Source organism: Chanos chanos, chromosome 1 (genome assembly GCF_902362185.1).
Source record: "Chanos chanos chromosome 1, fChaCha1.1, whole genome shotgun sequence".
NCBI classification, from domain to species: domain Eukaryota; kingdom Metazoa; phylum Chordata; class Actinopteri; order Gonorynchiformes; family Chanidae; genus Chanos; species Chanos chanos.
Genome location: NC_044495.1, coordinates 24,708,958 through 24,781,046, shown reverse-complemented (window position 1 = coordinate 24,781,046; position 72,089 = coordinate 24,708,958). Strand labels below are relative to the sequence as shown.

Sequence of the window (72,089 nt, the reverse complement as noted above, 5' to 3'; positions counted from 1 at the left end):
AAGGATTGCTATATAACATTTAACTGCCCCAGACCTTTTTTATACAGTACATTAGAGCACTATGAAGAAGAAGAAGAAGAAGAAGAAGAAGAAGTAGAAGAAGAAAAAGAAGAAGCTTTTTTGTATGGCACTTTTTTTCAACACACAGTTTACAAAGTGTTTTAGACAGAATGGCAGTTATAAAAAGAGAAATGAGAAGTAAAATTAGAATAAACAGAAATAAGACATACTGAGAGAAATTAAAGCCAATACAAACATGTGGTTAAGAACACAATACATTGAAAAAAGAAAAGCAATTTACAACAGCACCAAGTTAAAAGCAATCTTAAACAGATGGTGTTTTAAGATTCTTTTTAAAAGTGTCTGGTGAATCCATAGCTCTAAGGTTTTCTGGGAGGGAGCACCACACTATGGGGCCAAAGTAACGAAAAGCTGACTCTTCACTCTTTAGTTTTGGAAAACACTAGCTGATTGCTGTTGGCATATCTGAGAGATTAGACACATATCTCACATATCTCTAAGGCAGAGAGAGGCAAGACCAAAGACATTAAAAACTAATAGAAGAATTTAGAATCAGCCCTACAAGATACAGGTAACCAATGGAGAAATCTGAGTGTCGAAGTGTTGTGGTCTCTCATTCTGGTGCAAAAGACTACTGAACTCACTGATGCTACTTGAGGTTTGGGAATATGAGAGTAAACTTTGTGAAAATCTAATTACTGGAAATATCAATCCAGAATGTGAGCAGGTAGTTTCATTGCAAACAGTTCTGAATAAAAGGGTTGTAGGTTATTACACCTAAATATGCATGTGTGTAAAATGTTACAAATAATACAGAGTGTTCTACAAATCAGTAGAAAACAGTCACATGACTAAATGAGTTACTCATTATCCTGTATGACACCTGGCAAATTTCTACCTGGTGGCACCAGATCAGGCCTCCATTCATAGGCCATGAGCAATCACTGGATGGTCTCAGCCCAATTTAACATCCCGTGAGAGATTCTGAAGAGGCACCTTCAACAGCATTTTGTAGTATCATCAACCAAACACCAAGTGATGGACAAAGGACACTAGAACCACTCAAGACATTTTCAGATGCTTGTAGAAAATATTGCAACACACGTTTAAGCTGTTCTGGTCGCTTGTGGTTACCTAGTGTCCTGTCAAACACTTAATGTTGATGTTATTTTGGCAGTTACCTCTGTGTTAGAATTAAAGCTACTGTCTGTCTGTCTGTCTGTCAAAACATTTATGGTTGAATACTGTGAAACCTCCGGGCTATAACGCTCTGTCTTCAATCACACTCCACTGCTTAGAGTCAACGAAACAGATGTGCCCTTCCGTGGAGAAAAGGGAATATATCGCGTGTCACGATAGATCGCGTGAAACTTAGACCATAGTGTATATTTTATCAAGTCACATCGTTATGTGTTAGTTTGTTCAAAAATTGCTTGTAGTAATAAAGTGGAGTGTAACATTATTCATGCTTCACTTTTCAACGGGTAGTTTAGGAGCATCTCATTTGAATGGAAGACTTGCACCCAGTGCATTGCTCCCTCTGGCCATATCAGGTTTAACGAAACTCAAGGGTATCCACAAGGACGGCTTGTGAAATTTTAATAAGTTAATGGAGTCTTATATCACAGCTGAACATGGCTATATGTCGCATTCATGTCATTTTAATGTTGAAAATCACGAACTTCAAACACACTTCGCGCAGCTAGTGCGAAGACAGAGAAGTAACCAATCACAGCGATCGCTGAACGTCAGGAGAGTAGATTGGCTGAAGTGTGATCTTCGCAGCACTTTCTTCTGCGCCAGCCAAATTCTCCTTTAATACAATGCAAGATAGCGATAGCCTACTAGACAGAGAAAAAAAAATATTTATAGACTTAGATTTTCTAGATTTAAGGCACAACTTCATTTTGGAATCAAAACTGAAGTGTGTGTTCGATCTACATTTTGCTTCTGGGTTTTATCTGCCGAGTATTTCATATCTGAATTACCGAAGGTAAACAGTATGTATCTATGTTATGTTACAGTCAATAATCTAAATCAAGGCCAAAACCACCTTCTACTAAACTGAAACTACTGATTCTAATGAGTCATTCGTTTTGCTAGCAGTGCAAGCTAATAGACTAACTACTAGCTCATCATGATCTCCACTAGTTAGCTAATTAGCGAACTAAGTAGCTAATTCGGTCGATCGCTAGCATTACCCAGCAAATGAGAAACACTAGGCATGATGAACGAAAGACGATCGCTTGGCTCAAATTGTAATTTACGGTGCCGGTTATGTGTAATTTGAGGTTTCTGCGATTTTCTCTGGTGTTCAATTGTACTAAAGGTCCCTCTACTCTTGGCAGACAATTTGTTCTCTAATTGCCGGGACGTCTTGGATATCGCGACAATTAAGCTACTACGTCTTTTTTTCCTATGGTAGTAGGATAAGATAAATTCAATTGATGCTCTTGAGATATAGTTTAGGTATATCACAAACAATATATTGCTTGTTAAAATGTAGTATTCTTGTCACCTATGAACCATACGAAAGACAGACAGATAGATAGATAGATAGATAGATAGATAGATAGATAGATAGATAGATAAGTAATTAAATAAAAATTGGGGGAAAATGCAGCCGGTCATTTTTACCCCAAAATCTCATAATCCTTTCCCCAAAGAAAGCTCATCTATGGTGTATTTAAAGAAAAATCATGAAATTCTTTTATGAGCATACATGCGGACCCATGTAATACTTAATCATTTATTTATTAATATACTAACAGCTCTTACACGCATTCAAATTGGCTTGTTGATTCGGGAACCTCTGAGGTAAGCCATGCGTTCTTTCAAAAGTGTGACCATTTTATCTGTCCAGCAGACAGAAATGGCTGAACATGGACGAATCAAGAGGAAGGGTGCTGCTGACCAGCAGAGGGAGCGGAGAAGAGCTCTGCAGGCCCGACACCGCGCCACCCTGGCCAGTCTCTTTGAGTCCCTTAAAAATGTGGTGTGTCCCTTCATCAATAAGACCCCTGCCAAGGTACTCAAGTCTAACATCTAAGATGTCAAAACTCTAATTTGATGCATACTTTCATGTAACAAAGTTGTACAATCAGATTTGTACATTACAAATATTACACTTCCCTAGATACCTTTGACCAAACTTTGCTCATTCTTGTATGAACATGATGTTACCAGAAGAGAAATGGGAATGTTCTAATCCAGTGCTGGTATCTCTAGACCCTTAGTTGTGATAACCTAAAAAATCAGAGTAACAGTGTCAGTACTGTGGTACTGATGAGACCTCTACAGAGTGTTGTATGTTACAACACTGATCTAAATAGGTTACAACTCTCTGAAGTCATTGATGCAATGGCTGTTCCTGTAATCATGTAATTTTGTCCATCAGTGGAAGATCCTTGACCATGCCAAAGGCTTTCTTCATGAGAAGGAGGCCTACCTCAACCAGTTACTCATGTTGAAGGGTAAGGAGCCAATGTTTCTCAGCTCCTGCCCTGTTATAACTAAAGCGCACTAAAATAACTTGTTCAGCATATTCACTTCATTACCATGATCATTTTTAGTTTCATTAGATGTGAAAGCAAAAATGTCTTCTAGGTGGGTACACAGGACGGAGGTTGGGAAACTCTGAAAAAAAAACAACAAAAAAAACCCCAGTCATTTCCTGAATGTTTAGATTTGCTGAAAATGCAAACTAGTTAAATTGAATTGCACTCATATTTTAAAATAGTAGGAAGTCTTCCCTCTTTTTGACTTTTTCAGAAACTTACTTCGTAAATGATGATGGACCCAGCACTCTGGAGGAAGTGCGAGAACAATACAAGATGCTATTCTCCAACTGCCGGTATGTGTCTGTTACTACAAAACTGTGCCAGCAGAGGGCAGCAACAATTCACGAAAAACTTTGAGCAGCATGTAACTGATGGAAACCTAAAGACAAAATTGTACAGTTTGTTACCTCTTACAACCTATGAGTATATGTTTCTTTAATTTAATATTATCAGTCTAAACAGTTATTTTTTCCTAGTATATAAATGTTTTGTTTGAGTCTACCTGAAGGTGCCACCATATAACAAAAACACAAGTGTCTCCCCAGCAGTCCTCCTTTGGCAAGAAGGCACAGTGACAGAGTTGAAGTAGCTGATGCTGGTGGAGATTCAGACAGTAGTCAGGAAGTTTTGTCTCAAGAGCCAGAGGATGAACTATCACAATCTCAGTCCTTCTCACTGTCTCTCCCAGACATCCAAGAGTTTGATGGGTGGGTGCTGCACCAAGTTAAAAGTGATTGCCTGTCATATTATCTGGGGTGTGGGTGGCAGTTATTTGTTTACTTCTGTCTGAACTGGTTAACTGAGGGTAAGACATTTAGAATATTGCCTGGGGTGTGCTAGCACAATGAGCTTGTTTATCAGTGGTATTGGATAGCTTTCCACACACATCCATTATTGATTTCCACTGATTTAAATTATGGCCACAAGTGATTCAGTTATATATTGCCTGTGATTTCAAGTCATTAATGTAGGTAATTATCTAAAGAGACGCTTAATGTACGTGCACCAAACAACAACATGCAGGAAATAAATTACTTTTACCATTTAGAACATTAATATGTTCGTTCATTCGCATAAACATACAGAAGGTATGGCTCTTGAATGTATTTTCTTTTACTTACACATCGTTTTTGAGGACATTTGAGGACATTTCTATTTTTGTCCTGACAGCTCTGATGAATCGTTGCACCGCAGTGCTGCAGCACTTTTGCACAACTTTGCATAACTCTAATCATGAAACTATAGAGTTATCAAGCTGTCCCATTCTTGTAGAGCCTGGGATCCCATGGAGAGATTCATTTTTTTCTTTTGGCCTTACACAAGACAGAATAATGAAGACACTGAGAGATATGTACATATACTGAAAAAATCTATGATCAGTGCCTTTGAGGTCCAGAAGTGAGGAATGACACTTCTCTGTTGCTGATGTCACCCAGTATTAGTATTAGTCTGTATTTGTCACCTCTTGACAAAATTTTGTTTTGTTTTTTTTTTAAATCAATGCAAGAATCCACAGAGGACAGGGTGTGTTTAAATCCACATTACCATCATGTTCCTCTTATCTGGCAGTGACTCAACTACTGCACTCTAAAAATAGCTCTCTTTACCTAACTCTCCTACACATTTGTAACTGTAGGAGTTATGTTATAGAAAAAGATTGAGGCAGAAAGCTAAATCCTTATATTTTTATTATATGGGCTTTTAATCTTTGCAGTAACTGTCAGAGGTAAAACTTGTTGTGTTTTTTTGGCAGGTACTTATTTTTTTACAGGCATACCCTGGAGCTCCTGCTCCACGGTGGAATACTTGCTCCAGACCAGATGGGTCTGCCAGTGGTAGCAGAGGCTATTCAAGGCCTGTGGAACAGCTTACCACCGGAGCGCAGGACCTCTGTCCGGCCCTACACCCTGGAGGATAACTGCCTTTCCTGGACATTGTCCACAGATAACCCCCTCTGGCCAGACACACCTCAAAACCCCTCCCAACTATACAGCCAGGAAGTATCAGGATCTTCCACCTTTAAGGAGGTAAGCAGCCTGATTCCCAGAAGTCATTCTGTTCTGGCTTTGAAATCTGAGACAAGACATCCGTGAGCCCTCTAGCTGAATAGAGGGGTTGTTTGGATTAAGAGAAGGACTCTGTGCATAAGCAGGGTCCTCTCTGCAGGTTCTTGTCTGATGTGAAAGCTGTTTATTTTTGCCTGGAGCTGAGATGCTGTGTCACATAACAGCAGAAGGCCTTTCACCAGAGGACAAGCGATTTCTAGTTCTTTCTGGAAAGAGGTTTGTTCCCAGGACAGATTCCATCACTTAATCCTCCTCACAGAGGAGGAGGCCAGAAAGAAGCCATCTAGCAGGACATCTCTAAATAGGGAAGAGAATAGACTTATTTCATTTAAAGACCTGGCTGATTCCAGAGGAAGGCTGTGTGTATGAGGCTAAAATGTAATAAGGACCCAAATGTAATAACTTCTAAAATTATGGGTAGGTTGTTAAATTTTGGGCTTGATGGGGAGGTCCAAAATGTAATAACATCTCAAAATGTAATAACTGCCAATTATGTAATAAAACATCATTTTATAATGCTAATAATTTAATAGCCAGTAATGTAATAACCTTTTGGCCAATAATATAATAGATTCATTTGCAAGTTAGTAGATTATTGGCTTTGTAACCATTGTTTAATAAATAATGTCATAACACGAATCCGTAATGTAATAATACTCAGGTAAAAGAGGTCAAACACTTCAGGTTACTTAAAGAGCATACTAGGTGATAGGTGGTTTACATGACCTGTAGGAGTGTTTTACACAACATGGAACAGTTGTGTTTCTTGTCAAGATTTAAGTACTCAGGTAATGGATCTCTACTGTAAATCCAGACGAGAAATGGATTTTGCAGTTCACTTAAAAAGTTGCATGTCTGTGCTAATTGTGAACTTGATGATCTACAGGTTGGCATGGAGCAGTTTCTTGGCTCGGCTTGGATTTGATTGGCCAGATGATTGAGAATTATTGTGTGTAATGGATAAGGAGGTCTGGAGGGTTATATTCAGACCATATGCCACATTTAAACCAATTGTGTTTCCTCCCCATGGCCCTGCGAACATTTACATTTATTTGAACTAAAGTGAGATTAAATTAAAATGAGATTTCTCAAGTTTGATAGATTTTCGCATGTTTTATTAACCACTGTTTCAAACTTTAAGCTTTTGGCCTGTTTATGTGTTATTGTCTTAGCATATTATGATTTTGTGTTATGCCGTTATTCTTAAAAAAGAAAAAAGGAGAAAAAAATATTCACTAAGCCAACAATGATGTAACGGGTTATTACGTTATTGCTCAAATGTTATAATATTATTGACGTAAGATTTTATTACATTTTTGATCATTACATTATTGCCTTTGTTGTTGTTTTTTCGTTTTATTAGATATTTTGGAGCTATTACATTATTGGTTGTTACTACACTTTGGGCCCCTACACCAAACCAATAATGTCATAACCTGCTCATAATGTCATATCTTATCACATTTTGGGCATCTAAGCCAAGCCCAAAGTATAGTAGCCTGCCCATAATGTTATAGGTTACCACATTTCAGCATCCCATATCAATCTTTGTGTGTGTGTGTGTGTTTGTGTGTATGCATGCAAAATTAATCAAATATTTAATTAGTGTGTGGAATCACTCTTCAGTCTCAAAGTTTCACGAAAATTTCTTAACTCTCAATTCATTTTGTCAGGATATGCTTCAAGATGCATTTGATGTAGTTCAGAGAGACATGGACATCAGATCTGTAGACAGGTAAAACTATTTTACCAGTATTTTACCAGTTTTTTTCATTTATGGCTACTTTTCCACACTTTTAGTGCATTAGCACTACTTGTCTGTCAGTACATTTGTTTTGCTGAGACCATTTGCAGTTGTAAATGTATGGATGTGCGCTGTAGATTTTCAAAATAAATGCCTTTTCAATTTATCTCCAACTCAGAACATTACAAATGTGGACACGTCTTTGTCAATAGTTTTCCATCATGGGTTGCTTTTGCAACTGAATTATTTTGAATCAATTAACTAAATAACACCAAAATTTATTAAATTATTGTAGTTCTATTATATTAACAAAATAAAAAAAATCAGTTTATCAGTGGACCCTGGGCCCTGAGTACATACTGACAGATTATCCCTATACTTTTGTTTCAGCCAGATTTGTTTTTATTGTGATACATTTAAGCAGTCGGTTGTTTTTATTCAGAGTGTATATAAGCAATCTAACTGAACAGGCGACAAGTCTGAAGATCGTTGTGGGTTTTTTTTTTTCCTCCACCCGCAGTATGCCAGTTAAAAAGTGATGTTACGAATCACCTTGGGTTCTTGTAATGAAGATGATGAAATAGGAAAGAAATGGGTTCTGAATGTACAGGCTTAGGTGCTGTGTGATTGAAAAACACAATGGCTTTTGTTTGGAGCTGAGGTTGTGGATGAAACTTTGGGACAAGGGCGGTGATTTCATCCAGTGACAGACCCTGACATGAACACACTAGAGTGTTCTGTGGTTTCGCATGAGAAATGTTTGGTGAAATGCACCTTTGGGGAGCAGAGAAGCTGGTGTGGAGTGACAGAGGCAGGTGGACGCACCATCCTAGAGGGCGAGAACAGTCTCCTCACGTAGCGCTCTAATCGAGAGTGTCTGGACCGTCCCAATTGGAGCAATCAATCACAGTCAGAAGGCTGCCCTTCCAGGATGGGTGCAGAGCTTTCCCCATAAACACAGGCTGCATACTACATACCAACACATATTCACCCACACAAATACACCTGTTCAGACACTGTGCCATGCGTCTATACCTGTTATTTTTCACACACATTCATTTACGTTTGAAGTCATGCAGGTAAACATTGTCCACTCGTATGTAATCATTGTTGCATGTGTAGGGTGTGAAAATGATAAAGCAGTTTATCGTAAATGTAGGTTCTACGTCATACTCTAATAGTTCAGAACCCACAGTTCTTTTTCCAACAATCAGAAAACACTTGTCATAAATTATAACTCTCAGAAACGAGGAAAAAGTAGTATATTTAGGCATTTCTAATTGAGTTGTATAAATGCATGTCATGTGTTTAAAAGGTGTAGCCTACTTAGTTGCTGCACTTAAAAGCTCACTGACAGTGAAAAGCAGCACAATTGGGAGGCTAGAGTGAATTCATGATAGTTAAAATATTAGTAGAGTCAGTCACACACCACGGAAAGCAGTTTTGTTGAAAGGCATTTAAATGAACAGGATAAATAATTTATTTAACACTGTCCTTTCATAATGAGTGTGGCCTGTATTACCAAGGCAACGTGAGCACACACTCATCTGCATAATGTGGAGTGCAGGTCTTTTGGTCCATCTACCTTTCATTTCTAATGATCATCATGTAGAATGTGCCATACTGATTGGCGTTTTCTAGTTTAAGAACAGACAGAAGGCTGCATTATCCCTAATTAGTTCAGTGACAAGGTTACAGAAGTTGGAGGAATTGAGAGCATGGGGAAGTTACTAAGAATGCATCATTAGGAGCTGAACTTTGCCCAATCCATGAGAAAATTTGTTTTAATTGCACTTACAAACAAATGGCCAGGGAGCTGGCTACTATAGCGTCCTTTCACCTCCCCCCCCACCGAACTCCCTGAACCCCCGCCCCCCGCCCAGGCCAATGGAGGCCGATCAATGTCCCGTTCCTCCAGCCACACATCCTTGCTAATCTTTCCCTTCCACATCATGGGTGGGCGATAAGGAGAGATTGATCTCCCTTGACGCTTGTCACTGCCCTAAACCCCTGGCTTGAGTCTGCGGCCCAGAGTCGCACCAGTTGCTGCTGGAGACTGGCAGGCAATCTTGCCATAACTCAGACAGGGTAATCAGCCTATTGCATTGTCCCCATGGAGAGGGATTTATACCCAGTCAGGGAGAGGCAGTGGCACAGAGCAGAGTCTCAGATAAAGCCACAAAAATCTGTTAATCACCACACACACAGACCTTGGCTTTTGGATCCCATATCTTCGAAAATTGCACCAATGTGCATTCAGTGTCACTCAAATAGCACACAACATCTCACAATGGAATGTTTCTTTGCTGTGATTTATAGACAGTCTTATCTGTTGTACTCACTTTCCATAACACATCTCCCTCGCACAGTGTCTGCAGCTTCTTACTACCACATGTCATGGATCCCTCCTTGTGGCACGTATCTTTTTACAGAAGTTCTTATAATACATGCATTACTAACCTACTTAGAGTCTTTCAGCCTTCCTGTGTTACTGCTCTGCCAGAAGGAAACAACATTCACTGTTCTCTGTCAACAGCCAGGAAATCCAGCCCCTCCACTTTGGGGATGGCGAGAAGCTAAAGGAAATCTACAATGACGTCACATGCTTCATCAGGAGTCAGATGTCTGAGGGGCTGGAGTTGACACAGGTAGAGGTGGGTATTGATGATAAGATACTATCCTAGAAGTAAGTGAACTGTCACATACTGTTACTAAAGACATCTGCGTTTTCCTCACAATGTTTTATATTAACTACAGTCTGATGAAATCTGTTCATTTTACAAGACTGAGTAATTAAACATTGCGAGTGTTCATCCTCAGCTGTTTGCAAAATATATGCCTAGAAATACAAAATAGCAGGCTGATAATATAGAATGCAGTGTTGAAGATAAGGTTCCCAGGAGAAGGTACGTAATGTATATAACAGATAACCATTACAGAACTGTAAAATGGACAGCATGGGACTGCCTGTGTTAGTAATATTTATGTTGTTTAGTGATGTTGACACACAGCAAGTGAAGCAGTAAGTCCTTTGAGGATGAAACACATTTTATCATTATCGGGTTCAGTAACAGAGGGAGTGTGTATACAGCTTACACTGAGAAACACAGTAATAATGAAGAGTCAGTGTTTTGGAGCTCAGCTCCCATTGGACTGAATGAACTCTGTCTGTTATTTGTGCTGCAGGAGCTGTGCCAACAGGCAGACTATGACGAGCTCTTTCTGAAGTGTACAGAGAGCTTTGATGAGGACCTGTGAAGTCCAGTGGAACACACTTTTGTTGCCTAGATTTGTCAAACATTTAACACTACTTGTTTATTGTTAAGACACCTTTGGCGTGGGCAGAATTTGTTGTACTACAATATTAATGGAAGCTAACTGTATGTGTCGATTTTTTCAGGCCGTGAGTTGTCAAAGATTCTATGTTTGGCTTCCAAGTTAAGATTCTGTCTATGTTTGGCTTCCAGGTTGAAAGATTCTCTGCATATGTTTGGATTCCAGGTTAAATGATTCTCTGTATGGCTTCCAATTAAAAAAGTAATTTAACAGTTATTGACTGTAACAAACTATGAATGGTATAATCTAATTTTAATAAGTACCTTATTTTAATATTTTAAAATTAGTCATTTCCTGTCAGGCTTTTAAGAGAATGTCATAAGAAGTATTTATTTCTCAGTGTTGGGCACATTTATCAGTATTTAATGCTATAGTGCACCTGGATGTGTTCAGACTACTGCAGAAGGTGCCCAGGTGGTGTAGTGGTAAATTAAACTGTGTGTGGTAGCTACTTCCAATCTCAGCAATGCTGCCAGCTGGGTCAGGCATCGCAAAGAACAAAACTGGCTCTGTCAGACGGACATGGGGGCTCCTCCCGTCACCGCGCTTCAGCGGCTCCTAGCGTCAGCGGGATGCTTATACAATTGCAGGCGTGAGCTGTAGCGCGAGTTAAAAAAAGAAAGAAAAAAAAAACCTACTGCAGAAGTCAGTATAGCATGACAGACTGTGACAATTCAATCATTGCATTCATAGGGCACAGCAGCACCAAAGGGTTTTCCTATAAAGGGAAAAAACTAAGATCACACTTCTGAATCTGTCTGCCTCTCGGTCTCTGTGATGCCTGGGTAAATAGATTGGTAAACACAGAACAATCCTGTCTCCATAATACATTCGCACCACTGCATGTCAGCTCATCACCCAGTTATATGCTGCCCAGGATCCTTGCATTAAATTTTAAATTAAATTAAATTAAATTAAATTAATGGACCGCTACCTTCTGAAACTTTTAATAACCTCTGTGATAAGAGAAATTATGTCTTGGATTTGGAACCTCAATTAAAGAGTATAAATTGTAAAGTATGTGGGCCAGTGAAGGTATAAAGATTAACTAGGTACCGAATTAAGTTTACTGTATCGTCCAGAGTATGTTCATTTTGCTGTTTTGCTGGAATACAAATCTCTCTGCATTTGGTCAGTTTAATTTTTAATGCTGAATTGTTATTCATGAATGATGAAGCATTAACACACATTACCACAACATTCATTCTGACTTGGATGGCATGTTATAATATTAAAAGAAAAACACTTAATTTTTTTCCCCACTCGTATTTATTCAGGTAGCAGCACATCTGTCACTGTTGCCCTAAGCACACAAATATGTACCTCTTTGCCACAGACCATGTGATCTAACATACACGCATAGAACCACCCTCAACAACCCCAAAGACACACAGACATGAGGACTCTCTCATACCCACAATCACAGAAAGGTTATGTTCACCATCTTTAGTCTAATGAAATGTCTGACAGACTTTGCTGGCTTGGGAGGGACAGGACAGTGTCTACAGGGAGATTTTCTGACATAAACTAAACTGCCTGATGGTCATACCTAATCACTGAATGCCAGGAATGCTCTCAGAAGTCCAAATCCACTGATTTTTACTGGTATTTTTATCCCTTCTGTAAGAGCTCAGGCATACTGACAGGCAGAGTCACTGGCACATATCAGCATCCTGCCACATTAACCAAACCGCTGACAAAAAACTGGGCTGTTCCAAACACCACAGACTTTACACTTGCAGACAAGAACACCAGCTGAGGAGAGCCATACTTATCCAGTCCAAACTCTACATTGTTTTGTCTATTATTTATTGAGATCAATAGTTGTTTCACATTTGTAATAACAGCCCTGGGCTTCTCCGTTTGAGCTTGGCCCCCTGCCTCTTGTGTTATGACTCCACTTTGGAGTTAGTGCATTTTAGTTTACTTTCTTTTACACATCAAAGCATTGTACACACATACCAAAACTTGATACTGCCCCTCTCCCCCCAAAAAGAAAAAAAAAGGTTAAAAATTAACTGAAAAACCTGGGACAGTGTTGCACACTTTTAAAACCACAGAACAAGTACAAAAAGTCTTGGAGTCTTGTCACAAACAGGACAGCGAGGGCTGTGGTCGCAGTGCTTACACACATGTACTCTGTCATGTTCTGTGTGCGTTTGTACATACTGATCAACTGTCATGTTATTGTTGGAGAGCTGCATGAATTTACAAGTGCAACTTTTAGACTGAGTGCTGAGGACGTTTTCTTATATCAAAACACGGCAATGATCAGCAATGGTTCACTGTCCATTCCCTCTGTACGTCTGTGTTCTTTCCAAAAGCTTTAAAACAGTAGCTGGCAGATAACGTTTCTTTACCGTTCATCATCAGCAAATAACGTGAATTAGCTGTAGAAAATCTGAACCTTTTCAATGAATGTTGCAACAGGCTTTTAATGCACATGAGCATTTTTTTTAGTATGATTTCATTTTATACTGTCACAGGTCACCTACACTCCAGAACTGAAAGATGCTGAAGCACCAAGATGTTTAGATTTGTATACTGAAGACAAGGAAACTATGAAAACAAACTCAGATTACTGAGCGCACACACAAACACACACACACACGTATGTAGGCAGGCGCACACACACACACGCACACCACACACACATAAAAGTTTCAAGGTTTCCATCTGAGCTTTCCATTAATGGTAAAATTCTCTTCAAGGCATTATTAGATTTAGTCCAACAACCACAGCTGACACTGTTGTGTTGGGCTTGCCATGACACAAAAAGCAAGGACACTCTTTTCAGATAGAGCCTTTGTCTAGCTCTGTTAGTCTGCTCTGTTAATCTGCTGTCCACTTCTTTTAGAAGCAATGTTGCAAAATGTGGGTACAGAGCCAGTCCTATGCAAAGGGTGTCTGACAACACCTTTTGGGGGGAAAAAAACAAAACAAAACAAACAAACAAAAACAGTCATGTCAATGGCCGTGTGTAGCTTAACTGAAAGTATTACAACAGAATCATATAACCAGTCTCTTAAACTCCCTGAATGAAATGATGGATGATCACTGGCCACAGTAATCTCTCTGAGGATCTGAAAAGATATGTTGAGAGTTCCTGAATATCTTCTGTTCAGCATATATTGGCATACTTTAGCATTTTGAAGGGTAGTCAGCTGGAAAGTAAGCCACTTCTCAAATCAATCGTCCTTTGTGGCATCCAAATCAGCTTTGTATTGAAGTCTTTTTTTCCCATCCTAAGTAGTGGAGTCAGCTAGCTGTTGTTATCAGCAGTCATGTATTTGAGTGCAGCAAAACCATAGCGACGGGACATGTTCTGCTGAAACTCCTCTTTTAGAGTCTTTAAGCAAACGCGGTACTGCTTATTGGAGCGGAACTTGGTGATATCAAAACTGGGTGCATGAGGCATGTGGATCATGTAGGCATTAGGTAGGACCACAAACTCATATTCCTGCAGAGGGAAGACAAAAAGATCATTTTATTTAGACAGGCATGTGGCATCAGACAAAAAAACCCCAAAACAATACAAAACATGTATGTAATATCTAATTACTCTTTTCTATTATCATTCACAAAGCATAATAGGAAGTTTAAAATCACTATTTGTAAAGAGTCAATAGTTGTTAACATATTGTTCACATAGGCCTCTCATTGTGGAAGCCACTAAGGCCAAAGAGCATAAACCACTTTCACACCAAAATGCTCCAATAATAAGCCATCTTTAATCTCAGGGTTTGCACCCCTCAGTAAGTGTTTGAAATATTAAGATGTTTGTAAATTAATAATATAGATCAACACTATTCAAAACTTTTTTTTCTGACTGATAAAGTTGAGGAGACTGCCCAGTTCAGCAGATTTTATACAGAACTTTGCCCTTTAAGATATTTCTAAAAAGCTGTTTTGAGACAGCGCAACAAAGCACTTCACAGTTTTAATGCTAACACTTAACACTAACCCGAAAGTGGCTTAAAAGAAAAAAATTCCCTCAGAGGCAGTTTCTCTTCAGGTGTGAAACAGATTTTTATCCTGAAAGTGTGAACTGAAAAAAAAAACAACAACAGTTGAATACCTGGGCATCTAGCTCCATGATGTGGGCCACCTTGTTCCAACCGAAGCCCACAAACCTGCGGTCATACTCCGGGCTGTCCTTCTTTACCATAACATAAGGCTCAAAATCTGCCTCCCACTGCACTCGATAGGGTGTAGTGGCTGTCCGCCACTTGGCAAAGTTAGTTGGGGCATGGCCTTTTGTCCAAACATGGTATCTGTGAAAATATTTAAAAAATGTTTTTGAAGACAATTGAGGCAAAATAACCCAAATTGTCTATCATTTGTGCAACATTTACCAATGAAATAAATGTCTGATTGATTTAAATGTGAAACATACCCCATTACCAGACCCGGGAAATAGAAATAGAACTGTCTGTAACTAAATTGGGAGAGAAGAGAATAAAATAGGGGGGGGGGGGAGCACTCTGTTGACCTGAAAGTGAAGAGTGTGCCCATGTCCAGCTGGGACAGAAGCTCAGCCTTGGATTTGGGAAAGGACAGTCGGTAGCGCAACGTCTCAAACGCTGGAACCACCAGAGCTTTCTTAGTGTTGGCCATGTCCAGCTGCACCACAGACTTCCTGTGGCGGGAACAGAGCAAGAGAATGAATTTTGAGTGTGGATTCATCAACTGACTGTCAATTTTAAGTTTCCACATTTACAAAAAGGAAGAGCATAATCAATTTGCTCAACCATAAGTGCATATGTGAAATTTTCTGCTGTACATCAGACCTTGTTCTCATTTTGACAGCACACTCTCTTACCTGAGGTACTCATAGAGGCCATACATGGGCAGGAAGTCGATGTCAGACAGGAACATGTACGGTGTGTTGACCTGCCTCATGGCCACGTTGCGGAGCAGGTTGACAGGGTAGAACTGGCCCTCCTTGTAGACTATGTGATATCCCACATTGCCCCTGCTCATCAGCACCTCAGAGCCCTGAGCATAACGCAAGAACTGTTGGGCTTCAGCATCAGACAGGTAGAGCGCCAGACTGATGGGACCCTCCCAGTGTTTACAGATGGCCTCTAGCATCTGTAGCCTAGCACGCACAAAACAACAGAAATAGTTTCCATGCTAGTTTCCATGTTTCCTTAGCTATGCCCTTAAAAGCCTGTTTGGTCTTACCATCCATACATGCATTCAGCTAGGTAGATGAGAAAATAAAGTTCTACTATACTCCAAGGCTAATTGTGCTTCTCTTGGCTAATGTTGGTGTATACTCAAAGACAACATTTGTCAACAGCTAGAAAAGTGCTGTGACTATCTGTCATACTCCATCCTTCGGCATCCAAGAGACAGATGTTGTGACAGAATCTATTGTAAAATACATTACGCAAATGGTAGCACATAAATAAGGTCTTATATACTTGATCCAAATATTTAAAGGCTTGATAATTAATGACCAATTTAGGCACATCCACACCAAGAGCAAAGCGACTTACAAAGAGCATGACAAATAGTCCTAAATCAGCGCATCTCAGTACACAAAAGAAAGTTCCAAGGACCACTCCATGGGCCATATATTGATTAAGTGCTTATTGGGTTATTTTTTAATAAATACAAGCACAGTTAAGGTTTAAGATGTCAGAGAGATCTGAAAAAAGTAGGTTTTGAGGTATTTTCTGGATGTGTCCCGTGTGTTGGAGTATCTGATGGAGAGAGGCACGACAGATGCATGTATCCAGCCTTTGGGAGACCAAGCAGCGCCTCCATCTGGCCTCAGGCATCTATTGTGTCTATGTTCTTTACTTATGCCAAAAATAAAAGCTTGAACTTGGAAATCTGCTAGTTGTCAACTGGGATGAGAGATAAAGCCAAATTTGGATTTCCTTTCTGACCATATCAAGTCTACAGTGCCAACCTTGTATCAATAGAAGGTCAAAAGGTTGACTGGTTGGTCAGTTACGTGGATGGATAGGCTGTTCTGTAAGTATAGGTGATTGCAGTATCCACTGAGCTCTCAAATCAATGGTCTCTCAATGGAATTCATTTTTAAGCCATCTCGGTCTATCGACCTGTAATAAAATTATATAAGTAACAAATAATTTGTTGTCCCTGAAGCTTGACATTTCAAAATCAATGCCATCACCCTTGTCCAAGTCTCAGTTTCAAAGAAAATCACAACAGTTCTAAAGTACCAATCAAAATCTATTAAAGACAACGGCCTTCTCAAAACCCTGCAATCGATGTATGCAAACATTAAACAATGTGAACAAACACCCTACAGACCAGTATTTACATTAGATTGATTTGGTCACTAAAAATGTAAGAGAGTGCCATGTAAGAAAAAAAAAAAACAATGCAGGATCAAACTGGTTCAGCACTTGATATTTTGATGACTCTGAAAACATAAAATCTATTCCAGATTCAACAAGTGTACGTTTTCAACTGTAATGAGTAACGAGTTGTCAAGTGTGATGAGTTGTCAACTGTTAACGGCAAAGTTAAAAGAAAAGTAAGAATCAAATCTCGATATCTCCAGCCCATTTGTCAATAACCATTTATGTCTTGGTTCTCGGTGAGAAATAGCTTAAGAGAAAGTAAGTTAAGTTAAAGTAAGAAATGCTCTGCCCAAGAAAAATCAAGGCTGCCACAATCTCTTTCCATCTTTCTTACTACCTTAAGATATCTTGAGATGGGCAGAAGCTTCTAACTCTAATTGTTCTGACTTGAAGATTAAAATTCTAATTACCCATATTGTACAAAGAGCTATGATTCTGTTTCATATGAACAGCACTAAGTTATGGCTATCAAACTGGGCTCAACTTGGAGGAGAGCTGGAGCATTTCAGTTGACAATGCCTTCTCCCAAATTGCTATTTGCCTTTCAGTTCCAACTCCCCATTTCTGCAGAGTCAGTACAAAGGTCAGTACAAATGAAGTTTTAAGTATGTTTACCAAACATGACTCACCCTAACAAGACAACTCCACATGGAAAACAGTTCCAACTAGAGATCCAGCAAGCAGCAGTCTTCACTTTAAAGTGAATTGCGATGTTAGTTGGATATATCACATGACTGAGCACGGTTACTGACTGAGCACCACCCGAATAAGGTGAATTACCCCATAAATGGCTAAACCGTGTGCCTTAAGTCTCCAGTTTTACAATGCCTATCTGTAAGTGTGAGACTGGAGGGGATTTATTTTATTGCAGCACAAATGTAAAGAACAACATAGATAAAAGAAAAAATTAGCAAAACTTATCAGAGTCAAAACTTTGACAAATAATGCTAGAAGCACAGAACTTCTACAATAATTTTAGCTGCTCAAAGATTCTAGAATATTTAATACTGCAGGTAAATTACACATTCTCTCAGACCAAAACACTGGTTTCCGTCAGGGGTGAAAACCCAGGGGTATTCTGGAACCTAACCTTTCCTAATAACTTAATTTCAGTCCAAATTATTTCCGTGGGGGAATGTTAATACCGAACCTGATAAGACGGTGGACTCCAAGAGAAGGGCAAGGGAGCAGTGAATGTAAATTAGTATAAGGGTCTTGAGCTTTTTGAGGTTTAGTCTGTTCTTTCTCCTTTATCATGAAATGCCAGACCACAGGGACTAGTTTTTCAATCTACTTCCAGTGATAATAAAACTGAAGTTGTAACCAAAGGCAAGAACATATAAAATCACAAAAGACTGACTGATGCATTGCCATTGGGGGCCTGCTACACAATATCCTCTGCAATCAGAAGACTGTGATTTATGATGAACAGGCTACTTCAGTTTGACCAAAAGGCAGAGTTAACATTCTACTGTTATGATTAAAGGTTGGAAATCTGTGGTTTATTTGGTGAAAATGTGCTTACTCAGCTAATTAGCAGACAGATCTTAGGTAGTTTAGTAGGACCGATCATCATAAAACATCCTTGGTACCGATCTCCATTGTAATAGTTCAAAATGGAGTAACATTTTATTATGTCAACAGTGTAAAACAACACTAATGTACAAAGTTTTAGCAAAACTTAACAACACTCTTAATTCAATGTCATATTAATGTCAGCAACGTCAGAGCATATTAGATACCCACAGTAAATGTCAGCCTATTCTGTTAAGTATATTATGTTGGTATTTTATCCCCACCTGTCCATGGAGAGCTGGGCCACCAGTGTGACATCAGTGTTGTCAGCACTGGGCTCGTACTCATAGTGCAGGAAGTAAAGGTGTGTGCGATGCACCGTAAAACGCTCCCGCCGAAACTCATAACACGGATCGTCCTCGTCCAGCTCTGACAGAGTCTTCTGGAGCTGGAAAAAAAAGCACAACCCCGTGTTGACACAAAGCCAAAAGCTTAAGTTCCATGTCAATACATTTATTAAGACTCAGCCCGAAATGTGGCAAATGTATTAAAAATGAACATTGCCTGCAAAGCCATTCCATTATATTAATTTAAAACACACACACACACATGTTCACAAAAGCTGTTTCAAAATATGACTGAGGAGAAAAAATAGTCGTATGTTTCTGACCCTCAGAGTTTATAAAGCCAGTGTTCTAAAGTGAACCTTCCGCTCAGCAGTGTGTGACTTCTTTAGTCCAATCGTTCCACTAATATGACTAAAATAGCTCCTCAAATTCAGCAGAATTGAGAGAACAAACTGTTTTCAGAGATAAAGACATGTTTAATTGATCAATACATCAAAAGCTTTGCCAAATCATCTTGGAAAATGTCAAGCAGAAAATGCTTTGATTAATTACAGGGCCCAGAGATGCAACGTCATGAAGTTTAATGCATCATGAAACCCTTTAAATCAAAAACTGCACATGAGAATGGGTTTATTCACTTGGTATAGCCTAGTTCTGCAGTTACTGTCCTACATACAATAAGTATAAACAGAGATCACAGTTACATAGCTAGTTGCGATTAGTAGCTGATTACAACAGTGGAAATTAAAAAAAATGTTGCCAAGTGACAATCTTCCCAATAACAAAACCTGGCCTTCTGTAATACTTCAATATTTTAAAACTATGGAGTACAATCACTTTAGGCTCTCAAAAAAAAAAAACCCATCCTTCACATTTTTTGCCACAAGCAGAATGAGGTTAATGATCAAGTTCCAGACAGCTGTTCAACATTTTTTTGTGTGTGTGACAAGCAATACGCTGTTTTCCAAGACATGATGAATCACTCTGCCACAGAGTCTACAGTGTGGATGGAGAGGTCTCTTGACAGATAAAGCCTACAATGAGATTCACATTAATAGATTCTGCAAGTGCCTGACTAAATTGTGAAGCTAAATTATGTAGGACAAATTAACTGAATATATCTGGAGGTTTTAATGAAGAGTCCTGCTCACAGTTCTCCTCTGTATGCACACACCTTCACTTAGTTATCTGAAGGACGAGATACTGTGTCACATAAAGAGCTCAAAATCTAAGAAATGTTTAGGATGAGCAGTAGAGACTATAAGGAGGTTTTATAGAGGATTTTCCACACAAACCAAAAGGGTATTAGCATTTTATTAGCTAAGAGCTTATGGCCAAAAAATGCCCTCTTCAAAGCCCGTAACGCTCGGAGCCCCTCCCTCATTACAATGATCATGGCTTTCTAGATCAGGGGTGGGCAAATCCAGTCCTGGAGGGCCAGTGTCCTGCTGATTTTTGTTTTCACCTCTTAGCTACCTGTTGGTTTTTACAGGTGTGCATGCTCTTCAGCCAATCAGAGACTGTATTTAGTTGGTTGACAAGAAAAACATCAGGACCATGGCCCTCCAGGACCGGATTTGCCCACCCCTGTTCTAGATGAAGCTGCACCTACATTCTCACTGTTGTGGTCCGTCTCACTGGGGCAACCAAAGAGTTCTCGCCTCAGCAGGTTCCCATCATACTCCAGGAAGGTGAGGTAAAGGTTTCTGAAGAACTCCACATGTTTGTTCTTCACTCGCAGCTTTTTAGGAGAGTTCCAGTGGATCACCTAAGCCAGGGTTGGAAGGATATTAACAAAGCTGTGTTACAGGACACAAAAGTCACACAGTTCAAGCTACTTCAGCTGAAGAGCAAGGTAAGGATAATGACAGAAGAGCAGGGAGGATCAGACAGCCATTTCTCATCCTTTTTCTCATTCCTCTGCTGTCACTGTACATTACATAAAACAGACACACAGGTGGCACTGGAGCTTCTGGAAACAGATGCTCTGAATGAGTAGGAGAGTGGTTCTATAGACCCTCACCTTGAGGTCTGACACGTCTCTGTAGCACTTCTCGGAGCGAGTGTGATCAGACAGCTGAACGTTCCAGAAGCAAGGCAGCTGGTGCACCAGGAAGGGGTTCTGTTTGATGACTGCATTGAAAATGTCCTGAAACCACATTACAAGGCCTTCTGTTAAAATACATCACATTTTGGGTTTACAATGGCATTCACCACTCAGATTTGCAGTTTCATTCAGTACATAGAGAGCTTACAACACTGACCACTTGGACACATTTCATCATCTGACAGGACTCCCCTCATTGTCAAGGAGTCTGTTCTCATGAGAAAATAACCACATAATTCTAACATACATCAAAAGCCCTAAAAAGTGCTTCTTGTTAAGCTATCCACTGACTTCTGACACTAAGCAACAGAGAGAGAGGCGGAGATTGATGTGTTATTTGTCTCATACGTAATGTCACTTATAAGGAGTAACAGACATTTGTTGTGTAGTGTGCTGATTTTTGTCCGTTGTTCTGTTAACTTTATAGATTGAAGAGAGTTTAGAGGACTGTAAAGCTGGTTTGTCAACATGTAGTCTTCACTGCTGTCTTTAGCTTCTTCATTCAGCCAGACTTTCTCTGAGATAGAAGCCCACGAGAGTGACTATGAAAGAGCAGCCTTAGGGGACTGGTGTATGGGAGAGCAGCCTATGAAACAGTGGCCTGTGAAACATTTGCTATGAGAGAGGGCTGGATGACCTCCTGGAGCCTCTGAAACTGATGACTTCACTAATGTAAAGTCTGCAGGAAAGGATATGTATGTGAGAGAATGGGTGGCAAAACAGCAGCACCATGGTGAGTTATGAACTGGATTGATTCTGAAGACAGCATGGAAGTGCAGAGCTGACCTCTAAACCAACCAATTCATTGATCCACAAACTGTGACTCTACAGGGCATCCCAGGTTTTCAGGAACACACAGCTATTAAGACTGGCGATGAAATTCACAGTGCTTGATGGGCCTGAGTGCTGATACATAATATTTGGCACAGGTAGTTATGTATGGCTTTATGTAAACATTCACATTTATTCCTAAGCTTCTTTGTGGTTGTGATAAAAATGAAAAGAGGCAGAAGAAATTACAGAAGGAGAATAGAAAACTGAAGATGATAGACAAAGAGCTGGAGACGTGAGAAAAAAAGAGAAAAAGAAAAACATCAAGATCTAAGTATTCAAGATTGGTCAAAATGGCAGCTTATATTGTACAATTATACATACATACATATACATCCATTGTCTGTTATGCAGGTGCAACCCACAGAGAGTGAATTTAAATTAAAAGGTGCAATTTTGAGACAATTTAAACAGATGTAATGGTCACACACTGTATGTATTAATAAGTGAGTGTGTTTCACAGTCAGAGAATTACCTGGTCTGCTAGTGAGGTGGAGAGCATGCTCATCAGTTCTCTCTCTGCAGTCAGTCTCCACATCTGCTCCCATCTGAGTTTTCTCAAACGGTCAAGGAGCAGCAAAATCACCCCTGTAACACATGTGCGTAGTTAGAATTACTTTTGCAGAGCTTTTGTGCCTGGATCCTGCTCTTGCAAATGCTATCAATCTATCTTCTGAGTGAGACAAACTGTGGTCTATACATCAGCCAGGCCCTTTAGACTTCCGACACACTCAGTGAGCCCCAGCATGTAAATTAAGAGTGTGACCACACTGTGATGAATGTACCGTTTGGAAATGAAGCACTACAGATGATCTGGGAGACAGAATGATAGTAAAGGGATTGATGCTTGGATCTGAAGGTTTTACATACGAGGCTAGAGTAATGAGAGCAGTGTGCGATGATCAGAACTCATAGTTCCTTGAAATTAGTATGAATTGCCTATTTATGGTTGACAGACATCACTGCTAACTAGATTCAGCTCTTCTTTGATATTGTACCTGCTACCATGAGGGGAGTGATATGAAAATAAAGACCCTTTTAGAAATGCAAAACAATAAGAAGCAAAAAAGTTCAAAAAACAGTTTCACTGAAGCTTGTGTTGCTAGTGTCAATTTTACACATAAAGTACACTGATAGATCATTTATTCTTAAAAGTTACACAACTATAAACAGTACAGGAAATAACATCAAACATCACACAGATCTTGATAAAAACAAAAAAAAAGTCTCAACAAAAAGTATTACTTCTAAACCTAAAACAAAATTAGGACACCCACCAGTTCCTTTAAGGTGAACTCAACCAAAACAGGGAAAAAAAAAAAAAAAAAAAAATCAGAGAAGAAACTTTCAGATCACGTTGGGCTGAAAGAGCAGCTGGAAAATTACCAGGTGGTATTTGTGAAATTCATTAATGCAAGAGAGTTTATTTACAGACAATTGCTCATTCTTCACTGCTGCTAAATCCTCTGGTAAATCCACTATGAAATAGACTTGGACACTTTTCATAAATAAAAACAGGTCAGGCGCAGTTTGTTTTGAGTTACAGGCAATATGAAGATTAACTTAATGCTTCATGGTTCTTGCTAGCAGCAGCATTGCCTGAGCCAGGTAAGCCACCAAGTGTAAAAGATTTGTTATAAGTGATGAGGAAAATACAATGGGTATTTTGTATAAAATACAACAGCTCTCATTTTACTTGTTAATTAGGGCAAAGACTTCCTTCTTGGAATGAATCACTACATGCACACCACAGTGTAAAGAAATAATTGACCAAAAAACAGCATGTATTAATCAAGATGGGAGGAGACCAGAAACAAATAAATGTCGTTGACCTTAAAATGAATTAAAATGAAATGAATTGAAAGGAAGTTAATTCTGATGGCAAACACTCTCCAATGGGAGATGAACAGAACCAGTAACATGTTGCCAGCAACTCACCTGTGTTGAATCCTCTGCCCAGAGCAGGCCAAGGTCGGTGGTTCTTCCAGAGATTCCCCAGATACCAGTCACTCTGATTCTCAACCAGTCCCAGCACCTGCTGACCTAAGGACACACACACACACACACGAAAAAGCGACAGAGAGAGTGATGAGATCAAAGAAAGGGTCATGAACACTCGATTACGTCAACACGGAATAGACACACTCAAAAATATTTGGTGGTTATAGTAGAGAACGGAAGCAATGATTGTGGGCAGAAAGGGACATGAAGAGAAATTATGGGAAGAAAGAGAGCAATAATTATAGGGTGGGGGGGGTGGGGGGCAGGAGAAAGAGCATTTGGTGAACATTGCAGTTTATGGGTGGGAGCACCAGGGTGCAGGTTTAATGAAAGCTGTGAGGAAGATTAATGAGAGCCTATCAAAGCAGACTGCTCCATGCAGACAAAGCCCTTTACAATCAGTCAAAAACAAGCTCTGCAGCACTGCCCTCATTGGGACAACGAAGCATGACCACTACAGAGCGGCAGGAAAAATAACCACACAGTCCTCTTTTCATGGTCATCAGTTTCAAGGGGCCACAACTCTCTGATTAGGACTGATTAGTGCTAATGTCCCAGAGATTCTCAATTTAACACCAAGACTTACACAGAAAACATAGCAGCCTTGTTCTTTTGAGGAAACCTAGAGAAATATATATTTATCATACTTGTAGAATATTTTAGGCTTTTTGGGCTAGAGCTTCCATATAAGGAACAGTATTCTTTATGATCAGACAAAAGTATGTGTTTGGATTACAAGCCAATTATTTATCATCAGCTTGTTAGGAATTTTGCTTATCTTTAACACAACCGCCTTCATGATCAGATTCATCAGCAGGGAGTGGGGGGTGGGGGGGTCCCTCTATCTCTTGAGGACAGCCAGTTAAGAAGGGTTAAAGGAGAACTTATCACTTTTGAATGCAATTAAAAGTGAGGATGGAAGAAGAGATCTCTATCAGCATGTCAGCTCTCTGCAGATTACTGCACAGTGATACAGACTAGTAATCTTCTTCAAGGTCATTGTTGACAAAGCTGTTGCGGTGTCCTCTCTTCCTAACACCTCAACACAATGAAAGCCTATTTGAGGCATGAACCAAAAAAAACAGCTTTGTAAGAGAATTACATATCGTACTCACCCATGAGGATTCTGTAGAGTGACCAGTTTGCTTTTAATGTCAAGGTCATCATTAGTCCTAATTCTGAGATGGCTGAAGGTTAACTCTAAGACAAGTTAATGGGCATACAGCAATAGAGTTTTGCATAGTCACTCCACAAAACTGCAAGACACTGAGGTATACTGATCATGACTACAACAGGATTCTTCAAAATCTAGGACAAAGCAGTGGAAAAATTGTGTGTGTGTGTGTGTTGTTACGTGCGGCGCATTTGTGTGTGTGTGTGTGTTTGCATCTTGTTGCGTCCTGTGTCTTGTTGTTTCTCTCTCTCTCTCTCTCCTCTCCCCTGTCACCTGACGCAGGGATCCAGCGGTGACGCGAAACAGCTGCCACTCCCCACCTGGCCTGGTGTTGCATCCCACCTCTGTGTTCCCAGCCAGCCAACCAAAGACGGAGTGCCCCTCGTCGGATGGCCAACCAGAGATGGGGCGCGGAAATTTAAAGATGCCGGTTTTGAACTGTCAATAGATTTCGGTCTCGTTTGCGTTCGCTCTTGTGCTCCCTTGTGTTACAATTACTCGCTGTGCATCGTGTTTGACTTTTGTTATTGTTTGATTACAGATTTGGATTACGGATTGGCTTTGGTTGTTTTCGACTGGCGTGGGGAGAAGAACAGGTAAGAGGGGGATCCCCGCGTTAGGAGTTAACTGTGCATAGGGGTTAGGTTAGAGGCGGGTGCCACTATTGTATGTTTTGTTTGGTAGTCAGTGAGTGTAGTTAGGTTTATTTTGGCTCTGCCACCTTTTTTGTTTTTCGTAGTTAAGTGTGTGTTTTCCCATAGGCATTTAGGGTGGTTTTTGTTCTATTTCGTTCATTCCTTTGGCACCGTCTATTGTTCCCTCCCCTCTCCGTGTTCGTGTAAATATTCCTGTGTATATATATATATTTTTGTAAATATCTTTAATACATTGCACTTTTTTTGTTGTACATTGCTCCCGTGTCCGTGTGTTTTTCCCCCTCGCACCGTCCCAATCCGACACTGGTGGTGGGTTTCTTTATGCTACGTCCCCTAGACCCAACTCACTGTCTGGGACGTAACAGTGTGAAAAGACAGAGAGGAAGGCGGAAGCTGAGTTATGTACGTTCTATTCGTGGCAAAGTCCCTGTTTCAGGTAATGTTACAGTGTTCACTGAATGTGCTAAACATGTGCTGTCAGCTTTACCTCAGTGTTCTCATTACATCACCCAAATAAATGAACTGTATCCTTCTAACAATCAGTAAACACTATTCGCCAAGTACATGAATGAGGAACACAGTTTCTTTACATTTCAAACAAGTATCACTGCCTTAACTAAATGAATAAGACCAAATGCAAACATTAGGGGTCGGGGAGAAAGAAAGCATTTGAAATGTTGATCTTAAATCATTTGACATCAATAGTACTACGAGTACTCGACAAAGGAGAAGAGACAATTATGGTCAATTAAAGTTCTGTTTTTTCACAACTCATTAACCAATCTGGTTCACACGCAAAGCTATCCCAAGGTCAGCTTGGGTTTTGTCTTTACATTATGCTGGAGTTATACATATAATGTTATGTTATGTAAGGGAAGGTAGTCCTCTTCTGTAGGTCTTTGAGGCAGTTTGGGGAATAGGCAAACAGTAAGTGGCAACAATCTAAAAATAAATAAATAAATACCAAAAAAATAATATGTCACGATTCCTGCCATTGTAAACTCTTTCTCACCCACACCGTAAAAGGAATAAAGGCTTAATAAATGAGAAAGCAGAGACCACGAGAAAAGAGAGAGCAAGAGAGAAAAGGGCCACACAAGCAAAAGAGAGAGAGAGAGACATGTGCGTGACATTGCATGATAATCCTGTTCATGAGGCTAGTTTGTTCCAAATCTTGGCATTTCACCAGGGATGGGGAAAAAAGCTTATTCACAGAGCAGTCACAACAAGGTACTGAGACCATTCAAAGCAATTCAAAGCAGAGCGATATGACGGCGCTCTGGGAACTGAGGACACGCTCCTGTCTCTTATCAGTCTCACCCTCTACATGCTGTCACAGTAACTGCACTAAGACCATCTTCTCAGGGGCTGCCACCATCAGCATAAGAAGACTGAGCTGCTCTGTGGAGACATTTGGCCGTGCACACGCAATCACCTGACCGGAACACGGAATTTTATAATCACCGCCTTGTTGTGATGAAACCCATTATCATTCATGTAAGAGAATCAAGAAGACTTACTGCATTATCTTTTTTTGCAGCTGCATGAAGAAAACAACAAACAAACCAAAATGAAAAAAAAAAAATACCAGCCAGTACCAAGTCTGAAAGTATTTAAATAGAGCAAAACAGTAACAGAACAAACATTGTCTGTTACCAATATACACGATAATCTACTAATGACAGAGACAAAGTTTGCAGCGAGCAACAGTGCCAATGCTATTTGAAACAATGTTGACATTATTGATGAGAGCAGACAATGAGGTGAAACCTCCTTAATGCACTATCAGGTTTATGAGGCTAGATCTGTGGATAAGATTTTGTGATTGCCTGTTCTCTTCACTGCTCTTTCCTGCCATTAATCAAACAGCGGCTCCACGGCAGAGGCACGGGAGGAGGTTTCATACCAACCTGCTGATGAACAAGGTCACACTGCTGCTCGGAGTAAAAGAGGCTGAACAGACTGTGACAGTGACAACACCCTACAGTCCCCCTGTGCTCCTTATCTGACAAAACACAGAGTCACTCAACACCACACGCCTCATACAACACTCAAACAAAAACCATTCTGCGACGGGATCAGCCAGAACCCACGTATCAATCTGTACGACAAGAGGTCCTTCTCTGAGCTTTTAAGAACTTTCAAATAAAAATAAGAACAACCTCCAAAGGAAGAATAAATAATCCAGCTCTGCATTATAAACTACAAAAAATTCATCCAGTGTGATATCAGCACTTCTCCATTTTTATCTTATCTGGGCAATCTGACTAAATAGCAGAGAAAACTGCACAACAGCATGCTACTATATGTAAAACAACAGCTCCTGTATCCCAACACAGCAGATAGCCTGTACAGTGCAAAAATAAAAATCCTACTGTGTGCACAACTTCTAAGCAGGCGGCTAGGCTGAATCACAGGAGCAAAGAGAAGACTGTGATTAGCCGCCTGAAAGGAGGTCGGATAGAAAGCATCCCAGCAGGAGGGCGACACGAGACGCTACTTCAGCACTGAGATATATTCAAAGTGTGCAAATATATAGTCAAATTTAAGAATGAATTGATTAAGAACTATTTGACTTTACAATACAATGAACCAAAGTTTGACTAGTTGAGATTAAATCCACATTACTTCTGAACTAGGTAACACCTCATGTGATGATTAATTAGATATTTCAGGTTTTTTTAGTAAAGGGAAAATCAAAGCAGGGAAATAAGCTTCGGACTCACAAATAACCACGGACTCTATGGTCCCTGATGCATCCTCACAGCAGGATGCCTGGATAAACATCAGATAAGTGGTGGAGTCTGGGAAGGTGGTAGAGAGCATACAGCCTGCAGGAAGGCACCCTTAATTAACATACCACACCCCAGTGAAAGGTGTGGTGCATCATGAGACGGAGTACCGGTGAATCCACCGATTCTCCTCCCCATCTCTCTTCCATGCTTGTTCTGAACAGTTATTTCAGACTTTTTCTTTCTCTGTCACTCTATACACTGTTTCTCAACTCTCAACTTATGTGCCAGAGTGGGAGGCTGGGAGAGAAGCTCAGTCGGCCCCCGTGTGCTGAGCGTGGGTAGGAATGTGATGAGTCACTCTGTCTAAACGGTGGGCAGAGAGTGACAGACAGAATGTTATGAATGTGTAAAGTGGATGAAAAATTTCACTCACAGTTTTGAGATAAAACGTAACTAATACCAAATCAAATAACACCTGAATATCCATAAGTCACACTGCTGATGAGATACTAACGGCAGTTTAGATCACACAATGGTATAGAAATCTGTGCACAGTTTAAACGGCTTTGGCAGGAGGACAATTGAACCCTCAGGACTTAGTACTGAGAAAGGAAGTAGATTACCTTTAAACTTGTGAAAGACAGCCCAGAGCTCAGCAATATCTGTGGCAAAGGTGATGTCAGTGTCTAGGACAATGACCCGCTGCAGGTCAGAGGGCAGAGTCTTGGTCAGCACCAGCTTCATTAGGCCATAGATACCAGAGTAATGCTTATTGGGGATCCACGACACCTCCGACTGCAGCAAGAGAGAGGAGATATCACCTGTTATGTACTTTTAAGGCACCAATCACAGAAAGTGGTCACAAGAAATGGAGGGACACTGTTAATATCTGAGCATCCACTTTAATCTGGAAGTGGATCCAGAGTAAGGCTGCATCACCTTCAGTTCGTCAGCATCATAGAAGTCTACCCGGACCGCCGGCACCATCCAAGTGTGGAAGAGGGAAGCCAGGATCTGTTGGGCGATGGAGTCTGTGATGAAGTGGAAGTGGAGAGGGTTCCGCCTGTCATGGACAGCACAGAGGAGGGGATCAGATGAGGAGAGACTCACAGGCTGTGTTTCTAGTGTACATACACAAGATTCCCACTACTTTTAACCAATGGGAGCAAGTAAATATTTAATACAACTTTAACCATAAACATTTTTTTTTAACCTTTAAAGAATACGCTTAGGAAATAACAGCTTTCTTTCACCTTGTTACTCTTGTATGCTTGGAACACAAATTGCAGTAAAAAAAACAAAAAAACAACAACATTCCTTGAGATATGCAATGGAAACTTTCTGCCTTGGAGAGGACAGACTAAAAATAATCAAAGGAATTCTAAATTTGACATTTTCACAAATATGGAAAAAATATCAGACTTCAGGGACCATTTGAACTCGAGTATAAATTGACCTTGCACACTGACTGGCTGCATCACTGAGTCTGTCGGGTCACCAGTGCTTTCGTAGTCTTAGAGATCTTCATTTTAACTTCCAGCACATTCACAACAGCCTTCCTTTTAGAAAAGCACATGCCTGACTGCTTTTGTCTATCAACTATATTTGCTCAATTCAGCTCACAGCTGTCAAAATGGATAAGAGCTCAAGGAAAAACCTTGAATACTTCTGACACAGAAATACAGATGCAGGCTTTCTCTTAAGCTGGTGTCAACATGTCACAATACGTCATTTATACAGACACTGTCCTGATGACAGACAGTCGGTTGTCAGGTAGAGTAGTGGTGCAAATACGGCATTGAACATCAAGTTAAAACTGCATGTGCTTCCGTAAGTACACTTTTTTCCCCTGTTGTAAAACATAATTCACATTCATCAAATCTTATGTGTCCTACAGCATTATGCACAGTTGCTGCTTTGTGCTGTGTGCAGTAATGTAAGAACCTAACTAACTATTCACTTACTTGTGGTCTCAAATGCATCCAGAGGCAAAAACATGCTACAAAGACTAATGCTTCTATGAGTGTTAAATAGGTTTACTTCGTATTTACTGCATATTTTAAAACATTTCCAAGTTGGTGCACGTGGACCTTTAATTGCAACCTTTGCTGCAGTTAAGGTCCTGTGTAATATGCAAATTCTTTCGGCACAAAAGGATGGCCAGAGATTGAACTCTCACAACACAAAAACAAAAGAAAGCACTACAGTCTGGTAAAAGTCACCAAGAGGGAAAAGAGGATCTATGTTTGTCTGTCTCTCAATCTGAAGGAGGACTGAGGTCTGTTAAACGTCAGCTATAGTTATAATGACACTCAGTTCATAGTCCGTTGACATTATCATTTTTCACTGGAACATATATCTATTTACTGTATGGAGACTGTGAGGAACAAGAAGGTTATGCCAAACCAGTTACAAAAGCAGAATTTGGGGAGCTTTGGGATAGCCAAACAGAATGAAGTCCACGTGTTCTATCCTTTTGCCACACAATAAAAACAAGTCAAATCCAGACAAATCTTTCCAGATGTTAAGAGTTCACTTTGCTTTAGTGGTGTTTGTTTGGAGCATTCACATATACATGAAAATCTGATGAACAGTTCTGAATTTGTAACATTTTGCTGAAAAGTACAAAGTGTAAATATACTCAAACTGCAACTAACCACAAGTGGCATACAGATTCTCCAATAAAATCAAAGGCAAAAACCCACAGAATAACAGGACTCTCCTCTTATCTCCACATTGATTCATCGCTCCTGTTTCCATGGTGATTAACAGTGTGCATTCAACAGAAATCTGGCAAGCAACAAGCCTTTTAATACAGACAGTTTAGAGCTGGCATGTTCTCCACATGATGATAATTGTTTCTTTTGTTTTAAACCAATATATCTGGCACAGCCAACAGAAGGTGAACATTTCTGAGAGCTACAGTTTTTACAGAACACCAGACTGATGTGGCAAACAGGTGCCTATTCAATTGGAAAGGCTGTCATATTCCTCTGTGAATAGCATCACTCACACACACTGAAACACAGGGGCTCGGAGAGGGCGTCCATCATAGAAGTCAGAGGTTATAGCACACTGATTTACAGCACATGCCAAATAAGATGTCTCTCTCTCTCTCTCTCTCTCTCTCTCTCTCAGGCCCTGGACTGATGTGAAGAAGCTGAGAAAGCTGACAAAGTTTCAAAGAGTTTGTCGCCAGAATAAAGTCTTTACAGTGTGTAGTAACCTGTACCATGTATTTCTCTGAACGATCATGACTGGTTTTAATCTCTTTAACCTTGCCTTTTTGCACATCATGAGAATGCATCATGACCATACTTTTGTGTCTTAAATCAATTTCTTCAATCTTTTGCTCTTCCATCACAGCGGTCTAATGGAAGGTGATATATACTTCTACTAGAGATTCCCCACTGTAAACAAACAAAAAAACAAACAAGCAAATAAATAAATAAATACTTTCCTGTAACACTTCTCTGTAAAGGGGAGAGTCTGACAGTACGGCATCTCCTGGCCTCCCCTCTTCCTTTGCTGTTATCTATCATTACTGATTGAAAACAGCAATCCTTACAACAAACCACATAAAACTAGTGCCCCCTTGTGGACCGAGTGAGGAAAAAGTGCCAGTATAGTATGTCCATGTATATATTGCCAGTAATAGAACTAGTGTGATAACTGGCAAACTCTGCACCCTGGATCAAATGAAAAGTCAACATGGGACATGGCCATGGAACCTGACACACAATTCACACTTAAGGGACCTATGGTCCAATCAGTAAGCTCTTGGCTGCGGGGCTTAGTCATGGATATTTCAACTCTTATCCACATCTAAAACACATTATGTGCTCAAATAAGCAAAAAATGTTCTTACCAAAATTTACCTAACACAGCCTGCACTTCACTGACAAGCCTGTAAATAAGCTCCATCATCATCAGCTGTTTGCAAAGCGTTCCTTCTATTTTCCCCTGGCTACAAGACTCATCTGTCACAGAACAGTAAACAACAGTAATCGTTCGAGAGATCAATTTGTCTAAAGAGAGCCAAGGAAACCACAATCATTACCAGTGTGGCTAAGAGGCAATGGCCAAGAGAAAAGGTCACGTCCAACTTTAACTGCATGACGACCACTGGGCAATTTCTGGGGCTGTTTCATTTATTTGGCCGCCCACACTGATATAAGTCACCCCATTTTATGACTTTATCTGAGAATGTCTTTCGATATGTATATTCAAAATTATTTATTTACTGCATGTTGATATTTTGGAAAACAAAAATGGACCATTTTGCTTATGTAATACTGATGTGTGTGTGTGTGTGTGTGTGTGTGCGCGCGCGCGTGCGTGTTTGTATAATAACTTGGTACTTGGTTAATGACAATAATTTTATAACAGAATTGAGCAGCAGAACTGAGTAGCGTCATCATTTTTTCTGATTGACGTGATGTGTCACGCAGCTCTCAATTAAAATGAAAACCTTTGGCTTATATATTTATTTATGTGCATTAACATTCAGAATAATTCATTCTTCATAACTGACACTTTATTGAAATCACCTCTGTAGTCTGACATAGTTTATGATCCAATTTAGCTACTCTTACATCCCTGTTTAATCATCATGACTCATTTTCACCTTTAGTGTTTCATTAGGTAAGTAATGAACTATGTGTGTGCTCAAGGCATAAACTTTTCTTGAGTGTCTTGTAAATCAGTGCCATCATTCACATGTTCAATTAAAGCCAATCTTTGCAACCGCACTGAAAGGCATACCAGAGCTCAGAGATATTCTGTAAAGAGCACTTTTTATTTCTCATTCATAACACCAATTTTCACCAGGAGAACATATCCCCATAAGTTTGCTCTGGCTCAACTCTGTCCACGTAGCGAGGGACTCTGTTAGGGCGCACGGCCAATAATCGGACAAGATGAGAGGATAAGGAGCCACTTTTTTACTAAGGAGTTCAGGGAGGTGATGTTGCCAGGCAACTGAATGCAAGTGGCAGGCGCGGGAGCAGCGTACTCGGACTGGCAGGGGAAGAACAACAGTGGGGCCCAGCTGTGTTCCAGAGAGAAAACTTATACATAAACAGAGGAAGGTTTTTCTACATCTGTGTATGTTACCTTTGAAAAAGACTTAAATTAAATTACATGGATGAAACAGCCTTACCGGTGGAAGAGAACTGATTTGACCAAGGTCACCACATCTCTGCTGGCATTGTAACCAGCACACACTATGGCCACGTGGATTGTCTGGAGAGAATGATGGAGAGAAAAGTAATGCAGATTAGGTTCTTCATATGAAAAAATTAGACAAAGCCCTGCAAATCCCGATAAACAGTTGCTAGTTTAAGTCCATTATAATTTAAGTTCACATTGAGTACTGGAGCACAGACAGGACAAAATGAAAAAAAAAAGTTTTCCAGTGCTGTACTTTACAGCATTCAGAGGTCATTTGTGAGTCCAGTTTTCATTGTCCTTTCCACATCAGAGCTGAGCTCAAAATTGAGCATATGTTCCTTTAGCCTGGAGACCCAGGGTTTATCCTGACTGACAAGTCAGGATTTACTGGCCACACTTCTCATTCATCCAGACACTGCCAGTGGGTCAAAATAACCTAAGCCTATCCAGTCAGGTCAATTCAGCGGTGGGGGAGTAGAGGAACGGTGAGGCCCTTAGGGCCCACCATTTGGCCTCTCATCTGCAAGCTGCAGAAAAGCCAGGGTAACAGATGAACACATTCATTAGGTGACACAAACACAGTGAACATGGGCAGAGGGCAAATATAGTCATGGGCATTAAAACTGAGACGCACAATTCAGAACAGGCTTTGACAAATTCAACAGGGAGTGCCCACCCACTGCACACTGTTGTCCATGTGTGTTTGACCCCTTTGAATCAGTGTGACCTTTTCTCCTTTTAAGCAGCTACATATCTACTCCTTTTCATTTGAACAATCATCAGATAGTATGTGCTACACAAGAGGCAGCCCTGGAGGGCTCTCACTCATATCTCCTCTTTTTGGAAACTGACACAGGTCTCAGAGTGGGCGTCCAATCAGACCACATATTAGTGTAAGTGGAGGAGTGGGCAATATAGCAGCAAGCAGACGATTTTCTTTCCTTCTTCTTTTTTTGTTGTTATTGTTGTTTGGGGGGGGGGGGGGGGGGGGGGTTACATAAATAGTTTCAATATCATGACACAATATACCGTATAAACAATATATAAATGATCTAACAAGCAATATATTCTAACTCAGCACTGCTTCAGTATATACTGTACTAACCTCTTTTTATATGCAAGTTTAAAAGATTCACTGCACATTTTTTAGATTGCATACTAATGTTAAGTGCACAGAATGCTTCATCGTCACATCCCACGTTGATGATATAAACTGGTAGAAGAGTCCAGAAATAGAAATATCAAATCCATGATATACATTATTTTTTTTATGTCTGGCATCATTTTTGTTAGTTGTTGACATACGCAGCTTTTACGTTTCTTTTCAAAAAAGGATATAAAAATAACGGTTACATTAACATATTGGTGCCGGCAGATTGGTAGACTTAAACTGGATTAGATAACATTTTCAAATATTTAAATGTGAATTTAGGTAAGTGGGATCAGAAACATACTCACAACCGTCAGGGACTGAAGTAATGATGCTGACTGCCTTGTTGCGTTTCTGGCTAATAATAATAACTTACGAAATGCCTCTTTCTCTCACTCAGGATACAACTACATGACTAATAATATGTTGGCACCAGTCTGATGATAGCGGCCAGAGTCCAACTAAAACACTGTATTCTTAAGAGAAAGTTTGACTTATGGACACATTATATCCCTATCCCAACTTCCACATTTGTACCTCAGACCATTTTTCAATCTGTCTCTTGGATTATGCGCTAGGGATGTGCCAGTACCATTTTTGCCACTAATGAAACAATACTGATCTCGAAGCTCTGTGTATCGGCCGACACGGATACTGAGACCTGACAGTTGTTCGTACACCTGTTTATACTGTTACACAGGAATGACTATTTCCAATATGTATCATCAAGTTGGCAGAGAGTAATGAAGCTCAAGATGTTCCATCAGGCATTTAAGTCCCAAATATTCAACAGCGGACAGTGGTTGACCATCCAGCACAACAACAGGTTTTTCTGTTATTTTCTTTTATGTGAAATGATCTTGTGGCATTTTTCTCACTTTTAAAATGTCTCCACGAACACTGGTTGAAATGTAGCTGGTTTCTGCACTGCACGTACTTCAGTAAACTCATCAATTTCTTTGACGTGATGCTTTTGCAGATGCTTGATTAAATTTATTGTGCTAAACGCTTGCAGGTGATGCCACCTCTGGAAACTTGGCATTGGCAAATGTTGCACTCCACACTTCTACTTTCCATCTCAAATTTGATCTATTTCCACACCAGCAACATCCTCACAGTATCCACCCCTGTTCTGTCAAAGCTTCTGTCATTGTGTTCTGAAACATTACAGGCCAGACTGCGGCACATTTTTAGACAATTTGCGTTCTTCATTCAGGTGTAACATCTGTGTTGTATGGGTCGCCATCAGACACATTCACGACATGTAGAAAACAATACTGGCATCAGCACCAATCCAGCATTTTGGGCCAATATTGCTGTGATACGTGATCTACCGAAATCAGAAAAACTGTGTTCAGTTACTTCACAACTACAGGATTTCCTACTATACTGGCTTCACTGCACTCTCTTGTTTCCTCTGTGTTATATGGCAATTTGCTTCCAGTGTTATCTATGTTCTTTTGTTTGCAGTGTTTGCCTAAATCACCAAAACCGTGTTGACTTTTGTGTGCCGCATTCACATAAGCCACTAAAACTGTGTTGACTTTTCTTTCTCCCTGAAGTAGGGGTGTGCGGTATTGACAAAAGTTATGTCTCGATATTTTCTGGGATTTTGTCAATAACGATAAGTAGACAATATTTTGCATCCTTCAAAAAAGTGTTTGTAAAAGTCTTATATTGGACTAGCTCACTCTTGTTAACAGGATATTAATTGTTGCTTACTAATGATATTAATAGAAACAACATATTTAAGGAAAACAGCTGTCTTTAACGGCAACCAACTTCCGACATAGTTTATAGATTGCCGTCTTTTGAGCAACATCCAGCTTTTCAAAGCCGAACTACCTCCATGCGACAATCTAACGACATAGATTGCGATGTTGGTGGTGGCTGTATTTTGTCTCCTGGTACTGTTTGTTCACTCATTTTTGACTTCAGTCATGCATTCATAGGCAGCTACGCTAGCTTAACTTGTGGTGCAGTGACCATGTACACCTACACTAGCACACTGCATGCACTCTCAATGCACATGCGCAGAAGTCTATCCTACAGGGCTACATGACGCAGTGAATGCGTGGACTCTCAAGGCGTGTTCTCGATTGTTTTTTGCAAAGTGAGTGACATACTCGATAATGTCAGCTCATACATCATTAAAACAACAATTAAGATATTATCATAGACGATATATATCGCACACCCCTACCATGAATTCTAATTTGTCACCTACCTCACACTTGTCAACCACAGGCTGTTGCACACAGTCTGAGCTGTTGCCAGCGGCAACCCCTTTTTGCGCCTCACTGTCACCAGTGCCTTCTTCAGTGGAGTGGGTGTGTGAGTGGTTGCCTTGACGACCATGGTGGTGGTTGATGTGGGTGGGACTCTTTGGGGGCTGGCTCAGTTCCCTTCGCAGGGCGCGGTTCTCTTCCTCCACTTCTCGAACCCGCAGCTCCAAAGCTTGCCGTTCACCAACTCCACCTATCAGAGTAGAGGCCTGAAGGTCTAAGGGTGACAGGGGCAGGGGCTTGACTGAGGAGAGAGGGCAAAAACACACACAAGTTACATTTTATGTTCCACTGATTCTGGCTATAGTGAATACTTGAACTACTAAAATACTTTGGCTACCAAAGGAAGAAGGATTAGTCAAAATCAATTGTTACATCTACATTAGAAACAATATAACAGAGACACAAAACATGTACACATCATTGTTCTAGTGAAAAAGACACAGGGAAAATTATTTATTTATATTTCTTTACTTTTGTTTGTTGGCGGCATGTTTGTACACATATGGTGGATTACTATTTCAAATATTCATCTGTGGAATTAAATTTCACTTTATTTGAACATGGGTAGAGGCACTGATGCTTTCTGCCCAGCTGCTGATGTCATTGTTTATCAAGACAATGTTATTAATATCATATTAGTCTCATTATTCTCTAAGCCTATTTAGCCTATACCTGTATGCGTAATAACCCACTCCTTTACTGACAACTATTGTAGGAAGAAACGTGTTGAATCATGTATCAAGTCACTGATGAGGAAAATTTACTTGACAATATTCCCTTACAAATGAAATAAAAGATTTAATGTTATTATTTACTTGGGTCTGAAAATCTATCTGAGGGTACAATATCTGTGTATGAAATCCATATCATGTTCCTTTATGTGGAACGATGGCTGATGATAAATTCTCCTGGTGGACTGTAGAATTCTCTTTAGACTAGCCTCTTTAACCAACGTTTACCATGAATTAATAGTAAGTTTGCCTTGTTTCTTAATAATGAGCAATGCAGAGCAATGTCATTTTGATAATCATGTTTCCCTCTGATTTTTCACGTTGTAACATATAAAATGCTGTAACCAAGTGATAAGCATGGGCTTTTCAGCACAGTCAACACAGAAACAAGGAGCTCTCAGATCCAAACATGGCAGGTCAGTGATTTCCAGTCAGACATCAGGTCAGAGTGTTTATGCACCTCATGGATTTGAAGGCTGAAATATCATTCAATCAATTCCATGGGCACTGAATTCCATGGGCCACCAAACACCAGAAAGTGGATATTTTTCCTGAACACTTTACACGGACAAAGCTGTGATAAAACAGCCTTGTGTCTACAGAGAGAGCATGTACTTTAAGACAGGATATAAAAAACAGGCTCCAGCCGCCTCTACAGAGACACATGCTAAACCTCCAAGAGGTTCATTCCCAAGAGTGATAACAGTATAATCATGAATTAAACGTGTGAACACATAACAAACACAAGACACGCATTTAATCTTAGTTACATATCAAAAACAAAAACACATGAAAACAGAAAAGCAGTGAGCTAATAATGCTTGTATCACTTATTGATCATTGTCAGGAAAAGATTAATGTTTTTTTCTCTGTGTAGCATCACTCAACTCAGCACTAACACACAGTGTGCAATCTCCCTGTGGAGGAATCCCACTTCAGGAACATGAGTGATATATACAGTCCCACGGCAGGAGCGAGAGGAGAAAGCACATGCGTGTCGCAGGGCCTGCAGCCATTTATTTTATTGGGTTTTTCTTCAAGAGAGAAGCCAGAGCACAGTGCACAGTGTCTAGGTATTCAATGAGGGGAAAGATGGGTCTGCTGAATATTAATCAGTTTGTTTCTGGACCTTGAGTTATCCATTGCTTGGAGATATTTTTGGGGGAGCTAACTCAGAAAAATCATTCCACATCCTCAGGTCATGAAGTTAGGATCTGCCATCTTGTAAGAGATGTAGATACAGTGGAGTCATCTTAGAAACACTATAAGGTAGGTGAGTATTGGAGAACTGTGAATAACTATGTATTTGAAAAATAAACTGCATCTGTGAACATTCAGAATCACAATATGTCATCAGATGTTTCAACATGCTCTGCCCCACAGAATATTCTGCCTCACAGAATACATCAAACAATGCTATATGTACAAGCATCACATGAAAAATGCTCCTCTGAAAAGAGTAGGTCTGACCAATCAGAATTAGCAACTCAGATCATTTGACGATGACTCATTGGCTGTTCTGAAATTCTGATCAATGTGCGGTCATGTATGATGGATTTAATTGCCATTGCCTTTGAAGACATCCCTGTAATGCAAGAGATAAAATGGCCTTCGTGCACTCACATCCTGTTCATCCCAACCCCTTCTCCACAGCCAGAACCAATCACCTGCCTTTATATAGAGCTCCTACACAGTTATACTGCTCTCCATTTAAAATTGAAAGAGTGCTAAGGCAACAGTTGAGCCAAGGGTTTTTTTTGTTTTTGGTGAGTCTCCTCTGAGCCCCCTCCCCCCTTGCTTTTGGCTTCGCCATTTATACAGCTTTCTAAACTGTGCTGAGGCAGACCCTTCTGAAGCACTGTGGTAGCACAGAATGATAAACAGAGGTGCTAGTGTATTTAACATCAGGGGTGAAAGCCCTGACAAATCCGGCTGGCCTCAGATTACTGCATATCAGACTGTCAAACTGTATGTGTATCAAGTACACTGCCTACTCTTCAAGGAGGCACTTCAGTGGTGGTTTTCAGTAGAGCATTAGAGTGACCCCCGACTCCAACGACAGTCCAATTCATATCCCTAACGACACTAAGCAGCAGTTCACATATAATTAATCACATTGTAATTAAAATCAGAGTTATACAAGAGCCTGGTGTATGTATAATACATTCAGAGGGAATAACTAAATAAGGAAGGTGGACAGTAACATCCACTTATGATCAGAAAGCACAGCAGTAACATCAGACCAAACCTGCATCTCGTATAATACCATGTGAACATTTTATTTTTCTCTAATACTAAAAAGCAAAATCTTGACCAAAGCACAGCCTGTTTGCTCTGCTCCCCATCATGCATAACAAGCATAGCTTCACTGGCTTTGTCAAAAGCCTGCAAGCGCTCATCCATAATTCCAACTTGGCTTTTTACTCTCGGATTACTATTCACCCTCAAAATGTCGCAAATTGGTCATAAGATTCGAATGGAAGTGAGAGTGCACTTTTGTTTCAAATCGACTCCCTTGTGAATGTGCTAATGAGATAGACCAGCACGAGGCAGAAGGCCACAAAGAGGTGCAAGGGAATTCAGGGTATTAATTGGACATCCTAAGAGAAGCCAAAAGACTGCCTTTAGTATAAGTTGTGCACTTAAGCACGAGTGCATAAAATAGTTCGGGCCATCTCCAATTTGCTCTGAATGTTCCATCAGTCAGCCATCAATCTGTCAACCCCTCAATGCTCAAACTTTCACCATCAGAGGGATTTGATCTGCAGTTGTGGGCATCAGTACACTAATATGCTAAATGGTCTATATCCATGCTAAGCACACTTTGTTGTTATCAATGGTACCAATGCTTTGCTTATTCACAAGAAAACTGCAAACAAGACATGACAGGTGGCCGTTGCCATGGTCACTGTTTCTCAGTTGGTGGTTGCAAACAGGGGAGAGATCTTTTAATGATATCCTTCATGCATCAGTGCTCCAGAATGTTCTAGTCTATTCTGTGGGTGGTATCAGGATTGTCTTTAATGTTGTGAGCCTTACAATGTTAAAAATTTAATGTGTCATAAAACCGATTATTATTGTTTGGTTTCTGACTTGTTTAGCCGCTAAAAGGGTATATCCACCGTGGTACTGCCACTAGCCAATAAATTCAGAACAAAGCATCTATATTCTGTTGTGCTAAATGCTTTGCAAACCATTTTGGCAACTGGAAATTTCAAACTCTCATGGGTGGTGGCAGAAATAGTAGCACCACAAGACACTTGGGAAAGTGTCCTCAGCTCATGCTCCACAAGAGGAGAAATGAAATTAGATATAGATTAAGTATAAATTAGAAATAAAATATCCCTATAATATGCACAGTAACTACACAGAGAATAACAACACACATCAAGCCGTTAAAATACGAGACGCATGGGGCAAAGTGTCAAATGTTATTGAAGAAATCTGGACAGGTCCAAACTTTCTGTAACATCTTTCCTTAGAGTGTTCATGTGAAAAGAAATTCGCTGATTTACTTTTTTGGATCAAAAGCAATGCAGAGCGAAATATAAGCCAAATCACGCATATGCATGTTTATCCTGCTAAGTTAGAAAATAACATAGTTCTTTCTTTATCTCCCGAGCCAAGAACCTGTTTGCAAGAGCCTAATTTAATCCACTTGAAAGACCTTCTCTTCTGATCAGGTAAATACCCACTCAATATATTTTTGCACTATAGAGAAAATGACACTCAATTTGTATAATCCTGCGAGGAGCTGATGCATGCGCATTGCCGGCAAACCATGGGACTTTTCAGGTACCACAGGGAATAATTCGCTCACAATAATCTCCTATTAACACCACATTTTCGCTGCATTCATACCTTACTCTCGCTCTCAACACATCTCATACGTCTAATTCAGAGTCCTGTTACCTCTGGGCAAATGTTTTTCTCTTGTCTTAAAACGAAAAACAAAGGAGACTGCCAGAGAAATGTTAAAGTCACAGCAAGAAAACTGATAAACTGCTCACATTCTCAAAGACATGATACAATGTATCCAAAAATGTTCTGCAAGTAGACACAAAAATAGAAAATATATGCAACTAGCAAAGTAAGGCTTCTTATGATAAAGCAGCACACAACATTAGCCTTACTACACATAAAATAACTTTGCAGTGCTGCGATTTTATAACTCTAATTAGTTATTCAAATCGGTTGAGGCTCTGTTTAGTTCTCCACCAGATAAGGGCCACTGGATTTGAAACAACCACCACATTTGGGCCGGTATGCAATTAGTCCCTGTAGCATCATCCTTCATATCAAAGGCACACTGCATGTACTTGCTGGTACCATGTTTCATTTCAGCAAAAACCTAGCATGTTAAATTCCAATAAACAGCAAGAGAGAGCAAACGAAAGCAAAAATCATCCAACAGCAAAGCCAAACAAAGAATACAGGCAGAGGACACTCATTCAGAGTTTCACAAATAGGGATGCACTGGAGAATGCCTTAATAAACCAGAGTGTAGTTCAGGGTTTCTGTTAGCCTGTAATTACTGGTTTTGGCCAGGTAAAATGTATGAAAAAAATGATAAATTAAAAATGTGCCGGTCAAAATCTCCAGTAATAACGCTCATACAAAACATGGCTATAACGAAAGCTATCCCTAAACAGGACATTTGTGTTTTGACAGCGAAACAGCCTATTAACAGCCTACAAGCTTCTCTCTGCAGAATCAAATTAAGAAGGTACCGCGAAGTCATCTGAAGGAAGAGAGAGTGATGCAGCTTATATGCACTGCAAGCTGCAAAGACACATTGGACGTATGATTTCAAGCCGGCAGCAGAGGACTTAGCCGCAATGAAAAAAAGAAAATAAAGAAATAAAGAGTAAATAGGAAATAAAGTAATAAAGAGAAAATAAAATGTTACCCCCTAGCCTAAAGGCCATATTTGATGCCATGTAGACCTAAGCTTTTTTTTAAACAGGCTACAAATGGTACAGGTTACAAATGTTTCGTAATAGCCTAATAGCGTAATTTTAATGGCTAATGTTGAGGTTTTGTTCAATCGTTATTGTTAGCTTTGCTTAATCATTAGGCGGCTGTTCATTAAATAGTGAAACTGATTTGAGGTCATCGTAATTCTTTCATCAACGTAGGTGTATATTATATTTGCATTTGTAACATAGACTGTTCTTGAAACGTGACCGGCAAGTTTCAAATTTGTCCAGTAAAATAAATTCTTTCCAGACACCGGACTGGCAAGACAAAATCCCAGCACAAACCCTGGTGTAGTTGTATGTCTTCAGAACAATATTCTGGGGCCCAAAAGAAGAGCTGAGAACCAGAAGAATGCGCTATGCCAGTCAAACATCCAGATGAATACTTTGGAGCAGTTGCTTGAAAAATTCTCTTAATCCTGTGGCATAAAAGATTTAAGGCAACATTTTCCCTACACGAAAATGACATACCTTGGAAGTTCCCTGAAGAAAGGTAGAGCCAGGTGAGAGCTGGTATAAAGAGCAGGGCAAGAGAGGCAGCCAGGAACTTCCTGCGCCCACGACACATTCCCAGCATCCTCTGGGCCAAAGCGAGTGGTATCAGGAGGCTGAGTGACCTCTATGTGGGCATCAGCTGTTTACCAGGAGGATGCATGGCACAATCTGGGGAGACAGGTTGAAGTTAAAAAAACAAAACAAAAAAAATCAATTATTAACAAATCTCAGACTTCTTAGCACATGAAAACTGAACAACTACTTGAACACTTCCGTGAACACAAATAGACTTCATTAGCCTGTATTTGCAAACCACGCTGTTGGTTACTGCTGTTGTAGGGCTGGGCCATAAATCCCAGGGAACTCAATTTTTATGATAAAAATTTCATCAAGCTCACTGACATGAAAACTTATTTCAATCAACACTACACACTCACTGTTTCAATTCACAAAAGATTACAAATTTACAGCTGATCTCAGCAGAAGCAAAATCTCCTTTCCTAGCAAAGCAAAAGCCGGCAAACACACAAAACACACAGGCTAAATGCCAATGATCAACATGCCACCTAACGCAGGATGGAGCTTCATATGAGGACATTTGTTTTCATTTGTGCTTAGATTACCAATTTTACTTAGAGGCTTTCATTTCATTTCCCTGTCAGTGGAAACAGTGACTTTGCAGACAGTGTTAAATGAGGCTATCAGAGATTAGAGGCAGCTGTGAAAACCACTCACTAGGTTTCTGTCACTGGAACTTTAAATCACTTTTGGGATTGCTTATTCTTTCAGCTAAATCAGATTTCAGCCCTAAAAGTGAACTTACTATACAACACTGCTGGGTCACAAATTCTAGCCTAATTTAGACGGAGCAAAAGCGTCAAGCAAGGTTCAACAACTAAGAAAATTGAGTTTGAATATCATAAAATTAAAGCTTATTCTAGATAAATACAAAAACCATATGGACCTATAAAATGGACTACCTCCCATAAATCCTCTGACGCATTAGCCCACCGGTCAGTATGTACGCACACACACTCACAAACATCCAGATCAGTGGGAATGACGACACATCACACATGGGAGTGTATCTAGGTTCACCGTGCCTCCTGGGCTTGAAACTAATGAGGATTCATGGTGCTGCTAAAGGCTGGGGAACTGACACATTTCTACAGGACGAAACGAGAACTACTGACAGGGCTCTCACCTTCACTAGCAGTCATTTTAAGAGACTCAGGGCTAGAGCTACCATTACACAAGGTATAACACATACACAACATATATTATCACAACAGGTATAATATACATAATACACCACCCCTACTCCCTAAACACTTGGCATACTTCCTACCATTACAACAGTTGCAGTCCTCCCATAACAAAAGTTATACCTCAGTTCTACTATTACAACAGATACAACATATCAGTCTTAATTTTATAACTAAATGGTACAGCACATATAAGCTTCACAGTACTGTTCAAACAAGTTTTAAACAGAGCCAAGAAAAACTTAACAGTTTGCCTTTCATTGACTCCACTGTAATCATGATGACAACAGAGTGTCTAAATGATGGCTTATGATGATGTGACATGATCACAGTGTATATACTACTGACTGCACTTGAGCTTAGCAAGTAAAATGTGTGTTCATTATGTCAGAGATCTGAAATCCTCCATGAGCTTACTATTTACAACACACAAGCCAGATCATACTTCTAAATCACCACTCCCATTCCATCTCAAAAATGCAAGAAAGCAGGAAAACTATGATTCACACAGGACAGACCACAGTAACAGTCCCACGTCAGTCCCATCTACATCATGGCAGCAGCTCACTAACATTATTAGTTGAGTGGTTCAGAAATATCTGTATCACAAGCAATACTAAACATAATGGACTCAAACATTCTCCTTTACAGCTATCCAGAGTGGCAAATGTATATGATATTATGTTCAATATCTCCCCAAAACCAGAATGTGCATTGGAGATTTTAGAGTTTCCTCAACATTTGCCTCTCTTGAAGTCAGACATACAGGAAAGTATTTTGCTTCTTGTCTAATGTGATATTTCACAAAAAGCTATAGTCTATTTCAAGACAACAAGCAGAAGATTTGACAAAACAAACAACATGCATTTAATTCAGGGAAATGTGAATGAGCTCATTGTTCAGTAAATGATAGCAGTTTATAGACAGACCAAAATTGGAGGTGTCTTTTCTTGTGCATCTTCTCACAATTAGTGCATGCAATGGATTCTGCAATGAATAAAATCGTTTTTCTTAAAAAAAAAATAATGATAATGACAAGAAGGAGGCAAAAATGTCACATGATCTGGTAAATATGAACATGTAAGGCACAGCACATTCTCATGTAAATGACTAACAGGTCTGAGAAATGATCATTGCCGTGGCATTGTGATCTGCACAGTCAACAATACTTTTATGATCCAGTGCAACAGTTGCTGCATGGGAAGGAAACGAAAATGCAAAATGCATGGCTGCTGTCCCAGACTGAGAGCATATTATGATGGCAAAACAACCACAAAAGAAAAGAGACCGTCATCTCACTCAAAACATAACATTCAAATGAAACCAGACATGAGGACAACAACCAAAACAAATGACATGTCCTATTTTCCATCATTTTTACTAGTGATGCACCAAAATGAAAAACTTCGCCAAGGACGAAAATGGAACTTCAAGAAACACTGTGTCAAATACCAAACATCGAATACCAAGCACCTGAATTTTATCATTTATTTGTCAATTTGTTTTAGTAACATTGCATAAATTAAATCAATTTTGTCTTGTAATTTATGGTTTTCGATTAAATTGAATCACAGAACCACAAGGTGATTAAAAATGTAATTACAGAAGTGTTTGTCTTTTCAAAAGGACATTATTTCAAAAGACTGAACTGACTTAATTAAAAAAAAAAAAGCATGTAACAAAATTTTTAACTTTTACAGTTATTAAGTAAATAACGACTCACTGCATGTTCTTCCATCAACCAGAGTGATTTTACAATAACAACAAGGCCTCAAAAAACAAACTGTACTCAACAAATTGAAACGTGTACACAGCCCTTGTCATACGTGTCTGGCAGACATATATCAGAAAAACAGCGTCCGTGTGACGGTGCCTCAAACAGTCAAAACACAAACCCAGTGCCTTCGACAACAGGCTGGTCATCCAAGGTGATAAATTCCATTATTTTTTTCAATAATGCCTTTCGCTTTCACTTACATTTTTATGATACTTCAAAGACTAGCTTTTTACAAATTGCTAATCTGGTGCCATTTTCAGAGACAGTGAAATGTTGAATACTGCTGACCTGTTCGCCATTGAAAATAGTGGTTATTCAGTTTTACAGAGCAGGAGAGGGTTACAGATTCGACATTTGTACTCATTCCATCATTCAGCCGTATGCCGAATGCATTATTTTTCGCTATTTTCAATCGAATATTTTTGATGAAGTACTCTTAGGTGCATCCCTAATTTTTACGCTAGTTAAGGTATACAAGTGTAAATTTTAAAATGACGAGTGAGGTTCAACTATGAACTGCTGTGTTATAGATCACTCGGCAGTAAGCAGTGACTGCCATTCCACTTTCAGTTATGATGGATTTCAACCTCTAAAGCAAATCAATTCAAATCCATAATGGTTGCTTACCACCCCAAATCACTCCTCCTAACTCAAGAAAACCAGGCCACTTCGCTGATTTGAGAAAGAGAGTATGCTGTTTCATTATCAGGGTGACAAAATCTCTAGTCACAGAGCACAACTTACAGGAAAAGTCTTTCACCTCCCAAAACACATAGAATCAAAGCCTCTACAGATCATGTGCTTACATTTTTTCCATCTCATTCACCTCCAACTGTTCAAACAAACCTCTCCATGTTGTGACCAGCAATTTCAGACACAGATATGGCTAGCTACACGCTTGTACTGAGGCTCACAATGAAGTTAATGCATTTCCAATTCAAGCAGATCGTGGCCTATATTTATCAAACAGCTAGGAGATGAGGTACTGCGTACAGTCTCAAGGGACGTGGACCGTTACAATTTTAGAGAGGTCAATTAATCAAACACACTCAGAGCTGAAGGCAAGGGAGGGGAAAACCATCTACTGAAATATTTATCATCTTTGCTGCTATGTTTGTCTCTTTCTAAGACTTGAATCTGCTCCCTTTGTACAGAAATAAAGTGAATCTGGGGTAACTGTCAAAGTTTACGCTATCAGACACCATGTTACAATGGAATCTATCTCTGTAACTGACATATCAGTGAGACAAAACATACAGAGGAAAACTAAGCTATTTAAACAATTGAAAACAACAACGACAAAAAGACAAAGACAAACCATATGCTCCATGTTCCCTACTGCATGATAGAGTAAGAATGTTAAGAGAGGGAAAGAAACAGACAAAGAGAGAAGAAAAGAGAGCTGAAGGGGGGCTTATATGTTGTTGATCATAAATGCTGACTGTGATTATGCTAACCCAAAGAGCTCATATGAAGACCAGAAAACCTTACCTACATAGATTATTTTTTTAAAAAAATCCCCGAGTATTTAGTGCATGGACACGACCAGTTATCATGCACAGTCAATGAATCACAGTCCATCTGTTTGAAGGCCTCCTCCCTACATAACAACACCCCCCCCCCCCAATCAGGGAGAGACAGATCCACCAAAGCAGAGTCAACAAAGCATGACTGAGAAAAACATGGAAGGTATGGAGGTATGGGCTGTGCGTCAAGTGTTTTCAAGTGATAATTGATTTAAAACAAATGAATCAATCTGCCTATTAAAAAGGAAACAAAAACAATTAATGTCTGGACCGTGCAGGATCAAGTGGATTAAAATGTGGATTAAGATGAATAAGTATAAAGATAAAAGAAATTTATTAAAAATCAGGTCTGCACACAGGCTACAGGAGAAGAGATAATGTTCAGACAAAGCTTGCATCACACCCAGTACTCATCAAAACGTGGAAAGGCATTTAAGTTGTTTGTGGTGTCCTTCTTCAATATGTTCAAGAGCTCTTTCAGTGGAGAAGACCCTCTTATATTCACAATGGGATACCCAAGCAAAGGAGTTCCCTTACAGTGGGCACAAAGACAGTTTAACATGTAAATGTATGGTCGTTGTTTCACAAGGCATGAAATAGAGCTTTGATGGTCCGGTTCAGAAACATAGACCTATCTCAACAATTCATTCTTTATAGTGCAAAGTGGTCAAGCTGGACTTTGAGTGTTGATTTAGTCTGATGCAGGTGGCTGTGCAGCCTCTGAGAGAACCACAGGCTGGATGTACGTTTATACACCCCAGTGGAGAGGTTAATGGACAGTGCAAGGACAATTCCGCGCAGACCAGTATTTTCTTTAGACAACTGCTTGGATTCATGTTGTAGATGTTGTAGGGCAGATGTGTGAGGGTGTTCCCTCTGTACTGAAACCAGGCAGCCACCAAGTCTAGAACTTGTGCTACAGCCTAAAAATGTATAGCAAAAAATCACTATTTTTCTATTTACAAGTGAGACAGTTATGGAACATGAAAACATGTACTTATACAGCATTGGATGAACAATCTTTTTCCAGACTGCTTTATCCAAAATGTAAGGTCACCGCTTTCCCCACTCACATTGGGAATTCAGTATGTACAACATCAGGCTAAGGCAGATGTTAGCCACAACAAACAAGCAAAGTACAAGTGTTTTTGAACCTGCACAACCACAGTGGGGCCAGTGACCCAATTTCCATGTATGATATATCATACCGTCACAACAAATGATTTGGCACCAACCTCAGCCCAGTTTGAGTGACAACTGTGTTAGAGGCTGTACACACGCTCACATCAAAACCACTCATGAATACACTGCTCAAGACGGCATATCATATTCAATTGTATTTCTTTTATTCTGAGCTCTAAGAAGCCATGTGTTCACTTCTTAAAAAGATCTGACCATCACAGGCATTATCAATTATTATATTATCTTCTAAGTTTAGCTGTCAATTAAATTATTAGCTTTGTGAAAGCAGGTCTCGTCTTCTGGTGGCTTATAACTGAATCAGTGAAAAGAAAATCGTCAGGCAATAGGTCAGTGTTAATAAACTGCAAATGATAGAGTTCACTGAGAATAAAGGCAAGCTTTGTGAGGTCACTGCTGGGGTGGTGAGAGAGAGAACAATTAGCGCCTTGTAGCAGAATAGTGATTGAACTGTTCCAGCATGTCAGGAGCACAGTCTTAAAGATCTAAGTGCATCAACTGCAAATATCCCTCTTGTGATGACAGGCTAAATATTGAACTGCTCTTAAATAACAGAGGCCTGGGAAACATGTCCAGTAGGCTGCTTAAAGATGCATGATAGTTAACCAAACCGGAAATATTTATGCAACTCTACTGATCGCAGTTTACATCATCTCCATCACTTGGGTGCAGGACAGCCCAGGACACAAATCACATATTGCCTAACAACCATGTAATACTGCCAAATTCATCCTAATAAGAGCATGATTACATGACAAGGACTCAGACTCTCAGTGAGTCTGTTTAGCCTTACACACTCTTTGCAAACCCGATTACAATATGAAGAACAGCATTATTTCAAGTACTTTACACCGACTGTCACATTAAGGCACTGCTTAAAATAAAAGGTCTGAAGGTTAATGCGGAGTTATAGTAAATGTAATGCGCGAATTTATGTAGCCTGCACGTAACAAACAACCAAAAAACGAACAAAACAAAAGGCGTTAGGAGTAGGAGACGCCTTTGACAAAGCAGATGACCGTTCTACTGTGCGGTTAACACCTCTATATGGGAGCCATCCACAGCGAAAATATTTATATTGAACACAGCAGTGAATTTTACAGCAGGCAGTTTTTATCAAGGAAATCAATGGCGCAGCCACAGTATGGAACAGCCTTTTATGGCAACACTTTAAAAGGCTTATAGCCAATTATTACACGGTGTTATCGCATGCATAACTTTTACCTGGATATTTAAAATTGGCCCGAATATGGCAAAATTAGCAATTTCATTTCAACGTAAGGCCGACATTTATTTGAACACACTAACTCACAGTATTTTACTCAAGAAAACTGTTCCGAGATATCACTTAGGAATGAGGAATATCCCTGGGATGAAACAAACCACAGCTTATGACCACATGATGGGGGTGCATTAAATAAAGCGAATGCACATTAATAGCAACTACAACCTAACACTTCTTGACAAATGAATAGCCTACCTGGAGAGATGTAATAAGATTGTGTCCACTTAAAGCCACTCAGTGTGAATAGGTTAAGCGCCTTGTCCTTAAAGTCGTCCGACGACGACAATACAGCCTCTGTGTGGTCACTAACAGCCTAAATGATAGTTAGAGTTGCTGTATTCTTTAAAGGCCCTTACTATTAAACAGAACCTGTGGGGCAATATAATGCGCTCTGCAGTAACTGAACATAACCATGTAGGCTATGACTTGGAGACAAATAAGTATAGCAAGTTGTACACCACTTTACTTACAGAAGCATTAGTTAAATTACGATTTTGTCCTAGGGGCACTCATCTTCCACAAAATGTCTAGAAAGAACCACGTGTTCTTGCTTTGTTCAAATATTACTAGAAAATAAATAGTTACAGCGTCATGCCATTAGATAGCATTAAAAAAGCATTTACTTATAACACAGATAGACTTCCTTGCTGGAAAAAAAAACTTGGAAACGGCCGTAAAAATAACAACCATTAAAGTAAGTATATCTATTAAAAGTCTGCTTCTTCGTCAAATAAGGCAAATAACTTCAGCTTCACTCAACTGAATCTGACAATCTATTTAAGTCTGAGCTCAGAAACAAAGAATTGTCCCTTTAATCATAATATCACAACAACAGTGTGAAATATTCTGCTGAGCGTGTCGTTTTCATGTGAATTCTTCGCAGAACTGACAATACATAATAAAGTTCCCTCTCACTAACGTAAACCGTCCTTCCACAAGAATGCAAATTTCAGTGTCGGTGATCTACATCACAGAGCTGCTTATCATTTGCTAAAGTTAGCATTTGCTAACGGCTCTACACATAAACCACCGACACTTAAGACAAACTGGGCCCTCTCCGAAAACTAGAGGTAGACCACCACGAAGTTAAAGGTCCGCTGAAATTAGTAATCTGTTAAACGATTCATTCTACCCTAAGACGGCAGTCATGCTCCCCCAGTAGCAATGTGCGTTTTGTTGTTGTCACCAGCTGCTAAACATTCTTGGCAAAAAATGCGGCACCTTCAAATTAAGGATATATCAGTAAGCAGGCCTTCCTCAATGTAGGCTGTCTTTTCCCAAGTCATTCATCGCCAGTAAGGCATAACAACCCGATCAAATGCGCGATATATTGCCCGTCAGATTTTTTTCTAGACGCAGTGATTTGACAATCCACATCGACGGCGGCCTGGACACAACAGACTGTTCTTCCCAGCCTCCTCCAGTCCTGACAAATACGGAGCGCCCAATCCACATGCATCCCTAGATCCCCTCCTGTTTCTTGGAAGTCTGTTTCCGTTAAAGCGTGGACTGGATCATGGATTGGACTCTCTCTGTCCGATACAGTTCAACACAGCAGCGGAAGGAGAATGAATAGTCAATCGGCTCTGCATTTTTTTTTGTAATTGTCCTGACTGTATAGTTATATGTTTTTGTTGTGTTATTACTGTAATATATCGATTGTCTACCATAACTGCTAAGTTATGTCAACAGTAGGCTATACTTGGCGCCTCTACACCGCACAACTGTTGCCCAGCGTTCAATGGTGTTCACCTACAAACTGACTGAATGTGCAGTTTCATTCAATATTTTAGGAAAATGCTTGCTTGCAATGTACGATTATGTCCTTAATGAGTCCCTAACCCCTTCCCTTAGTTCATTTTAAAGATTTGTTATGCCTTGGCATGTTTAAACAGATTATCTCTGGGCTCCCCATTAAACCAACCAGAAACAAAGTGGTTTCTTACCACATTACTCATGTCCAAGCCTTTTGGATGTCAGTCCAAAGGGGGTAGTCATGAAGGGATCAGATCTGGCTGCAGTCAGGTTCTAGCATTTTTAGTAACAGTTCTAATCTTTGTCATTCTAACGTGATCCTTTGCAATGGTATGAACAGAAAAATCAGGAGTGGAGACAGGTTCTGTGTCTGTGTCATGCAGGACATGGGAAATTACACTGTTTCTACCTCACTAATCTTAACTAACAAATTCAACCACACTGCAGCAGATAGTATCAGTGGATTTCCATGTAACTATGAGCACTGGGGAAAAGGTCAATTATGCCACAGTTGAATCATGAGGAATACAAGGAAAATGAAGCACAATATAACTGGGCATCCTTACACTGAAATCAAAGGTACTGTTGACCAAGAGAGGAATCCATTTACAGACTGATGTAATTTATTAAGGATTCAGAACTGATTAATGTTTTAATTACATAATCCAAATCTGTGATGCTCAACAACGACAACAAAAACAAATCTTGCGTTGTGTCTTTCCATTTGAAAAAGTCTTGATAAGGCATAAGTATGATTGAATGAACCATCATGCTTACAAGAGAATATAATATATTCTTACATTTGAGAAAGTCTATTGATGCCTGCTTTGTGTCAGATATTACATATCTATCGATAGATCTGAATCGGTTTAAACGATCTCTGAAGGACCTGTGCTGAAGAGTCACAGGGGCTATGTCAGTGTATCAGTGACTGTACTTAAATTAAACTGGCAGCACAAAGACTGGCATCAGTCACTTAGGGCATTAGCTAGGGGAGATGACAAGGCAAAGGCAAAAGCAACACAACCAAGCTGAAAACTTTAGATGTCTTTTCAGCAATGGCCCTCTACAACAATTCAGAACTCATGCTTGTTATATGGAAAATTCAGTGGTCAATGATTTGAAAATGCCCCCAACAGAAAGGACTGTTCTAAAATGACTAATCTCTGACACATTTTAAAACTGAATCACTAGCCAGATTAATCATTTAATTTCATACATAACCATAGAGTGCGCATTTCATATAAGATGATATTACCTTTAGCTTTATTTGGTTACATACTGTACAACAACTCAGTTCAAATTTAGTCAAAGTTTTGTTCACTTATTCAAGGCACTGTAAAACCCTCGCCAGTGAATCCTGCAGAGAAAAGACTTGATGTCCTGAGCAGTATGACTTATACGTCTGCAGTTTGAATATTTTAAGTGATAGAATTATTATTATCCTTCTTGGGTGAAGAAAGAAGCATAAATTTGAAAAAAAGTAAATTAAATTATCATTGCATTAATGAATGAACGTGTCTCTACCTTTCTTAGTCCATCACCTATTTTTGAATTAATTTTTGGTAATATTCGTCTAACTTTAGTTAGCATTTTCATTATTTTATTTCTATTTTAATTATCTATCCATAATATATTTTGATAGAATGAGTCAGGTAATTATCAAATAAAAGAGACACAAGTATTATCATCTGGTGACCTAATGGTGTCAATTTACTCATATGTTTGTGTCTGTGTCTGTGTAGGAAATGCAGTTATTCTGATCTAAGGAAAGTTGTTTTGTTCATAGAAGCATTAAACACCGTTATACTGTTCTCTTTCATTATTAATGTGACTATTTGTCTGACTGATTTTGTGTGATACTCAGCTTGGGGCTATGGCGCCATGAATTACTAAAATGATCTTACTCAGCCTAGACTTACCCAGCACTAACTCTTGAACTAGTAATAGGATTACTGAAGCAGTACTGCATATATGCATTTACTACAATAGACTTACTGTCAAAGGAGTACTCACAGAAGAAGGTTCAAACATAATAGAAAAATTTAATGACAGTACACAACAACAATTAACTACTTTTTAAAATGCAAATTGCAAAGTAAAAGTGTGTGGGTTATTTGGAGAGTGATTGCACTGATACCATGCAACATGTGTATAACACAGAGATGTAAGGTAAGGAACTGCATAGATGTTGAAATCAAAGGGAAATCTGTTTACAACATAAACACACTGTCACACATTCTGACATAAAAGAAAAGGGTCAGGTAAAATACTGTGCTGACATCCAGCTGCCTTTGATCACATGTTAATCACATGACAACCAGCAGAGGATATACAGGTATGCTCAAGGTACTTGAGCAATGTTAACACCATGCAATTATAAAATCCCTTAAACTGAAGCCTAATGTGTGATACTTTGCTTTTCTTTACCAAATTATGTTGTAAGGTTAAGATTAAATAAGACAATAAGTACATTTTAAACTCATGAAAAAAAACCACATGTCAGTCACACTTATTTATTCCAATGAGCATCAAGTGTATCAGTCCACCTGGACCATTGTTAGCTAAACAGTGAAACCTACCTTAAACATTGCTTTTATACTACAAAGCAATACATTATATTATATTAGCATTTCTAAAATTATATAACTTAACTATGTCATAATTTATTTACAGAGTCTAAATCTGTGAATCTGTGAAATCTTTTGTGTGACCTTAAATAAAGACAAGGGCATACACGCGACATAGTTTACAACATCTGAACACCTCTTGTCCCAGAGGTCTGGTCATAACACCACACGTGAGGTCTGGGCCAAGAACAGAGGGCCCAGTTCATTTTATTTAATCTGGTTCAGTAAAAATGAATCTCACAAGAGTGCACCAGTCAGGGCTGTATGAGCAAAGGTGTTGTGAGAATACCCTTTGGGAGCAATTACACAACTGTTCACCCTTTAAACTGTGTGATGTTACAATGGGGCATCTCAACACACAGAGTTGTGAGGCACTTAACAGTGAGCAGCTGAACAGAAAGGACCGGGGTAGACACGGACAGAGCTATGCTCCAAGAGAATGAAGGAGAGGATGAGAGAAAACAACCTCGGAGACACAAGTGTACTCCACAGAGAGTGGGGGAAAGAGGTCCACTGTTGTGCATATATAGAAACATTTTATAACAGAGCTCCGAAATTGTGATCTGTGACATGATTCATAAGAGAATATATTCTGTAACAGATTATAATAAACAGATTTTGTGCTCCAGATAATGCATGACAATCCAAACCTGTGCTATTCATTTGAATGTATCCTGTCTCTAAGAGAACTTTATCATGTGGAATGCTTCGAGGCAGTGCTTGTAGACATAAAACTGTCCCTACTGAGGAAATACTTCATATTTCTTTAATAATTATGAATATATCCACTAGGTCAACAGCATTAATTATTTATCAGTTTTTAGTTTGTGACATGCATAGAAAAAAAGTCCTGTGCAGGTGAGTCAAGAGATGACCCAAGTTCAAACAATAACACAATAGAATTTCTTTTCCCTACAGACTGCAGCTGCATGGCTGACTGGTATTGGTCTTCGTGTCATTACCTCGTACCTCATTATTATAGTTAATGAATATGTAATTCACGAATCACTTAAATCATGATACAGACATTTTGTTACTCTGATAGAAGTGCAGCAAGGAGTTTGTTCCCAAAGTTGTCTTTTATCTTATCTATATAAAAAAAAAGTTATCTCCAAAAAAAAAAAAAAGAAATCATTTGTCTGGATTGCACAATAACAGCCTCTTGACATATGTTGAAACATCAAGTGCTGTTTGGTTTTCTGTAAAAAAAAAAAAATCATGAATACAGAAGTCTATTGGAAAAGAAATATTCTTTTAGGATTCTTTTTGAACTTCATTTGAATAAACAGTGGAAAGCTGAGGGTAATAATAATACTTATTTTTCATCAGCAGTAGTCACATACCAAGAACACCAAGACTGATAGCTACAAGTTTCATTTATATGTTTTATTTTGGGTTCCTTTCATCTGCTATGCAAACCATACACTCTGAGCACACAAAAGCTGGTCCAGTCATTTGAGGGTGTAACTGTAACTCATGTTCAGCAATACCAGTAACATTATGAACAACATGTGAGCTACAATAAGCACCAATGAAACAAAAACTTCAGCAAGGCTATTTAGAACACCAAAACTTTCTTAAAAACACAGTAGATTTCATGGTAATTTTTTCAGATTTCATGGTAATGGCCCCCAAATCATAATTCAAATCCTGAAGCTTTCCACAGGCTGTCAACCTGCAGATTTATTGCTGGATAGCATGGGGATTCTATTCTTATTTGCCAATACGTATTTCTTCATGATGGTAATTCATTTTAAATGTTGTCCCTTCAGGTGACAAGTTATTTGCTGCACCATACTGTCAAAGTCACATTGCTGTTGCTTACTGAAAAAAAGTTCAGTTCAATTCATGCATTCATCTAATACGAACAATGCATGGCTCAAGTGTGCCAGAGAACTTAAGGTAATTTACATTTGTGATCCCTATTCAGATACTTAAATAACCTAATTTAAGCTGGTGCAAAAAAAATATGTAGTGTAGGCTAGATAATACAGGGTCAATTTATTTTTAAAATAGACCTTTAAAACCTAGTGAGGATGCAACTTCAAGTGATAAGGTTTGTATAGCTATTATTATTATTATTATTATTATTATTATTATTATTATTATTTCAGATGCTGATATCTACAAACTGAAAAATATACTTGATAAAATATATTAAGCATCCAGTAACAGTACTTGCAGCAACGTAATATATTAGAAGAAGAAGAAGAAGAAGAAGAAGAAGAAGAAGAAGAAGAAGAAGAAAACATCATAAGACATGTTCCGTTGTGCTTGTTGGACCAGAGCAATAGGATATCAAGTAGACCCTGTGGTTCACTTACATGCCTCTTTACCTCTCAGGCGCAAAAAGCAGATTAAATACCCAACTCCTTTTTCACATCTGACGCTCCTTGACTGCTCTGAACAGGAGGGCACTGGAGAGGCTAGATTTCAAAACTAAAATACCTGATTCTCTGGAAGCAATGGAAGGCCTCATTTGCTAGACCAAACACTAATTACTTAAAATTATGCCTACATGCTGTGACTTTGTCATTTGTGGAAGTTTCTACTTAGAGTCAACGAGGCAAAGAAGTCAGGTTCTGAAATGTTGTCATTCTCTATTGTTTAACTTATGAGCCAATGAGCTGGATTTTGTAAATACAGCATGGGTGGGAGATGCAGCTGAAATAGTAACAGAATAGAAAAGCTTAAATTCAAGTCATTTTGGGACCAGACAAACACAATACACCTGCTGATAAACAGCTCTAATGTAACACCAATGCTCAAATCTGGGAATTGTGCAGTCTGGCTGCTTTTAAAGTCAGGGAAAATCAATCAGTGTATCTAATCATTTTTTGCCCTGTTTAAAAATGGAAGCACAGGTATTCAGTGTCTACTAACATATAAGGGGAGTTTTTTATGAGAAATATATGAGCTACTTCTATGATCATAAATGAGGCTTATAATAACTGCTCTGTCACAAAGCACATCAGCCAAAGCAGCTTCTCATTTGGCCTAAATATAAATATAAACAAGCTGTGCCTCCCCGTCCAACTGCCCCAAACCCCACAACAAAGCTAACTTACTGAAGTGATTACATACAGAAAATGATATACAGGTTTGTATTTTCTTTTCTTTTCTTTTTTTCTTAAGAGAGAGAGAACCCAAAGAATAAGAGTAATTCCCATGAAATGTATGGAAGACTGATGAAGTAAAACTGTTGAGGCAGATTGAGGTTTAGCCACCTTCTCACGATGAAGACGGTGCTTAGAATTCATGGAGTCTTCCCAAATCACTTGTAAGAGCTTCTCCCATCCAGTGAAGTGTCCCTTTGCATTGATCTACCAGTGAGGAGAAAATGGGACTGATAATCCCTGACAGCAAGAGATGAATCAAAAGCACTGGGAGCAGGGCTCTAAGTTTCACATCAACCCAACAAATGTGCTGGTAGAATCCTTGAAAGGATTCTCAATCAGCCAGAAACGCACCAGGAGGCTGTGAAGGGGAAACAAGCCAAGGTCACTACATCTCAGAAACTGAATGTCAAACCTGATTTCAAAGTTTATTATTCTGTCTTTTGGTACTCCATATTACACAGCACAAGATTAATTTAGGACTGTTCTTGGTAAACATGTTTTAGCAGCACCAATGTCTATTTCAATGGATCATTAACCAAATACAGTAAATAAACCTTCAAAATGGTCTGGCTTCAGCGCAAACTAATACAGCAAAGCACCCAAATGCATCTTAAAAAATATTTTTAGTTGCATAAGGAGTAACACTATCAATTAAATTAATTCATAATATTACATTGCAAGAAAAAACAACCCAAAATCATATGGACACTTAAAACAGTGAGCACAAAAATGCCCTTTACAATCACAACCAGATTATAATGTAGAAATATTGCAACATTAGAATGCAATCTCAGGCTGAGTGCTGTTTCTGGAGCCTTTCTGAATTACCATTAATCATAACAGCATCTTTACAGTCACTTCAATACATACATGTTTCATTTTGAACTGGCTCTGTCCCACACAGGAAAAAAATTGCATGTCTGAATTTGTGCTTTATTGTACCTCTCTCTGTGCATTTTGACACAGAAATATTTCTGACAAGAAATGATTTTGTCCAGTTCAATAAATCAAATACATTCCTTCTTGTGTGAGGTAAATGTATGTCTGGAATAATTGTGTTATGTGATATTTTGTCTTAATGAGTCCACTATTGTGCATAATCATGAGAATCAACTAGGTAAAATGAAAGTCAACTGGTAAAATAAAATAAATCGTTCAAGCAAAAAGAATGAGTTGTGTGCATCAGTGCACACATTGATGCAGACTGAAATTTATTGCATGATTAAATTAAAAATGGAATGAAAAGAATATTAAATCAGATTATTACCTTGTCAATAATCAATAGGTCAACATTTTTACTACACATTCACACAGATAGATTTGCTGTTTATATGCATAAAAGACTGCAATCACTTTGCAGAAAATGGCAAGATACTCATGATGTCTCTTTCACTGCCTCTCTCAATCCAAACATACCAACTTCCAATAGTTTAACATCAAAAGTCCATGTTTGATGGGCATCAAAGCCACATCCTTATATTGTACTTAAAACAGAATGTTTAAGCTTAAAAGCGAAATTATGTGCTTCATCAGAATATGTATAAGATAATCAGTGTTACTGCATTACAGTTTGCAGTGACATGACTACCAAAATGGGTTTACTATATCTTATAATGAATAAGAATAAGAGAACAGTAAGTAAGCAAACAGGATTTCTCTAGTAAAACCATTTTTGAATGGTGTCGCATGTTAGTTACGACTGACATAGTGCTGGAAAGCGTACTCTCCCTTCCTCAAGCTCAATGTGACAAGGTAAATAGGCTGATCAGTGGTTAGTTTAATATGCAGGGCACTTGAGCCTCAAATGTGAGCAACGTATATGACCAGACATAATTTATGAAAGCACTAGTAATGACACTTTTACTGGTCACAGAGATGGGGGAGGAAAAGTAATTGCATGTTGAATGACTATGCAGCATTAGGCTGCGTAAGTGGCCAAATGCAATGACACAGTCTTGAAGCACAATGGCGCTATGATCAGTGTGAAATGCAGTTAACTGGCCAAATGAGGCTACTTTATCATTCATCATTCAGGCAAGCACATAGTTCACCACAATATGCAAAAGCAGCATTCTGAAATTCTGCTTTGTAGACATTTCAGCAAGGGGACAGTTACAGAGTTTATGGAGAATGGTATAAGATCACTGACTGAACAGGCAGAAACGAAACTAAAGCAGCTCTTTGCTACTAGGTAGAGAGTGCTCTAAGGGCTGAAACCCTTTATTGTCCACCACAAGCCTTTGGACTGATCTGCTGTTCTTTTCTTGGTAGAAACACTTTTTGTTGAGTTCAACATGTTGCTTTCATAATGGTCTAATTAATTACCTTCTCAGTTCTCAAATAAAATTTAAATAAATGATCATAATCTTTGAGGCGCTAGATTCATCCACAAAATTTTGGAAAGGTGAACCTCCAAATGAGAACAGATTAATAGATGCAGAAATTAATATGAAAAATACAATACTTTAAAGAAATTGAGGATTGAGCCAGTTCGTAATAAAGGTAATGCTATCCTGTGTCCAAAGTCTTTGTCAGAGGTCACCATTAGCAGATTGCTCATTGTTTCTCTGAAGCTGTGCCATCCTTTATTGCTATGAAACCCTTCTGTGCCATTCTGCACATCTTCCAATTAATCGGTTAGGGGTAAAGTTGATTCTGACCAAGGGGACTATTTAAGTGAGTATGTGTGAAGATAATGAATTTGTCTTCTTACCCCACTGTGCGCTGTGGTTCATTTCACTTCTGTGTACACTCAAATTTGATTCATGTTTTGTTTTGGGTGAGTCACTCCATGCACACATATTGCAGCTCCTTACAGAACTATTGCATGCAAATAATTATGAAGCTGTGATTAGCATGTTTGACACTTTGCGTCACATGGGAAGGTAATGCACAAATGCACGTGCTGTCATCAGTTCTCTCAGAGAGCTAGATTAGTTATGCACCCATCTTTGATATTGCAGACCGAGATGATTCACAAAAGCTACAAATGGAAGCTGACCTGACGCTATACCAAGCTATGAAAATGGCCCACCAGTGAATTAGTGAAAAAGCAACATACTACAACAGGATTGCCTGGTAACATTATAGAGACTGAGTACAAACAGCCAAACAGGCATTGACCTTAAAAGTCCTGTCTGAGCAGTGAAATGCACTGGAAAATTCATGGCATCTGTTTACAGGCTTTTAGCAAATTCCTCTGGCTCCAAGGCGTGCCAAGCTAACCAGCCACTGCAGCGGCCAGTTCTGCCTTCAACGTTTACCATTTGGGATTATGTCAACTGCAGAGATCTTTCAAAGAGATGAGCCATCTGGTAAGAGGTCAAAACAGCACAGTAGTCCTCAAAGATAGATATCTTTAGACTGTGCTGCAAATCATAAGACAGTCCAAGTTGAAGCTCAACAGAGACAAAATGTTACTTCAGCAAAACTGTGCTGCACTACTTTTGTTCCAAAAGCAGTAAAGTTAGACTGTTATAGGCTATCAGAGTTGCCCAGCTCTGTGAATGTCACAGGACTGCAGCAAATGTTTAGGTTGGTTGACTACCTGTAGAAATTCTTCTCTCAGCTTCACATCATTACAGAGCTTCTGATAAAGAAAAAGATGCAGAGTGGCTGTGGTTGAAATGCCTTGTCATGTGAAAATTTTACTGTTTAGTTCAGCGCAGGAAAGCTCACCATTGTTAACTTAGACTCCAGTAGCTATGTCCTGGGAGTAGCACTATAGCAGGTGTTATGGCGATAATGTGTGAACTTTTGTCTTTTGCTTCAAAACTCTAACTGATGTGGAATGGAAATATTCTCAAAGAGCATTTTACTGTGGTGTGGGCATATAACAGTAAGGGCACCTTATGTGCTTCATTTTGAAAACTGTGCATGCACCAGGGAAACAACTGGAGGTTGCTGGCATGTCTCAAAACTCATTTGAAGTCAGACAAAGATATTTGTGCATATGTCATGGACTGACAACTAGGGCAATATCACAATCCAATCTTGACGCACTCAGAGAGGTCATGCAAGATGATGATAGGCTTCATCAACTTAGGTTAACCATGGCAAGAGCCTTTTTACTTTCAAAGCTACTATACAGCAATATCATCACTGTCAGAGGCTAACGGACTGCCCATCTTCAGCCTGCTAGTCATCAGGTGATCACCAGGTTTAAAGGGGCATGTTAGTGTGATAGGGCATCCCAACAGAGATTGTGACTGACAACTGCACCCAGTTGTGCCCAAGTAAACTTAAGCAATTTGTTACACAACATCCAGTCCACATTTTGCTCTGTCCAATGGAGTGGCAGAGAGAATAGTTCAGAAAGAAAATCTCAAACACCCTGACCTTTACTTGTTACTGATGTGCTACCATGAAACACTAATTGTGGCAACCGTGGAAAGCCAAGTCCATTTCATGACAGGCCATCAAATTAGACCTACCACATCTGTGCTTGAGAACAAGCTCAGAATTTAAATATTGGATTTCTTTCTATTGTGAGCGGAGCCCCATGAAAAACTGTTGTCTGAATTATCCAGAAAGCCAAGGCATTTCAGGCATATCATTCAGAAGTTATTGTTGCTTAGCTAATATCGCTGCATACCTTCTACCAACTCTGATCTGAGGGCAGTCTAATTCTTGGACACATCAACAACTGACAACTTTGTCTCTTTTTGCGCTTTGGTGCTTTTCCTGCCTGCACTGAGGCATGGCCTAATTCTGCCATGAATTCAGCCAGGGCCATGGTTTTTGCTGTAAACTGCTACTGGTGATGTTGAACAGAAGCCGCACGCTGATAAGACACATATTAAACAGGTGGAGTAAGATTTGCAAGTAGGACTGGCAAGAGACCAAGCATGTTGTGCAGATCAATGCTTCACATGCTGGGGCACCTGGATGTACTTTTTCAGGGCAGCTGACCATCTCTTAACTGCCTCTACTGGCGTGCAGCCAACCATGGAAGAGATTAGTTGGACTATCTTGTTGTTTTATACATATCGCATTCTGCTGGGTCTCAGTTCTGAAGTGAGAGCTGCCCGTTGGCTTCTGCTTCAGCTGCTTTTGTCTTCTTCAAGTCTGTATTCAAGGATCAGATTTGATTTTATAGCTTCAAAAGCCCAGAGATCTAACAATAGACGTCACAATCATCATTATTATCATCATTGTTGTCATTATCATTTATATGACTGCAATGTTCTAATGTGACTACATACAGAAAAGTGTGGAAAATAGTTCTTAAAAATGGTGATGGCATATGACATCATTAACCTGGAATGTTCCATGTGGCTATGAAAAAGAAAAATAAACAAACAAACAAACAAAAAAACATAGTTTAATAACAGCAGCTTCAGTTGACTCTTGTTGCCCTTGAGCTGGTGAGAGTCCTAGCTAGGATGATCATTGTACATTGTTTTTTGGGGAAAACAAAATGACTGTTATCATTTAAAAATTATTCAGTTTTTCAAATGAGGGGAGAAAGAAGGACACAGAAAGGGAAATTCAGATATTGAATATTGTTCACCTATATTGAATAGGTAAACAATATTATCAAATATTTGGGTCATGAAGGACCCAATATACAATTTGATATTATTCTACTTTGAGTTGAATTTCATTACAACAATTCAAATTAATTAGGCTATCAATTTCTCAAATGAATCGGTTTCTTAAATTGTTTAAATAGACAATAACTGAAACCCCTTAACATCTGCACCAGGTCTCTAGTTGAAATAGCACATAAAGCAAATCAGGTAATTTTTTGTTAACTACGTCTAATAAAGGATGTGGCCATGAGATGATGAGAGATGAGTTTGTTAATGGGTTGGGTACATGGTTGAATAGGTTTCAGAATGACAGATTAGAATATTTACACATCTTCACATATGCAAATTAACAAAGGCGACAGAGGACGCTACATCATCCAAAGCATACAAACAACCGTCCAGGGGCTTTAATTTCAGAAATGGCTGCTACGGTTCCTGCTCCACATTAACCAAATTCACTTGCGTATGATGTCTCATGGGAGAATGCTCCTCAGACTCACTCCATAGAAAGCACATCTAGTAGCACCAAAGGACAGTGTTATCATCTGAGTAGAAGTTGATTTTTCAGGAAGACACTTACAGATAAAAATTCTTTTCCCTCCTCCCAGATAGGAACAAGAGAAAAAGAACTACAGGGATAAGAGGTCTGCAGCTTCACTGAACCAACCAAGGAATAATTTCTATCCAACAACTACATTTCCTGTGGAAAGTTTATTCTTTTGTTGCATTTTATTATTTAGTCATGTTATATGTTATTTACATTTAAAAAAATGTTTCTTTATATACAGGAAATTTGTCTTGAGATTTCTGTTAACAGTGCAATTGTATAATCTCTCATCTTTAGTGGATTTATCTAATCAGTCCATTAATATAAATATCGGTACAAATGTAAATGTATACTCGGGAATAAAAGTGGTACCCAGTTCTACGTAACACTTTTCCCTTATGCTAAAGTTAGGTTTTTCAGACAAATCCTCACAAGAGTAAGAGTGTGACAGACAACACCAGAGTCACCTACACAAATAATATTTTATGGCACTGATATTTCTTCTTAGAAAATATTCCCATACCCATGAACACATATCCCACTGGTTTATAAGCCATCCTCTGGAACATTCTTTTCCTCAGATGATCAACACACTATATTTTATGTACATTTATTCTATTGCGTAGATTCAATTCAATAATATTATGCACAGTGTCCCAAAATACTTTGTGAAAGAATATTTCACCTTTTTTCAAATTTCAATTTCATTTGTCTCGTTTCATTCTTTCTTTGTGCCTGGTTGTGCCAGTTTATGGCATCAGCAGCAAAAGGGCTCATTTTAAAGCACTGTTCCATCATAAGTTTGACCTAAAACTTCATACTAGAGACAATAAACCTCAAGTGTAAAATACACTTACCATCCATTTTATTAGGAACACCTAACTTTGAACTTAAACTAACTGGTCACTTTATGAGGTAAGCAAAACTCATAAGTACATTAGGTGTACAATTACAGACTGTACCCCATCTGCTGCTATGCACAATTTGTGAGCCACTCTCTACCCAGTTGTCAATGGTCACTCTCTGACCAGAGGACCAACACTGACTAGATATTATTGGGTTGCAAACCATTCTCACACAGCAGTAACACTGACATGATGGTAGCATGGTAGTGGGTATCGTGGTGGTACATTTGTACCAGACAGGGCAGCATTAATGCAGTTTTTACACACATCAGCATCACCACTGGGTTAAGAATGCTCTGCCGCCAAAAAATGCCCGACCAACAGTGGTCCTGCGGTCAGAAATTGACCATTGATGCAGAGCAAGAGGATGGCCCACAGAAAACGTACAAGGCAACAGATAGTTGTGCAGTGTCTAAGTGTACACCAACAAAGTAGGTCCCTACAAAGTAGGTGTGTCTAATAAAGTGGCCTGTGGCTGTAATTCTGGAGTCAGGATAAATTGAAGTGATACAAATGTAGTGCAAACTGGATCTAATGACAAGGTCAGGGAAAAAGAGAAAGAGAGAGAGGCTGTTATTTTCCTTTGCTGAGAGTGCTTTTGTAATTTCTCTTGCATTCCACAGCAAGAGAAAGGGCAACAAACATATCTTTCAAAACAGAGATCTGAAACTTTCTCCTACCAAACAAGTGAGCACTGCAGCATTTTGATTTTCACCTCACAATATCTCCTTAATGTTTGTACTTTTGCATCACAATACATGTACGGAATAAATGGCCAAGGATATAGAGAAAAGCAGATGAAAGGAATGTGGCCTATTGTAAGCATTATAGCAGAAGAAAGAACCAGTGAGCTACAGCATGACTCAAAAAGTCACACGAATTTTGCCAGCCAAATTTAGTTACGTGCAATCTATTTTGGGCACATTTTAAATTATGAATGTGTTAAACTATCCACTCTTGATAATCCACTGAACCTTTTTGAGCTTGGTTGAGGACAAAGTGGGAGAGTTTCCACTTTTCCCCATCCAGCATCATAAATAGTAGAGGAAATCTTTTAAAACATCCCATCATATACATAATGTGTAACATCGTTCCATTTGTTGGTTTGACGGAGCCTTGGAGCACATTAAAGCTGAATGTTTTTCAGTGACTGCATACTTCAGTACCTTAGGTTTAACCAGGCACTATTGGTCTAAGTGACCAACAGTGCCTGAAATTGGATGCATTCATATGGAATTACAATGACAAAATCATAATATGTGAGATCATCTGCAATTACTTCCTTCATTTTTAAGACTTGCAGTGTGTATACTCCATTTTGTCCTCTTGGATTAATGCAGTTTAAACAGCATTAATGATAAACTTCCTCAGGTGTGATATGTATGAGTTCTACATTACATCAAATGAAGCAAAGCTCTGTTTGTTTTGTTTCATACGAAGCAAAATGATTAAACAACCTTTAAAAGATTAATCTGAGCTCAGGAGCAGTGCCAGGACCTTTAAATTCTGTTGAAATCAAGTTGCATTTGATTCTGCTACAGTGATATTATATGATATTGGAAGAGACTGTTGACTGAATTAAGAAACATCTGATATTCTGGCACACAACGGGAACTAGATCATAGTGGATCTACTTATCATAATCATGAATTATAATCAGTCTACCATAATTTGTAATGACAAGTTGACCTGTCTTAAAATAAGATGAAAGATAAGAATTTTAAAAACTGTATATGGAAAGTCTTGAGCTTGAAATTAACAACATTGATTTCCAAAACCGCTAAACCAAGTAAAAAATTACCATGGTGACAGTATTATTATTACTGGCTCTGATCTATTTGAAATTAAACCTCCAGAAAAGTTACAGAGCATTGTGTGCAACTGGTACGTAGACAAGATCTAAAATGTTAGAGCCTAGTGTGTTCTTTAATTTTTAGCGCAAACTATCATTTATTCATAAATACGTACGTGCTAGGTACTCCACCTCCACTCTTCCATGCATATCACTCTTATGAAGTTAAAGCCAGGAGATATATCAGAATTTTGAAGTGGTGATTTATAACTGTAAAATATGGAGTCAGAATTCTAACTTCTTAAGCTATAATTGCAGTGATGTTGTAATTGCAGGATACTAAGTTGCACTTGTGATAAAGTTTAATGAGACCAGAAAAAAACAAAAGAGGACACCTCTGCCCCTTCATTTTCCCTTTTCCACTGACAGACCTATGTTTAAACAAAGCATAAATACGGTCCGCTGTAAGACTGAAGTATTTAAAGCCATGGTCTAAAGAACATAAAATCAACTTTTACATAAAGTGTGGCTGTGCAATGATTCTGCATGGCTTTCAGTTATTTCAATAAACATCATTACATTGAAAAACATCATTGAAACAGATTGTGCCATGCTTTTCATGGCTGATGTGGATATGCAACCTCCAGAGACTGCTTATACACACAGGCACACACTCCAGCACAATCTGCTTTTTCTCTATTGTCTGAAAAGGGCTTGATGCCATGTCCTTTTGCTGAACCAGAATGTAATATATCAAACATTGTCATCACCAAAATGATTCATCCTCTCACAAAATGAAAATATGAACTTTTAAAATGAAAAAAATTATATGAAACTGAACAACAAAGACATGGTAAGAAGAAAACAGACCTAAAGTTCTTGCAACGGGAGCTTGTTGCCACTTGATTTTGATGTACACAGTGAATTGTCTGTAAGAAAAACTGGATTATTACTTTTAAAAACACCCTCAGAGTATCCTCAAGTGTGGACATTGGAGAGAAATTGAAATTGTGTCCCAGTTAGTGCCATTTGTCTTTGGATGACTAATCCTTAACCGAGGCGATGCTCAAGGCAGGTAGTCAGACAAACCTCTTATCGATTTAAAGAAAATGTGTGGGCAGAGAAAGAGGCAGACATTATAGATTGCAACTAATCAGCACAGGAACCTCCGTGTGATCAGTGACATGGGAAGGAAGGAGGGAGGGGTGGGCCACCCTGGCAGTAGCCTAGAAACAAGTGCAGCTTGCCACAACAACTATGACAAGCCAATTTCGAAATATTCTGACACCTTAATCTATGGAGGAATCATTGTTTGTGTAAATGAGTCACAGAGGCAAGTCATGCCAGCATATGCTGTTCTGAGATTCAAATTGTGCCTCAGTCTTGTCTGATACTGTTCCAGGATATAAAAAGACATTTTTTTTCTTTTACCATGTCCATATGTTGTTACCCAATATTCCAAAACTTCAGACATTTTGTCACATTTGTCACACTTTGCATACTGTGCAAAACAAACTATTTTTTTTTGTCCCCATCAATGTACTGTACCACTACAACCACATAAGATATAGAGAGAGCACAATAAACTCATAATGTGTCTCACTGAAAAATAAACAACATAGCCGAAGAGAGCTCTCTCACAAGATAGATACCAATCAACAGAGTTCCTATGACATGTATTGATCATTGACAGGATATGGATGGATATCTTGCGTTGTTTTGTCACTCATCTCAGCAGTTACTCACAGAGAGGCCACCCTCAGAGGGAGACCCTACAGCCCTTGGGACTAAATCTGTAGATTTTATCTCTGAGACAGACAGAGACAGGGGGGGAGAGAGAGAGAGAGAGAGAGAGAGAGAGGGAGAGAGAGAGAGAGGAGAGAGAAAAGGATTTTTGAAGATTTTTCAAAAGCACTTTTAAATTGTTTCTTTAAACACTTCATTCGAAATTATGTTTTGGTATCTGTAAGCATTTTGTTGTTTTAATTTTCATTCAAATGCATTAGTTATAAAACAAAAGTGCACTGCTCTTAAATTTGTCTCTTATCTCAAGCAGTTCTGTTACACACATGGCTAACAGTTAACAGAGTGGTGAACATGTAGGTGAATAGTATAATGGAGAGTGACCAAGCAATTTCACATTAGCCTATCACAGTCTCTCTATCTATAAATTATATTTTGGAAACATGTAACATATAGCCCTTGCTTTACATTTCTAGACACTTTTAAAATCTGTACCAAGTGTAATGAAACAGTTCCACTGGCATTACTAATACATTCACTTTATTTTTGGGGTTTTCTTTATATGTACCTGTATTCAAGACTCACATGGTTGACATTACATGGCCTTTTACTGGTTCTGAGTGTCAAACACAAATAAATAAAAAATAAATTTGTCAAAAAACTCTTTTATATTGTTCAGAACATGCTGCTTTGTCTGAACATACTGAACATTCATGCAATTCATCACTCACTTTTTCACAATTTTCAACCAAATATGAAAAGCTCATATGGTGTTACTGTCCCAAGCATGTTTCACAAAGTTTAAACTTGAATAAAACTAAGAAAAATAAATGCAACTCTCCTCAATAAAGTACAGAATGATAACACAAATGTCTATTTGAGAGTCTGCACTTTTCAAAGTCCAGGCATAATATTTTGCGTCAGCCCTGATCAAAAAGATTTTGTAACAGAAATGAATATCATATGGTGTGACACTATGTTGTGATATTTAAATGGGCAATTGTTTGGAGATGCTTGGGGAGGAGGGGTCCTTGTTCAATCAGGAAGTACAGAAAACATCTCAGAAGGATATGGAAAGGTCACAAGGTGAGTTGTCTCCTGTCATATGATCCATTTGTCACACCATATGATATTTTCATATAGAATAGGACCATAGGAGCATTTTCCCACACACAGAATAATTATCCATTTGAGCTAACAATTTATTCTTGTATTTTATAACTAATAGCTACGTATAAGTTTTGTTCTTTTTAATACTTTTTTTGTCTATCATTACATGAAAATAAGATTTGTACCTACTCCTCTCATGGGGAATCCATGCTTACCTGCTCCATTTGTCATATTTACTCACACATGTACTTCCCTTTTGTTTTCTCAGCTAGAGGCGGATACAGTAGAGATATGACAAGTGCAGAAAGAACATGGTGATACAGGGATATATCGTGAGGAGGAGCTGCAGGTGAACTGTATGCAACAGCTTGGAAATAAAAATGCTTTTGTCTGGCCAAACAAATCAGACTGCATTTTCTATCATCACAATCAAATTGTCTGTGATGTATCAGAACCGGGTGCAGCGGGTAACGCTGTCGCCTCAGAGCAAGAATGTTCTGGGTTCGATGTATACAAATACAAATCACATAGTAGGAGCTTACATACACCTAATCAGAACATAAATTCACATTAAGTTCACAGTAAATTCATTTCATTAAACAGGTGTGGTCATGTCAAGCACCTCATTAAAAAATGGCTCTGTCTTCTCAACATTCTGAAACCTTAGTTCTCCAGCGCCCAAATCTTTAGCAACAAGTTCCAGCACTTCAAGAATCTTTTGTGAGCCCTGCCCAGAGTACCAAGCCACTCCAAATTTAATTTGGTTATTTTTATCCCAACGGCATTAAAGAATAGTAATGGTAATTAAAATATGAGAAAACATTGCCCGAGGCAAAATATTTTTATTTAATCACAGTGTTATGACTCACTGGGAACAAAAGCAATAGGTAATGCTCAAATTTGACATGTCTGAAGTCACAAATGTTAAGAATGTTCTGCACACAACTTCATTCATTCATTCATTCATTCATTTATTTTCAAAGCCACTTATACTAATTAGAGTCGCAGGCTATTGGAGCCTATCCCAGCGCTCATTGGGCGAAAGGTAGGGAAACACCCTGGAGAGGTTGCCATTCCATCACAGGGCAAACACACGGACAAACACACTCATACCTAAGGGCAATTTAGTCTCTCCCGTTCGCCTGACCTGCATGTCTTCGGACTGTGGGAGGAAACTGGAGCTCCTGGAGGAAACCCACACCCACAGGGGGAGAACATGCAAACTCCACACAGAAAGGACCCTGGCCGCCCGGCCGTGAAGTGAACCTGGGACCTTCTTGCTGTGAGGCAACAGGGCTACCCGCTGCACCACTGTGAGCCCTTCACACAACTCCTCTCTATTAAATTTACTTGACATTTTGAGTGAACATTAGAATTGAAGAAAGCGTGATATCATAAAATGATTTTTGAATATTTGAACACTTCTGATGATTCCTTCAAGAAAAAAATCCCTTCAAATTGATGCAATAAAACCCTTGAAAGAATTCAGCATGGTTAATACACTTTCAGAAATTCCCATGACCTTTTGCAAAGACTGACAAAATTACTGAGAGCCAAGACCCAAAACTTGCATTCCCTACTGACAGTGGAGAATGCATAGTGGCAGAGAGTGGAAACTTAAGAGTGTCTTAGAATATAAAACCCAAAGTACACCAGACAGCATTCTTGGCTAAGGAGGTGGTCCTCTCAGCATGAGACCTGACAGGTCTGTTCCCTTTCCGTCCTCTCAGAGTTTTTCCACACCATCTGCTACTCCTGGCCCTGCTGGCTCCTCCTCAGGGACACCTTTCATCTTGCCTTAGAGTCTGTGCTAATATTTATACAGACAGATGAGAGTCCAGATGAAAGAGCTAGAACACTTACAAGGGACTTCTGAGTGGGTTCTAACAAGGGATATTCGTATTTAAATACCTAATTAAAATGATAATCTTTTGAGCCACTGAATATAATCCAAGGACAAATACAAAATGAAGTGCAGGTGTCGTAATGATTTGAAAATTTTCAGGTGGATCGGACACTCCAGTTTTGAAAACCCGTTCTGACACAGTTCATGTGAATTATCTTTCTATCTAGCTTAATTATATGCAACAAGGTCACCATGCTAACTGTGCATAATTTAGATTGCCATGTTTAGCAATGCAACCCACTGCACCAATTCCCAAAGCATATGCCTATGCTCCAAATACACCAACTCTCTGAACACTGCATGAAAAAGGACAACAATTTTTATACAGAATTAATTGTTATTTAAAATGTTTTGATTTGATCAAATCAGTATAGGGACTACTCTTGCCTCACAAATTTCCGCCCACCCAACGACGCATCCGTTCCACTGACAGCTTGTATAAATCAACCAGTCTACTCCAAACCACACTCCAAACCACACTCAAGCCACAAATCAGAATGTGGCACAATGGATACTCTTATCCACTGTGTGTGTGTGTGTGTGTGTGTGTGTGTGTGTGTGTGTGTGTGTGTGTGTGTGTGTGTGTGCGCGTGTGTGCCTGTTCATATGTATGTGTTAAGTTTAAGGTGGTCACTTTCTCTGTACATTAATAGAACATCTCTACTGAACATTTGTCTCTATTGTGCTAAGCCCTGAAAACAGAGAACATAGGGAGTTCTCTTACTTACAATACACCTTGATCC

General features: G+C 39.2%; 2 protein-coding genes across 2 annotated transcripts; one reads left to right on the top strand and one right to left on the bottom strand.

Annotated features, from left to right (window-relative positions):
- Window positions 1-2,893: 2,893 nt before the first annotated feature.
- Window positions 2,894-10,649, top strand: LOC115824168 (stimulated by retinoic acid gene 8 protein homolog). Its single transcript, XM_030788277.1, has 8 exons — window positions 2,894-3,049; window positions 3,419-3,494; window positions 3,793-3,874; window positions 4,160-4,288; window positions 5,335-5,608; window positions 7,321-7,382; window positions 9,928-10,039; window positions 10,578-10,649. The coding sequence occupies exons 1-8, from the start codon at window positions 2,894-2,896 to the stop codon at window positions 10,647-10,649; spliced, it is 963 nt and encodes a 320-aa protein (XP_030644137.1).
- Window positions 10,650-13,738: 3,089 nt separating this feature from the next.
- LOC115812044 (LARGE xylosyl- and glucuronyltransferase 1) lies at window positions 13,739-51,675 on the bottom strand. The gene is made up of 15 exons (XM_030774528.1): window positions 51,527-51,675; window positions 43,229-43,420; window positions 36,987-37,288; window positions 33,599-33,681; window positions 29,377-29,500; window positions 29,061-29,232; window positions 23,810-23,914; window positions 22,347-22,459; window positions 20,957-21,082; window positions 20,546-20,701; window positions 18,871-19,034; window positions 15,550-15,828; window positions 15,220-15,366; window positions 14,806-15,001; window positions 13,739-14,187 (listed from the first exon to the last, which is right to left on the bottom strand). The coding sequence occupies exons 2-15, from the start codon at window positions 43,332-43,334 to the stop codon at window positions 13,990-13,992; spliced, it is 2,271 nt and encodes a 756-aa protein (XP_030630388.1). The 5' UTR covers window positions 43,335-43,420; window positions 51,527-51,675; the 3' UTR covers window positions 13,739-13,989.
- Between the last annotated feature and the right edge of the window lie 20,414 nt (window positions 51,676-72,089).

Coding starts and splice junctions, on each gene's coding strand:
- LOC115824168 (XM_030788277.1), top strand. CDS start 2,894: ATGGCTGAACATGGACGAATCAAGAGGAAGGGTGCTGCTGACCAGCAG. Junction 3,875..4,159: donor ATGCTATTCTCCAACTGCCG/GTATGTGTCTGT, acceptor GCACAGTGACAG/AGTTGAAGTAGCTGATGCTG. Junction 4,289..5,334: donor GACATCCAAGAGTTTGATGG/GTGGGTGCTGCA, acceptor TTTTTTTGGCAG/GTACTTATTTTTTTACAGGC.
- LOC115812044 (XM_030774528.1), bottom strand. CDS start 43,334: ATGCTGGGAATGTGTCGTGGGCGCAGGAAGTTCCTGGCTGCCTCTCTT. Junction 29,501..33,598: donor AAATCAGTTCTCTTCCACCG/GTAAGGCTGTTT, acceptor TGTCCATGACAG/GCGGAACCCTCTCCACTTCC. Junction 20,702..20,956: donor GAGACGTGTCAGACCTCAAG/GTGAGGGTCTAT, acceptor ACCCTGGCTTAG/GTGATCCACTGGAACTCTCC.